This window comes from Peromyscus eremicus, chromosome 15 (genome assembly GCF_949786415.1).
Source record: "Peromyscus eremicus chromosome 15, PerEre_H2_v1, whole genome shotgun sequence".
In the NCBI taxonomy this organism is placed as follows: domain Eukaryota; kingdom Metazoa; phylum Chordata; class Mammalia; order Rodentia; family Cricetidae; genus Peromyscus; species Peromyscus eremicus.
In genome coordinates this window covers 3494906-3565318 of record NC_081431.1, presented here as the reverse complement: position 1 = coordinate 3565318, position 70413 = coordinate 3494906, and the positions used below count along the sequence as shown (strand labels likewise).

The 70413-nt window shown below is 50.6% G+C and overlaps 1 protein-coding gene and 1 long non-coding RNA gene across 3 annotated transcripts; both read left to right on the top strand.

Annotated features, from left to right (window-relative positions):
• Positions 1 to 22775: 22775 nt before the first annotated feature.
• Slc30a1 (solute carrier family 30 member 1) lies at positions 22776 to 26778 on the top strand. Its single transcript, XM_059280472.1, has 2 exons — positions 22776 to 23788; positions 25805 to 26778. Exons 1-2 carry the CDS (start codon positions 23188 to 23190, stop codon positions 26704 to 26706), a joined length of 1503 nt encoding a protein of 500 aa, XP_059136455.1. The 5' UTR covers positions 22776 to 23187; the 3' UTR covers positions 26707 to 26778.
• Positions 26779 to 42399: 15621 nt separating this feature from the next.
• LOC131925410 (uncharacterized) lies at positions 42400 to 63909 on the top strand. Of its 2 annotated transcripts, XR_009383243.1 has the most exons (6): positions 42400 to 42843; positions 49210 to 49295; positions 52127 to 52314; positions 52866 to 52921; positions 54155 to 54216; positions 63830 to 63909. It is a non-coding gene; the product is annotated as an uncharacterized LOC131925410 (long non-coding RNA). The 2 variants fall into 2 exon arrangements; XR_009383242.1 differs by lacking the exon at positions 63830 to 63909 and having other exon boundaries at positions 54155 to 54863.
• The last annotated feature ends 6504 nt before the right edge of the window (positions 63910 to 70413 follow it).

The window sequence follows — 70413 nt, the reverse complement described above, 5'->3', positions numbered from 1 at the left end:
TGGTATCAGATGAGGACAAAAGAGGAAGTCAGATCCTCAGGAACTGAAGTTACAAATGGTTGTTTGCACCATTTGGGTGCTGGGAATAGACATTCTTTCAGTTCTTGCTTCTATCTATCCTACTTACACACACACACACACACACACACACACACACACACACACACACACTATCCTGGCTAGTTTTTTTCTCAACTTGACACAAGCTGGAGTTATCTAAGAAAATGCCTCCATCACATTGCCAGTCTTTATAAAGCACTGATTAAGGATTGGTGGGTAGGCTCAGACCACTGTGGATGATGTCATCCCTGTAGGTAATCCTGGTTTCTAGAAGAAAGAAAGCTGAACAAACCTTGGGAACAAGCCAGTAAGCAGCACTCCTTCATGGTCTCTGCTTCAGTTCCTGCCTTGAGTTCCTGCTTGACTCCTCCTGATGACAGACTGTAAGCCAATTAAACCCTTTCCTCCCCAAGTTGTTTTTGGTTATGTTTTATTTGTTTGTTTGTTTGTGTTTTTTTTTCAAGACATGGTCTCTGTGTTGCCTTGGCTGTCCTGGATCTTGCTCTGTAGACCAGGCTGGCCTTGAACTCACAGAGATCCGCCTGCCTCTGCCTCTGGAGTGCTGGGATTAAAGGTGTGCGCCACCACCACCTAGTTGGTTGTGGTGTTTTATCACGGCAATAGGAAGCAAGCTAATATATATACCCCCTTAGGTGTTGATACTAAATACTCCCAACACCTACATGGGAATCTGTTTCAGAGTCTGTTTCTTTGGAACTCAACCTAAGATAATATCCTTCATAATACAAAGAACTTTTATAAACCAACAAGACAATGGACAAGTAGGCAAAAGACAGCCAATTTTGATATACACCTTTGTCAAGTGCATCTGTAGAACATCTCAGCAAGTGCATTCTAGGAATTTACCATGGAGAAATAACTTCACAGGCAAAAAAGTAAATATCCAACGGCTGAGTGAAGTAATTCCACCACCTGGGAGACAGCAGCAGGTGGATCTCTGTGATTTCAAGGCCAGCCTGGTCTATATGTTGAATTCCAGGCCAGTCAGGGCCACATAGTGAGAACCTGTACCAAATAAACAAACGAACAAATCAATGAATAAAATTCTAGATTTTCCTCTGGAGCTTTGCTTACAAGAGTGAAAAACTGGGGAAAAAATCTTAAAGTCCATTATAATACAATGGAGCAATTATATCATAATGTAGGTATCATAAATATGAGATGTTGAGCAACATTCAAATATAAAAACATACATAGTTATGTTTATGTGTGTGTGTACACTACACTACACATACACACACACACACACACACACACACACACACACACTTTTTTCCCTCGCCACTCAAACTGGCCTGGAGCTTTCCACCCTCTTGTCTTAGCTTCCGGAGAACCAGGACTCCAGACTTGCCTAATACACCTGGTTTCTTTAACATGTCAGGAGGTGGACTGTATACTAGGTAGCATTTGTATAACACAAGGAAAAAAAACCCTGGACGATTCTAAAACACACTTCCCGTAGTGGGTATTTTTTTGGGGGAGGGGGTTAGGTAGTCTTTACTGTGAGGTTCAGTTAGAGTCAGTAAACACCCCTCACATTAGCCTCCCAGGACTGCGTTCTCACGTCAATCTGCGCTGGACAACTGCTGCTTCTGCATCTGTTTCACATAAGCAATGTGCGGTTTCCTCCTTCAGGTAAGGGTCCCTCCCTCTTCAGAGACTGAGGATCTTGTCACCCCGACCCCACAGCCCTGCAGAGAGCCGTAATCTACCCACAGCAGGGCAAGAGCCAGAGAAGGTGCCAGAAGCCGGAGCTGTATCTGCAGCTGTGATGCTTTCCTTAACTGTGGCTGAGGAGGGATGCTGCCGAGGTTTCTGTCAGCGCAGAGCCAAGCAGGGCAGAGAGACGAGAGGGCTGCTCCTGGGGACAGTGGCAGTTAAAAACACTTGTAACCCAGTGCCAGGGGAGCTGATGTCCTCTGCTGGCCTCCATGGGCACCTACACACATGTACACATACACAGAGACAGGCACACACACACACACACACACACACACACACACACACACACACACAAATAAAAGGATGGCTGTCCCCAAAGCCAGGCTGACCCTGGACTTTTCAATTCTATGAAGCAGACTCATACCTGCATCCCCAGTATTCAGATATTCACGCAGGAGACATACTTAAGTGCAGGCCTAGTCTGGACTGCACACTGAATTCCAAGTTCACGTGGGCTACAGAGTAAGACCTCATCTCAAAAAACAACCAACCAAAGGACAGCCAAAGCCCAAAGCCAATGGCATGGAGCACAAAATAACTCTGCTTTTGCTGAAGCTTAGAGGACAGGGTAAGCCTGCATCTCAGAATGCGCTGTTGTACACATCCGACAGTGGCACAAGAGAATCTTATTCATTTGCAAACTAATTCACTCCCTTACTTCCAATGTGTCTAGTAGACATTCACCCTGGTCTACTTTATGCTGGCAACGATGCCTAATCTAAGAGTACCGGCAGAGACAGAGGGCATGTATGTTGACAAATGAGTGCTAGGAAATGGCTTGGGGTGCCAGAGCCTCCTCCGAGGGGTAGGCTGGGGCCTCTGGAGTCTCTCTCCTGCACAACAGTGTCTCTCCTTCTTACAGGTCTTTTTGGGCCCCTCCATGGTGTGCTAAGTCAAAGGCTGTGGCTTCCTCCACTTGGCAAGCTCAGAGCAGAATCTGCAATAGCTCTTCTCCTGGGGGGACATGAATGGCCTGCTGCCATGACTCCCGGTGTCTTGTGACACTTCCTTGTTGCCTAGCCTTTCTTCTCTACTGCTCAAAGTGAAGTCCTGGGGCTAGGGGTCGACAGAGAGGGATGGAAAGGAGGCTGCCTCACACCTCAGACGACCTGAGCTGGAGCAGCAGGGCTCCGCCGCACAGGTGGGACCCACGTGCTACCGTTGGTCTTGGAGCATGACTTCTCTTGGGCACTTCATGAAGAGAAGACACTGGCCCAAGCATGGTGGTTGGGCTTTCCTGGGCTCTCTGGCCAAACAGCGCCTAAATTTCACAAGTACTGGACACATGCAGATGTGCCTGAGGCCTTCTGGGAGAGACTGCACAGATGAGAAGCACTGTGGGTGTAACCCTGCTTCACGAGTCTAGCTCAGCCGGATGGCTCTCCGAAGTTTCTCATAGACAATTTTGAGCTGTAGATCATATCAGCAGAAAGGAAAAAGAAAAAGCTCCTTCAGCAGATCCCATCAGCACACAGGCAGCTCATGAGGTCATGTCTGGAGATCACAGAATCATCTTAATTATTTATTAATGTGTTCAAGGCTTGAGAAAACTGGCATCACCCCCCTACAGTATAAACTCCCCAAACCAAGTCCAAAAACTACTTGGCAAAACCACACAGATGAGCACCGAGCCTCAGACCACACTTTAAGAATTGGGGTAGGTGATACATTGTTAACTTTCCAAAGTTGCCTTCCAGACAATCCCACATAACTCTGTCCCCACTTCCTCCAGCTGGCGCTTCTCTCCATGTGATTGGCAGATCTCTTGGGGAGGTTTGGCTAGCCTCACTTGTCACATTCTCCCATCTGAAAGCTGATCTAGTCAGTCTCTCGGTTGGGCTCCAGCATCAGAGTAACTGTGCCTAAAGCTCATCCTGGGTACCAGGTGGAAACTAAGACCTAGAGGGAGGACACACCGTCCAAGATGGCAACGACCATTTACCGAAGACCCAGGTTTCCTGACTCGGACCCAGCATTCTTTGCACCACACAAGTAGAGGTACAAAGAAGCTGTTATCCTGACCCTCACCAGGGCATGATCCTCCATGGCTCAGATGGCCACCTTGCAGGATGGAGCATGGTGCAGGCTGGGCGTGGGAGCCGGTCTCAGAAATGGACTCCTGCCATGACCCAGCAGCTGCTGACATGCTTATATTCATTTTCAAGGACAGGCCATGTGTGTTGGCTATACTCCACTGGCAGAGAAGATATGGAAGTGGGAGACTGGGGAGATGGCTCAGCTGGTCAAGTACTTGCTGTACAAGCATGAGAACACGAGTTTCACAAAGTCAGCCACGGCAATGACCACCTCTAACTTCAGCACTGCGGAGACAGGTGTGTGGTGGTATTGTGTTCCCCAAAATATTGTGTACCTTAATAAACTTGTCTGGGGTCAGAGAACAGACAGCCACTAGATACAAAGGCTAGAAAATGGTGGCACTCACACCTTTAATCCTAGCATTCCAGAGACAGAAATCCTTCTGGATCTCTGTGAGTTCAAGGTCACATTGGAAAGGCCAGGCATGGTGACACACACCTTTAATCCCAGAAAGCAGCCTTTAATCCCAGGGAGTGGTGGTAGAAAGCAGAAAGGTTTATAAGGCGTGAGGACCAGAAACTAGAGGCATTTTGTTGGTTAAGCATTTGGCTGGTTAAGCATTCAGGCTTTTGAGCAGCAATTCAGCTGAGACCCATTCAGATATGAGGACACAGAGGCTTCCAATCTGAGGAAACAAGACCAGCTGAGAAGTTGGCCAGGTGAGGTTAGCTGTGGCTTGTTCTGTCTCTCTGACCTTCCAGTATTCACCCCAATAACTGGCCTCAGGTTTGATTTTATTAATAAGACTCGCTAAGAGTCCTGCTACACAGGTGGAACTCTGAAGTTCACTGGTCAACCTGCCTAGCTGAACCAATGAGATCCAAGTACAGTGAGAGACCCTGTCTCAAAACATAAAGTGAAGAGCAATTAAGGAAAACACCTGGCACTGATCTCTGGCCTCCACATGTATTCACACACACACTTACCTACACAGAGAAAGCTGTGTGTATATATCTCCCAGTTTCCTGTGAACATACTCTACACCCTGTGGCTTATGGCTGGAGCTGCCTGTTTACAGAACTTGACTCAAAGCCATGGTCAGCTGAAACTCCACTGAAAAAGAACATCTATGCTACTATGTCCCAAAGCCATCGAGTGTGACTCACTGAATGCAGGAGTCATGTCCTATAACATCATTCAAAAACTAAGTGATTGGGGAGAAACAGAATGTACCCAGACTTCTGGGTACCATGGTAGACTAGAGGCTGCCTTGGTGTGAGCTGGTGAAGGAAGGAGTCAAAATAAGAAATTCAGATTTTATCCCGGAGAGACATAGAAGAACAACTTCAAAGATCCATGGATGATGGGCATGGTGGTACATTCTTTTAATCTCAGCAGGTGTATCTCTGTGAGTTCAAGTCCAGCCTGTCTACATACTGAGTTCCAGGCCAGCCAGGGTTACACAGTGAGACCCTGATTTTTGTTTTGTTTTTAAGTGAATGGAACCAGAAAAGAAGAGGCATTATAAGTACCCATCTTGGTTTAACCTAGCTGTACTGAAAGCAGTGCAGGGAGTTGGTGGGTGGGACATAGAGGAACAACACAAAGAATATTGATACGTGTCACCCCGCGGACACCCTGGAAGACTTCCATACAACTTCTCTATGCCAGGCTTATCTTTACTAGCGAGGCCACATGGCATTATCTCCTATCTCCAAAGTGCCACTGTCTTTAGCAGAAGTTTGGCTACTGTGAGTCTTGTAGCTTCCTGGGCACTTGGAGTCAATCGCCCATCATGGCCACCTGTGTTCGGCAATTGAGGAAATTAGGAACTGGGCGACTAAAGCCTGGCCAGGATCGCTGGCATGGAGTTCAGAGTACAACAGAGCAAAGGGGAAGCTTGCCAGGCTTCTGGAATCAAAGGACACAACACTAAAAAGGACTGCAAGAGGCCACTGGGTCATTTGCTTCCCTGTAGATGGATAATAAAACTATCCAAAGCTAATCATTGTCTGGGAGCAAAGGCCTCTGAACACCTCCACCCTCCTCCCATGCTCCATACCCAACTCTCCAGGGCTGGTTACTCTGGCTACCCTCCCGGTCAGGGCTTAGCAGGGACAGGGTCTCTGGTGGGAGATCCTGTGTTTGTTCTATCTAACAGGCAGCTCCTGAGACGGCCAGAACTGCCAGTTTGGTTAGGCTCTGTGGTGCTGTGGCAAGCAGAGCAGACGCTTCTGTATGTGGACTCTTCTATGCTCAGCCTGAATGCCAGACAAGTGTGCTTCCTTGATCCTCCCTCTCTGAGGCCTATTTTCTCCAGTGATGAAAAGGCCGAGAGGCGAGTAAGACAGTGAGAAACAGCACTGGCAGCCACAGTGAGCTGCAGGGTTCGAGGCCCTAGGCTGCTGGGAGGGGGCTTTCAGATCCTGTGTTTATTAAGTAACTGGACTCTGATTCAGAGGTCTTGCTCTTGGAGCAGGTTCAAGGTGTTCTACAATGGGAGGAAGATGGGCAGACTTGCCTGAAAGTCCTCTGGCTTCACAGTGACTCTTCCCCTATCTTCAAAAGCACCAATTCAAAGCATTTCGAAAGAGCAGCATGTGTGGAAACTAACAAGCAAGCCACAGCCAAAGGAGACCCCCTTTGAATGCGGCTCTTGCACTGCACTGTACCAGCATAGACAAGCCTGAAATGTAAAGTTCTTCAGCCGCTGGGGCCAAATTTCGAACACTTACAGCCGCCAGTTTCTTCTTGATATTTTCCCACCCTCCCACCTTCTTCCTCTGAACCTGCTGGGGGAAGAGAGCTGGGTTCTGAGGTGATTCCCACACACAGGAGCTTGCTTTGTGGAGCCTCCTTTGGTGGTAAATGGTCCACGAGTGTGTGAATCAGTTGCTTTTGAACTGTTACCATGAAATGCTTTAACTGCAAAATAACTTCTCTGAAAGGTAAAATGCAGTATTGCAAACTCTATGCAGAAGAGCATTGGAGAAAAGCTGGACAGATCTACCACCTGCTCTTTACACCAGCACTCTTCAAGTATTTACTGAGCCCAGCTGTACTGCAGGCAGAGCAGTAACGCAAACACAAGGTTAAAGTTCTTCCTTGAAGGTATGGAGACATACAAAAACAAATGTTCAGGTTAGCCTATGGTGATGCATGCCTGTAACCCAGCTAACCCCACCTGAGGCAGGAAGGTTGGAAGTTCAAGACCAGCCTGGACAACTTAGCAAGGCTTGGTCTGAAAATAAAATTAAGATGTGCCAGAGATGTAGCTCAGCAGTAGAGTGCTTGCCTAGCACATATGAGGCCCTGTGTTTAGTTCCCAGCAGCAGTTTAAAAAACAAAACAAAAGACTAAATTATCAATGGAAAGAGAAGCAGCTAGACTAGCAGGGATTTAAGACAGCCATAGTCCGCAGCAGAGGCGAATGCAAGGAAACATTTAGTTCTGAATGGCAGAGAAGACCTTAACTGAGGGTGGTGGAAGAATCTGGGACAAGGAGACCAAAGATGGGGTGGGGATGGGCGTGGGAGGCAGATGGGGCACAGACTTTTGCAATTGGTGGCTTAATGCAGTAGCCAGGCAATTTTATAAGAAGGTACACAGCCTAAACCAGCTCCCAGAAAAGTCGGATTCTGGAGAGGTAGGGCAAAACCAACCAAACAGAAAGAAAGGAAATGAAAATTCTGAGACTACGGGCCCTCAACTAGCAAGCTAAGCATTATCATTTATCATCTGGATCCTAGAAAAGGCAAGGCTGAGACCCTTCTCAGCTTCACCCTTTATCAGCCTCTTACTAACCTGGTTTGATCCCCACAACCCTCATCCTCTTCCCCACCCCCTGGATAATTTTGAAATGAATTATCACATCACTCCATCTGTAAATATTTCAGTTGTTTTATTAGTATTTAGATGTGAGCGAGATCAAATCATACAGGTCAGAGCGTGTTTCAAAAGAAAAAAATCACGAAACTGGAGATCTTGGCACAATGAAAGCATCTCTAGGCCAAGACCCTGGCATGTTTATTGCCAGCTCTATTCTGTTCAACAGCATCCCAGTGGCTCAGAAGAATTCTCAGGAGCTTTGGAGGAGGTGAAATGAAATGGGGATGCCCAGAGCTCTAGGCTCTGCTGCAGTGCCTGGACCCTTGCAGAATGCCGGACGCACAAGGACAAACACTTGTCTCTGTACATCTTCGTGCTATTTTCAACACAGATCAGAGGAACATCTCAGCAACACATGCCCTGCCGTAAACCAGAGTCCTCCCAAAGCAGCCAGTGGACTCTGAGGATGGCAGGACAGGGTGGGGATGGGCGTGGGAGGCAGATGGGGCACAGAGGGTCTGGAGGCTCAGAAGAGGGATGTGAAACTGAGTGGGAGGCAGGGAATGAAAGTGGAGCATGTTATCCTGGAACGAGGATGAATCATGCAGAGAATGAGATGCTTTCCCACTGCAACTCTGAGTAACACCCTTCATGGGGGGGGGGGGTAGAAACCCTTCACAGGAACAAGAAACTGAAGAGCACATGCAGCCCTTGATGGTGATGGAGAGAGGACGCGGTGTACAAAGTGTGTTTCGAGAGACGGGCCACCCCTCCTGGGGGGCCTAGAGTGAGCCATTTGCCCTCTCAATCTCATATCCATGCTGTCCATGAAAAGAGCAGCCAGGCTCGTTATCTCTGGATTAACTGAGCTGTAGGAAAAGGGCAGACATGTGAGTTTGGAGTGACTTTTGGATAGTATCTGTGAGCAGCAGGAAGCAGCCACAACAGCAGAGAGGGCCTGGTCCATGCATGAACTGTAATACTAGGAACCGGAACAGTGCACAAGCTCACACCTGTGAGGTACTGATGTGTCAGTCACTCTCTGAAGCACACACATTATCACACTTAGTCGTGAAGGTAAACTCCATTATTGTGACTCTGTCACAGAGAAACTGCAACTTGCACAGTCTACCCAAGACCCATTGGTTACAGACAGGAAAGCCAGAATCGATGTCCATCTTTCTGAATCCCAGTGGCACTGTTGTTGCAGGTTCTCCAATTATGCTAGGGTGGACAGCATCACTACAGACACCTCCGATTTTACCATCAATCAAAATCCAGAAATTAAATGCTGACCTCCGAGTCAGCTCAGTGAGGTTCTCACAGACAAAAGCTGGGACAAAGAGCCCCCAAACAAGCCCAGAGATGAACTATAGGAACTCATGGACACTTACTGATAATCAGGAAATAAATGAGTGGAGGTGTGGTGCACACCTGCTTGCAGAATACTGACATGAAACAGGTGGAGCAAGAGAGTCAGGATGGATCGTCCCTGCCAGGGACGATCACTGACAATTACTGACACTTTATCTAAGGGGAAATGTTGATGGGTAAGATACTGGTGTGGTCTAAAAAGTATCTATCCAAAGACTGTTTCTCAGTTCAAAGGAAAAAAACTAATTACACAGTAGAGAAGCTGGGCAAACCTTGGATGGATGATAGATAAAAGGGTAAGTAGACATTGCTTATCCCCAGTGAGATACCCTAGAGAGACACCGTGTTGGTTCTGCCATATTCCAGCCGAGAGACAATGCATCGAACGAGGTTACTCTGCAGTGCTGGGGATTGACCTAAGGCCTGTGTGTGAGGGCCAAGTGCAACACTACTGAGCTAAGCTGCAGCTCTTGGCCTTTTGAGACAGACTCTTACTGCATAGCTGACCTGGAACGGGCTCTGTAGCCCACTGTAGCCTCAAGCTAACGATCTTACCAACTGCCTCCCAAGTCCCGAGTGCTGGGATTTCAGCCATGTGCCACTGACACATAGTTAAAAAAAAAAAAATAAATCAAACCCAAAAACATGAGAAGAACTATATTCTTAAGAAATGACAACATCGCTGGGCAGTGGTGGCCTCTAATTCCAGCAGTCAGGAAGCAGAGGCAGGCAGATCTCTGTAAGTTCAAGGCCATCCTGGTCTACAGAACTGGTTCTAGGACAGCTGAGGCTACCAAAGAAACCCTGTCTCAAAAATACCAAAAAAGAAAAAGAAATGCCAATATTATAAAGCACACACACAAAAAAGGGCTGTGGGAATGTTCTAGATGAAAGGAGGGGAGAGGGGATAGGCAGGTAACTGCCTTGGAAGGGGACAGTGCTGTGGGGATGTGACAGCAGCTGGCAGCATGGATTCCAGACAATGCCAACATACCTTATAAAGCTGGCAAGTGTGCTACAGAAGAGACCTATTTGTTTAAGTGCATACTAAGATGTTTAAATTTGGATTACATTTAGTGGTGTGTGTGTGTGTGTGTGTGTGTGTGTGTGTGTGTGTGTGTGTGTGTGTCTGTGTGTCTGTGTGTCTGTGTGTAGGTCAAAGGACAATTTTTGAGAGTTGGTTCTTGCTTCACATCCTTCAAAAGAGACAAAGACATAGTGAGCATGGTATCCATGTAATCCCAGCACTCAGGAGACAGAAGCAGGAGGATCGCAGCAAGTTCAAGGACAGCCAGGTCTCCTTAGCAAGTTCTAGGACAGCTGGGGTTACACAGCAAGACCCTATCTCAAATAAAAAATGAGTGAGAGAGTGAGCACACAAGCCAAAGCAAACAGAACAAACTCTAACCATAGGTAAACCTGGGTAAAAACCTTCTAACTGCAGGGTGCAGACACTCTCAGACTTACAGTGGGGCTATCAATAAACTCACTGTAAACTGGAAATATCACAAATAGAATCAAAACATCTGTGATGGCTAGTCTTGTCAACTTGACATTTCTAATCACCACGGAAACAAACTTCGAGGCATGTTTGTGAGAGCTTCTAGATGAGGCTGACAGGGTGGATGATCCGTCTCAGGGGTCCTGGACTGAATGAAAATGACCACAGCAGCTGAGCACTAGCAATGGTGTTCTTGGTTTACTGGCCCTGGTGCCTCCAGCTGCCATGCCTTCCCTGCTAGGGTGGGACACACCCTCTGGCTGTAGCCACAACAAATGCTTCCTGCCTTAAGTGGCTTTTGTCGGGGATTTTGCTGTGGCAAGAAGACAAGAGCACCTCATATGCACATGCTGGCTGCTCATCCTTTAGGAACATGGCTTAAGGGCCAGTTCAAAGTACGGTACTGCATATTTTGAGTGTGGGAAAAGTATCAGAAAATCAGAGTACAGTTTCTACTGAATGCCTGCAGAGTCAGGAGAAAATACCAAGTCACACCATCATGTCAGGGGCCGTCTATGTCCAGATAAGACATTTTATCTTTCAATCACTCTGACATCATCTTCCAGGGTGGTGGTCGGGCGCTGAGTTCTTGGATAGCGTCAGGGAGAATGCCTGGCATGGAGCCCTGAGAATAATCTCGGTCTCTAGGAGAAGCTCACGGTTGAGCTGCCTTCTGCTCGGCAGTTCAGCAGAGATCACCAACCTACCAGAGACCACTTGGGTTGCAAGATAAACCACTCAAAGCCACCAGGGAAACCAATGCCTTGAGTGTGCCAGGGAAATTTTTCCAGGTTGGGAAATCTTTTGTTTCTTTTTTGAGACAGGGTTTCTCTGTGTAGCCTTGGCTGTCCTTGAACTTGCTCTGTAGACCAGGCTGGCCTTGAACTCAGAGAACTGTCTGCCTCTGCCTCCTTAAAGGCCTGTGCCACCACCATCTGGCTCGGGTTGGGAAGTCTTATTTCACATACATCTACTCATCAGAAGGCTTGGCCTGTGCACCCACCTTTACAGCTTGTATTTGAAGTATACTGGGGACAGGCTGAGTGGCCGTAGAGGACAAGTGATCCAGAAGCAAGGACACACTCAGGCTGCGGCTGGGAGACATCAGTGAACAGCTTCCCTCGACAGGATGATGCCTGTCACTGTCAATTTGAATCACTACTGTGTGCTGCTAGGCCCCTCATCCCAGCACTTGGGAGGCAGAGGCTGGTGGATCTCTGTGAGTTGGAGCCAGCCTGGTCCACATAGGACCCTGGTCTAGGATAGCCAGGGCTACATAGTGAGACCCTGTCTGGAAAACAAAAACAAAAACAATAACAAAAAAACCCCTAAAACCTAACAGGCCCCAGAACAGTTTATAATGATTGCTATTAACTGCCACCAACTTGGTTTAGAAACCACAGAACTGTGATGTCTCACAGTTCTGAAGGCTAGAAGTCTAAAATCACAGCGTTGGCGGGGCCCTGCTCCTCCAGGGGCCCAAGGAGAAGCCTTTCTTGGTATGTTCTGACTTCCCATGGGGGCAGCCTTCCTTGCCTCCTGGCCGCACTGCTTCAGTCTCTGCCTCCGTCTTCACGTAATATCCCTCATGTGTGAGGACACCTGGGATTGAATTCAGGCCCCACCTAGTAATCCAGGATGTTCTCTTCATCTCCAGAAGCTTACATCTGCAAGGTTTTTCCTCGAACACTCTCCATGGCCAGGAATTAGGACATGTGCCTCTCTTTAGGAGTCACCATCCCACCCATTACAGGCCCTTTTCATTTACCAAATGTTGTACCAAGCGTGTTTAAAAACTGTTCTAGTCCACAAGAGCAACAAGCTACAGTATTACTTGGGGCCTGTTCAGTAATGTGGAATATCTCACAGTCATCACGTGACTGGAGTGGGGGTCTCAGAGTGAGGAGCTCCACAAGAAAGTTTGCGGAGACCACTTAGGACTGTTTTCAAAGTTGAAAGTGAAAGCTTGTACCCTAAGTCAGGTCCGACCACAGTTCTCCATGGGCCAATTAAAAGAGTCAAACTAAACAGGTGTGGTGGTGCATGCCTTTAATCTCAGGAGGCAGAGGCAGGAGGATCTCAGATCAGAGCTAGTTCCAGGACAGCCAGGGCTACACAGGGAAACTGTCTCAAAAACCAAAGCAAAAGAGCCAGACTAAAAGTGGAAAGCAGAAAGACTTATGGGATGCAGCCATATTGGGAAGAGGGACAGAAAGACGCAGTGACGCCTCCAAGTCAGTCTTCTGGGTCCAGAAATGAGATTAAAGTTTCAATAGAGCCAAGCATTGTAGCACAGGCCTTTAATTTCAGCACTGGGGAGCAGAGGCAGGCAGAACTTTGCGAGTTCGAGGACATCCTAGTCTACGTACCAAGCTCCAGGATAATATATCCAGAGACTGTCTCAAAAAAACGAACAAAAGTTTAAACAGGAGGCCAAGGATGTGCAGTCCCAGTCAAGCTGCGGCCCCGCCCACTCCTGCTCTAACACTGTGTCTTCCTGCCAGGAGGGGTGAAACGTTGTTACAACTGTGAGAAGTATCTTTCTAGGGGACTTACTCTTCTGACTGGTGCCTTTTCCTTCTCCCAGCATGAGATTCCTGGGGAAGTTCCCATTTCTTTGTGGTCCATTGTTTACAAGAGTATCTTTAGATTATCTTCACTTCTGCCAGACTGGATACAAAATGCTAAGGAGAGGCCCCCTATAAAAGAGACTGCAGGAGGGTGATGCTGCCTTCTAGGAAATGCTCACAAGATGGCTATGAATTCAGCCTCATCCTTCCTGTCATCCTGATGCGTGGAGCAGATGCTCCTCTATCAAGGGTACTTTCTACACGGCACATCAGGAGGCCAGTGAGAGTGACAGACAGCCTCCATTTCCTCCAGTGTGGCAGGCACCAGTGTTCTTAAGGAGTGCCTTAGGAAGACGTCTTTGTCTGGACGGTGGGCACATCCAAGGCAATGGTGCTTCCGGGACTGACCAGTGTGTCCCTGGAGGCTGAGAGATGGTCACCTCTGACCTCATTCATGATGGAGTAAACCTTGGAGTCAACATAGGGCATGGTAAAATCATTTCAAGGGCGCAGGGTATGGTCCTAGAATGAGCTGCAGAATTAGTCGACAGGCAGAGAGACTGTTGCTCTTCTCACCTCCCATCTGCCTTCTTGGAAAGAGGGCTACCAACGCCCTTGGCTCAAAAGGGAAAGTATTTGGGGGGGTGGGTGCATGCAACACTGTACGTGCGGAGGTCGGAGTAGAACTGCCGGCAGGAGTCACTTCTCAGGAAGTGAGCTCAGGTCAGTAGGCTCAGGCAGCAAGTGCAGCAAGTGCCTTTACCCCCTGAGCCATCGGACCAGCCCCTAATGTTATGTTTGCTTTGGTTTTTCGAGACAGGGTTTCTCTGTGTCATTTTGGTGCCTGTCTGGGATCTCGCTCTGTAGACCAGGCTGGCCTCGAACTCACAGAGATCCACGTGCCTCTGCCTTCTGAGTGCTGGGATTAAAGGTGTGCACCACCACTGCCTGGCCCTAAATGTTTTTAAAATCACTAATCACTAACTTTTCTCTGGCACAGTGTAAGCAACCTAGAATGTGACCAGTTTTAAGGAATGCCTTCTTACAAGGGTAAGATGTGGATTTGTTTAACATTTGAATACAAAAGCAATACCTGCCCATCTTAAAACATAGCTGATGAATATGAAATAAAGTACAAGCCGGGCGGTGGTGGCGCACACCTTTAATCCCAGCACTCAGGAGGCAGAGCCAGGCGGATCTCTGTGAGTTCGAGGCCAGCCTGGGCTACCAAGTGAGTCCCAGGAAAGGCGCAAAGCTACACAGAGAAACCCTGTCTCGAAAACCAAAAAGAAAAAAAAAAGAAAAAAAAAGAAATAAAGTACAAATAAGCAAAGTTTGAATGTGAGGGTACCCCCCCCCCAATAACTTAACACCATACAGTACCTTCCTTTTAGGGTTACAAGGAGTTTTATGTGCAGGGTACAGAAGCAGGAAGATGTAGTCCCAGTTACTCGGGAGGCTGAGGCAGAAGAATTACTTGAGGACTACAAGGCAGCCTGGGACCACAGTGCGATGCTGTGAGCTTATGCTGCCTAGGGACCCAAAAATACAACCTGCCATTTACAGACACCAAGAGGTGGAAATGCAGGCTGCCAGGCCCCACTGCAGACCAGGGTCTGAATCTGCAAAGTTCCCAGGTGACTGCGTGCAAGCTAAAGGCCGAGATGACAGCGTGTTCACCACGTCCTTTGCAAGACATCTAGGCTGTCAAAGAAACCACAATGGCGGTCCATTGACCAGGGCAGATCATCGCACTAATTCACCCTACAGAACTACATGCCAATTGAACCCAATTTTGGAACACATCACTAGAGAATCAGACCTCGGAGTGACCTGTTAAAGAGAGATGTCACTCACAAGTAGGCCACCTCCCCTTAGTGCTTATAGTAATTACAAATTAACAAAAGACTCACAGAGCCAGCAACGGAGAGCAACAGCTAACAGGGAGGACCAAGTGTGTGGGGCTTCCTGTGGGTCAAGCTTCAGACCAGCTTGCTGCCCCAGGGAAGGTGTGACGTTACAAACAAGCCATGTTTCAGGCCGACAGAGCCCCACATATTTTTGGGGGGGGTGCAGTGAACTTTATTGATGATGTTCAAGAGAGTAGGGCTCCCTAAGCCCCTCCTGTTGTTCTGGGGGTCTGGGATGGAAACTGTGAGGGAGATGCTCAGTATTGGGGGCTGAGATGGAACAGGAACTGCTCAGCAGCTGAGGATCTCTCTTGCTGTCCTTTCTGGGGTGGGTGGTCCAGGGCGGGCTTCTTACTCCTTGGAGGCCATGTAGGCCATGAGGCCCACCACCCTGTTGCTGTAGCCAAATTCATTGTCTTACCAGGAAATGAGCTCCACAAAGTGGTGCCGCCAAGACTGTGGGCAAGGTCATCCCAGAGCGGAACGGGAAGCTCATGGGCATGGCCTTCCGTGTTCCTACCCCCAATGTGTCTGTTGTGGATCTGACATGCCGCCTGCAGAAATCTGCCAATATGACAACATCAAGAAGGTGGTGAAGCAGGCGTCGGAGGACCCACTAAAGGGCATCCTGGGCTACACTGAGGACCAGGTTGTCTCCTGCGACTTTAACAGTGACCCCCACTCTTCCACCTTCGATGCTGGGGCTGGCATTGCTCTCAATGAGCCCCACATTCTTGAGCTGTGGGGCCATGAACCAATTTCTTGGCTGCATGTACTCTCCACCCACTGCCTATAGATTCTGCCTCACAAAGTCAGTGTCATCATGAATCTAAAAAAAAAAAATCTCCAGAGAAGCTGTGGGGACACACAGTGGAGCTGGAATGTAGCAGCAGAGCACTGACCTACCATGGCCCATCCTTGTTTGGGTGGTTGGATGGTTGGCTTAAGACAGGGTCTCATGTAGCCCAGGCTGGCCTTGAGTGTGGTGATATTGTGTTCCCCAAAATATTGTGCACCCTAATAAACTTATCTGGGGTCAGAGGACAGAACTGCCACTAGATATAGAGGCCAGAAAATGGTGTCAAATATGCCTTTAATTCTAGCATTCAGAAGGCAGAGATCCATCTGGATCTCTGTGAATTCAAAGCCACACTAGAAACAGCCAGGCACGGTGCCACACGTCTTTAATCCTAGGAAGTAATGGCAGAAAGCAGAGAGGTATATAAGGCATGAGGACCAGGAACTAGAGCCTGGTTAAGCTTTTAGGCTTTTAGCAGCAGTTCAGCTGAGATCCATTTGGATGAGGACACAGAGGCTTCCAGTCTGAGGAAACCAGATCAGCTGAGGAATTAGCAAGGTGAGGTTAGCTGTGGCTGGTTCTGTTTCTCTGGTCTTTCAGTGTTCACCTCACTACCCGGCTCTGGGTTGGGTTTGTTTTTATTAGTAAGACCTTTTGAGATTCGTGCTACATCTGAGGACTTTCAACTGCTCAACTTCTGGCCCTCCTGCTTCCATCTCAATAACGGGTGGCATTATCGACACCTTGCCTGGTCATGCCTGGTCATGCCATGCTGACGATTACGCATACACCATCAGGCTACACCCCCACACCAAGTCTTTGGTTTAATGTCAAACTGCATCTTTGTGAAGCACAGTTAAGAGAGCAGGACTCAAACGTTGCACTGCACTGAGGGCCTGATCAGAGGGTTGGGAGTGACCCTGGAGCTAAAAGCTGAGGATGAGTAAAAGTCATTCAGGGAGAGGGGTGGAAGAGCGTCCAAGAGAAGGAGCAGTATATGCGCAGGCTGGATTTCTAGCAGTGGGAAAGGCTGGACCCCAGGCTGGAGAGGACAGCACGGCCATCAGTCCTGGTACCTATCTGAGTGTCCTCGGCTGTGATGATGGGAGCGGAGGACGGTGCTTTCGGTGATCAGATCTGGGTTTTGTTTTGGTTTTTGTTTGAGACAATGTCTCTCTATGTAGCCTTGGCTGGCACAAAGATCTACCTGCCTTGATCTCCTGCGTGCTGGGTTTGAAGGTGTGTGCCACCATGCGCAGCCCCGGGTCTTGGTTTTGAAGGATCGTTGTTGCAGCTACAGTGTGTGAGCTGGAAGGCAGCATTGGTGTAGGCACTGCAGGGGATTTTCATGACCTAGAAGAGAGCCTGGGAAGGCTGCACGCCACAGAGGGCCCCCTCCCAGGACCAGTTCTGCCCTCCCAAGTAGCCTCCCACCAGAAGAGAAACAGGAGGCTGTCGTCCAGGAACCCACTGCAGCCAAGAGCGCTATCTGGGGAGCTGGCTGGCAAACTGTCCTTCTGAGTCCCCGAGAACAGTTTCCTGAAAGACGGGGGTGGGGGTAGGGGTGAGGTGGGGTGGGGTGTTTCTGTATTTACCAATTGAGAACTCAGTCCTGGGCTACCGGGGACCCCAAGGGCAAGTGGCCTAAAAGCATCAATCAGGCCACTTCGTTCCCTATTCCTCATCCCTTAACTCCAATAAAGGAGTTGGCACAGGAGTTTAGACCCAGTGGCACAGGTGCCACCTCCTCAGATGAGGTGAGGTGGAAGGTTCACAGGTTCAAGGCCTGCCTGGGCAATGTAATGAGAGTCTACCTCACTACACTGTAGCTCACTGGTGCAGCACTTCCCTAGTATACAGGAGTCCCAGGGGTCTATCCCCAGTACCCCAGTCCCAAAGACAAGCATCTCTTATAATCCCTCACCCAAGAGTCTTGGCAAGGAAGACTCAGAGATACTTAGTAACTTGTTCAAAGACACACAGGAGTCTCTCAGGACTAGTATCTTTCTCTAGCCAGAGTCATTTCCATAAAGGACATTCTTTCTGCCTTTCTTTTTTCGAGGCAGGATCTCACATAGCCCAGGCTGGCCTCAAACACAAGATGTAGCTAAGGATGACATTACTTCTGATCTTCCTGCCTCCCCGGCTTTCTAGCTCTGCGGTTATAGGCATGTACCACCAAGCTAATTTTATGCAGTGCTGTGGACTGGACCCATACGTTTTACATCCCTCCAAAGAGTTGCTTTATTCTGTTTCAATTTTTAAGGGACATACATCCAGGGCTGGCCTTGAACCACCATGCCTGACAATCTTTTTAAAAAACATCCTTTGTGCTTTGTGACCTTCCAACCTGGAGAGTAGAAAAGTCCACAGAAGACAACGCCAGATGTGGAGGCAGGAGGACCATAAATTCAAGGCTAGCCTGGGCTATATCTCAAGCATGTCTCAAAACAACAACAACAAAACCCATTATGATCAAAGAAGTATGAGCACTCCAAGTCTAAGCCTTCACCTGTTTCTGCTGTTAATACAGCTGGAAAACACAAGGGTGGGCACCCGGCTCGGCAGGGAACGATGTGTGCCACCAAGACTGACAGCCCAAGTTCAGTCCCTGGGGTCCCTATGGTAGAAGCTGAGAACCAACTACAAGCGTTGTCCTTGGACCTCGAGATTCTTGTGTGTACACACATACATACTGTAACAGAAATTCACAAATGCTAGTTTTCGTGTGCACGTCAAGCTACAACCCTACTTCTTTCCACCGCTGACAGGGTCTTGATAAGTTGCACAGGTTGGTCTCAAACTCACTCTGTAGTCCAGACAGGCTGACTCTCGAGCATCTTGCCTCAGCCTCCAGAGCAGCTAGGCTAACAGGCCTGAGCTCCCAAATGCTTCTAGCAAGCACTGTTAGGTGGGTGCTGGTGCCCTAACTTCCTGCCGTGCCTACAGAACATGGGCTCCATTCCAGTATCCCTGAAAAAAAGCATTTCTCTGATGCCAACCTCACCCGAGGTCCTTCAGTTCCACCAAGGAAGACAAAAGTGGACCCACCCACATGGCCGGGCAGGTCTCTCCTCCACACCGGTGGGCTTCCCCTCTGCTCCAGTCGGCTTCCTGTTCCAGGTGTCTTTATGTTTCCCTTGGACCACTGAGACCTTTTGTGCTGTTCCTGAGCTTGATTGCTGCATTGTGCCCAGTTTATTCTTTGTTCTATTGCTTACTCCTCTGGGGGCAGCTACACAAATATCAAACCCTGGCACTCCTGCTGTTGTTGGATATTTCAGCTCGTGTAGTAACAGCTCAAGTGCTTTCCAAAAGACACAAATAAACAATTTCCCTGAGTTTTCCTTTGAGATTGAACATTGGGTGTGGCTTAGTGTCAACTGAAGTCAAACGCAATCTGGTGTTCACATGGTTCTGTGGTGGGACTTTTTGCTTGTTTGTTTGGTTGATTTTATTGTTTTTTTGGAGGCGGGGATCTTTCCAGGAAAGGCCCAACTTTATACAATGACTTTTAAAACTTAAAAACAAAAACCCATTATGTGTGTGTGGGTCAGAGGACAACTTGAGTCTGTTCTCTCCCTCCACCATGTGGACCCCAGTTGAACCACCTTGTTGTCCTTACACTAGGTTTTTTGTTTTTTCAAGACAGGGTCTTACTATGAAGCCCTGACTTGCTTAGATCAATGTAGACCAGTCTGGCCTCTAACTCACAGAGATCTGCCTGCCTTTGGCTCCAAAGGGCAGGGATTAAAAAAAAGTACTACGAGCCTGGCGGTGGTGGCGCACGCCTTTAATCCCAGCACTCGGGAGGCAGAGCCAGGCAGATCTCTGTGAGTTCGAGGCCAGCCTGGGCTACCAAGTGAGTTCCAGGAAAAGGCGCAAAGCTACACAGAGAAACCCTGTCTTGAAAAACAAAAAACAAAAAACAACAACAAAAAAACAAAAACAAACAAACAAACAAACAAAAAAAGTACTACGACACCCAGCTACATCGATTTTTGATAATATCAATTCAGAGGTGTGTTTGTGTTTGGGGCTTTCACAATCCTGTATGATTCTTCCCAAATTTCACAAGGAGCAAGGGTAGGTTCCAAGGGCTGAATTACACTTGCCTTTAAGTCATGCTGGCAATTTCCAAAACTGCAAGTATTCTATCTCTAAAGTGTGCTAGATTTAGTCAGCTTAGATGTGAAGCAAAGTATCAGGCAAATTCTCCGAAAGGAGGAAGAAAAAGTTCTTTTACTCAACCCAGGCCACATTCTAAAGAGGTGCTGGTAAGTACTCACATGGCCCCTCCAGTTAAACCCACTCTGAGAGTGGTGTCGAGGATTGGTGAGTTCAAGGCCAACCTGGGCTACACAGTGAGACCCTGTCACAAATACAAAAACCAAGCAAGAAGAAACCTAAGTTTCTAGGGCAACTTGTGGAAAAACAAAACAAAACAAAACCTTGAGTCAAACTACCAAAGTATTTTGTCCACACAAAGGGAGGGGAGGACTGGTCATGGATGTGCACACCTTTTAATCCCAAACATTGGAGGCCCAGAAAGCAGGTCTCTGTGAGTTCCAGAGCAGCCAGGGTTATTATACAATAAGATCTTGTCACAAAAACACAAAGCTAAGGGAGAAGGTAGTTTGCCAGCAGTCCTGAGCTATGGTGCTCTCAGGGACCCAGGGCCTTTGCTCATGCTGGGCAATCACTGAGCCACTAAGCTGGTCCCCACCCTGTGCTACTCTGGAGCTGGCTAGTCATTGTGACTTCTCTACACCTTGGAACTGGACTGCCCCACCCCACCCCCCTACCAGGGAGATGAGGGAATAAAGCACACTGTCTGGCAAACAGTTTCAATGTGAATCAGAAAAGACCTCGGGTGGGGCTACAGTCTGAAAGATGACTTTCACATCTACACATCTTCCAGTCTGGTCTATTTAACCTGTAAGGGGGCAAGGACCTATTGGCAGGGCAAGCCTGCCTCACATTTTCCTATTATTTCTGCTTTGCATATCAATGCTTTTAATAGCAGCAGTTCTCAACCTGTGGGTCGAGACTCCCAGGTGTTAAATGACCCTTTCACAGGGGTCGTCTAAGACCTCAGAAAACACATATTACAATTCAAAACTGTAGCATAATTACAGTTACCAAGTAGCAACAAAAATCATTTTATGGTTGGGGGTGACACCACAACACGAGGAACTGTGTTAAACTGTATTAAAGGGTGGTAGTTTTAGGCAGGTTGAGAACCACTGCTTCAAAGGAATCTTTCAATAAAAGGCTACAGTAGGAAGCAAAATTGTCCCCAACTGACCAGTCACATACATAAGTATACCTTGACCATAAGTGGCTTCCAATTTTAAACCTATATAGGCAGGCTGGATGGGAGTTTGAAGCTGTGTTTCCCATTTGTGTGTGTGCATGGGGTGGGGGGAGTGATTACTGGAGTCCCAGACCCACCAATCCAAACACCACTATCGTAAAGGTATTACTTCAAGCTCAGCGTCTCACAGTGGAACTGTTTTCTCCTTGAAGACAGGTTCTGGTCCCACGCCTTATAAAATACCGTTGATGGCAGCATTTCCCTTACCAGTTTCAAAAGACAACTTCATTAATTCTCCCCTTTAGCTCTGCTTCCCAATATGCAGTCAATCACCAAGTTCTGCCACATCTTCCCTTACGATGTTGGAAATCTTTCTCCAAGCTTTCCTATTCAGCGAGACCAAGATGAGGATGCACCCAACTTTCCAGCCCGGGTGCAGGGATGAGAACATCATTTACAAATGAGAGGCAATCTTGGAATAAGAATTGTTGCTGGACAGAGGTTGCTCATACCTTTAATCCCAGCACTTGGGAGGCAGAGGCAGGCGGATCTCTTTTGAGTTCCAGGACAGCCTGGTCTACACAGTGAGTTCCAGGGCAGCCAGGGCTACACAGATTCCTCCCGAAAAGCCACAAAGTAAAATTTTTCATGCAAAAGAACACAGGCCATGCACATCTCAATGCAATGGCTAGCACCGAGGGAGTCCTTCCTCAGGTTTGGTGGCCCAGCTGAGGCCACTGATGATTCTAGCCATCACTCTGGGGGACCTTTAACCACTGAGATGTGCACACATCCACTGGTCTCACTTAGAGGGCCAACTCCAAAGAATCTTATCCCAACTCAGCAAGGGTGTTTGGTTCGTGGTCCCTCCCAGGCACCTTTCTTTTGTATTCTGGCCGCCCCTCCCCCTCTAAGCAGTCCACACAAGGGTTCGGAGGTTTGTAGCCTATAAATAGTGTGAAATCACAGAGCCTTGGAATTTTAGCTAGAAGGAAGCAGAAGAGTTCCACTTGCCCAACCCTTCCCTCTATTGATGAAGAAACAGGTGTAGCGAGATTAGGTGACCTGCCCAAGTCACGCAGCAGGCTCCTGCTCCAAGTCTGCACCCCACACCCTAGAGTCAGTGACAGGCAGGCCTGACTTCACACGGTTCCCTCGGGGAGGTGGCCCTGCGGGTGACCCGCTGGATGAAAACTGTTCCCGAGGCTGGGGTCGGGCCGGTAGCAAGCCAGTCTCCAGGTCAGCTCCTCGCTCGGCCGCGCCCCCGCCGGCCCGCACAGCCCGCACTCCCCGCCCCTCCCGGGCGCCGACCTGTCACCCAGCCGCCCCCACGTGCACCCGGATCGCAGGATCAAAGTCTAGGGCGGCGGGGCAGGCGCCGCAAAACCGCAGCCCAGGAACCGCAGCCCGGAATCCGCAGCGCGGGAAGCGGGAACCGCTCGCTGCGCCCCAGGGCTCGGCGCCACCGCCCTGCCGCCTGCCCTCCGCTGCACGCGGCCCGCGCCCACCCTCCCCCGCACCACCCGCCGCTGCACCCGGCCGCGGCCCCCGGCCCACGCCCGGCTCCCCAGAACACAGGCCCCGCCCGCAGCTCCCGCGGCCTCGCCCCGCCCCCTCCCGCCCCTCCGCCGCGCCAGCCAATAGAGGCTGCGGAGGGGCGGGACGCCACGGCTGTCGTGAGGCCCTCCTGGCCAATGAGGAAGCGAGCCGGGCCGGGGGGCGGGGCACCGGGGGCCTTGTCACGCTCGGGTCCGTGTGAAAACGGGGGTTCCGAGTGCAAAGCAAAGTTTTTTTGTAAACCGTCTGCAAAGGCGGGGAGGGGGGGTTAAGACGGCGGCCGCCGCCGGGCCGAGCGCAGTCGCCGCGGACGCCGTCTCCCGAGCGCCTCGGACCGATGCTCGGCGGCCCCTCGGCACGCAGTCGCCCTCCCGCGCCCGCGCCCTCCGCCTCGCCCGTCCAGCCGAGCGCCGGCGCTTGAGTCGCTGCGCGGCCGGCGGTTTCCCCCACAGCGCCGCTCCCGCTTCAGCGCCGCGCCTCAGGCCGCCGCCATGGGCTGCTGGGGCCGCAACCGCGGCCGGCTGCTGTGCATGCTGCTGCTGACCTTCATGTTCATGGTGCTGGAGGTGGTGGTGAGCCGGGTGACCGCGTCCCTCGCCATGCTGTCCGACTCCTTCCACATGCTGTCGGACGTGCTGGCGCTCGTGGTGGCGCTGGTGGCCGAGCGCTTCGCCCGGAGGACCCACGCCACGCAGAAGAACACGTTCGGCTGGATCCGCGCTGAGGTGATGGGCGCGCTGGTGAACGCCATCTTCCTGACGGGGCTGTGCTTCGCCATCCTGCTGGAGGCCGTCGAGCGCTTCATCGAGCCCCACGAGATGCAACAGCCACTCGTGGTGCTGGGCGTCGGCGTGGCGGGGCTGCTGGTCAACGTGCTGGGGCTCTGCCTGTTCCACCACCACAGCGGCGAGGGCCAGGGCGCGGGCCACGGCCACTCGCACGGCCACGGCCACCTCGCCAAGAGCGCGCGCAAGGCCGGCCGCGCAGGGGGCGAGGCGGGCGCGCCTCCGGGACGGGCGCCGGACCAGGAGGAGACCAACACGCTAGTGGCCAACACCAGCAATTCCAACGGGCTCAAGGCGGACCAGGCAGGTGAGCGCCGGAGAGGGGTCGGGACGGGCGCCCCCTGGCGACCGAGTTCGGTGCCACGCCCCGCGCGCGCGGGTGCGCGGTGGTTTCGTGCCCACTGAACAAGTTTGATAATGATGTGTTGAGGGTGTGTGGGCCCTGGTTACAGGCGGCCTTTGTGAACGGCAGCGTGTGTTTCCCTGAACTGACCACCTGATCCCGGAAAATCACAGGTTAGGGACCTGCCAGGGCACGTTGCACGTTTACCTCTCAGGTTTGGCAAACTGGTGCTGGACCTGATGGTGATGTATTTACCTCGTGGTTTTAAGGAACGTTTGTCATCTTGAGCACATGTGCTCTTGATGGAAATTTGGAGGGTACGAATGTTGAAAAGAAATGAGAAAGAATCAGCCAGCACCGCCCAAGCTCGATGTTAACATTTTGTGTTCCTTCCGGTTTTTTCTTGCCGCTTAAATCTGGCTAATTCACACTAAGAGGCAGTTTAGCTTCTCCAGTGCGTAGTAACATGTTCAGATGGTGCATGGGAAAGGTTTTCTCTCATTCCGAAGAAAATGAAACTACTCACGTGTGCCATCTGACTCAAACTTTGGTTTTGTTTTCCAAGACAGGGTTTCTCTGTGTGCGGTTCTGGCTGTCCTGGAACTCCCTTTGTAGACCAGGCTGGCCTCGAACTCACAGAGATCCTCCTGCCTCTGCCTTCCAAGTGATAGGATTAAAAAGATGTGAGCCGCCGGGCGGTGGTGGCGCACGCCTTTAATCCCAGCACTCGGGAGGCAGAGCCAGGCGGATCTCTGTGAGTTCGAGGCCAGCCTGGACTACCAAGTGAGTTCCAGGAAAGGCGCAAAGCTACATAGAGAAACCCTGTCTCGAAAAACAACAACAACAAAAAAGATGTGAGCCACCAGCACCCCACCCTGATTCAATCTTTGAGGTGTCTTAGTGATTGTTGAGTTCCAGCCTCATTGATAGCTACAGGTTGTGGTTTTTGGTTGGTTGGATTTGGTTTTTTCTTTTTTTTTTTTTTTTTTTTTTTTTTTTGGTTTTTCGAGACAAGGTTTCTCTGTGTAGCTTTGCGCCTTTCCTGGGACTCACTTGGTAGCCCAGGCTGGCCTCGAACTCACAGAGATCTGCCTGGCTCTGCCTCCCGAGTGCTGGGATTAAAGGCGTGCGCCACCACCGCCCGGCTTGGTTTTGGTTTTTTCAAGACAGGGTTTCTCTGTGTAACAGCCCTGGCTGCCCTGGAATCTGCTCTTGTAGACCAGGCTGGCATCGAACTCAGATGGGCCTGCATCTTCCTCCCAAGTTCTGTGATTAAAGATGTGTGCTACCACCACCTGGCAATAGCCCCAGGCTGTTGGTTTGTCAGTTTGTAAACCCCCTCTACCAAGACACTATATACAGTATTTTTACTATCTATAACATTTAAAGTTAAAGCCACTTTTCTCAAGCAGTCTGCTAGTGCCACTGACTACGGAGAGCTCCACATCAGATCAGCTGTGTTAGAGGACTTCTCCTCAGCTGCGCCTAACTGATAGCCTTAAATTTTGTTTCTCTCTTGTATGTGTCAGAAAAGTGAAAAGCCGGGTGTTGGTGGCACACGCCTTTAATCCCAGCACTCGGGAGGCAGAGCCAGGCGGATCTCTGTGAGTTCGAGGCCAGCCTGGGCTACCAAGTGAGTTCCAGGAAAAGGTGCAAAGCTACACAGAGAAACCCTGTCTCGAAAAACCAAAAAAAAAACCAAAACCAAAAACAGAAAAGTGAAGCAAAATGTTTACAGGACACCAGCCCAGTAGTGAGGGGCAGGGGCGAGAGGGTGGGAAGGAAATGAAGAAACAATAACCTAATGGCACAGTTTGGTCCTCCCTGTTGTGGCCGGGCAGTGCCCAGAACGTCAGTTCATCATGTATTGTTCTCAGCATACTTTTATTGTGCTTTATGAAACAAGCTTCAACTTCTTCACCACTAGACAAGACGTTCGTCTGAACACATTAAATGTATTGAATTAAAATTATTTTGTAGAGCCCGAGAAATCCAGAGGTGATGACCCTGTGGATGTACAAGTCAACGGGAACCTCATCCAGGAGTCGGACAACCTGGAGTCGGAAGACGACAAGGCGGCACAGCTGAACATGCGCGGAGTGTTTCTGCACGTCCTTGGAGATGCCTTGGGCTCCGTGATCGTGGTGGTGAACGCCTCACTGTTTTACTTTTTGTGGAAGGGTTGTTCTGAAGACAGCTTCTGTATAAACCCCTGTTTCCGGGATCCCTGCAAAACGTCTATAGAGTTAATCAACAACACCCAGGCCCTGGTTCGAGAGGCCGGTCCGTGCTGGGTGCTCTACCTAGATCCAACTCTTTGTGTTATAATGGTTTGTATACTTCTCTACACAACTTACCCATTGCTTAAGGAATCTGCTCTCATCCTTCTACAAACTGTTCCTAAGCAAATTGACATCAGACATTTGGTAAAAGAACTACGAGATGTTGAAGGTGTTGAGGAAGTTCATGAGTTACATGTCTGGCAGCTCGCTGGAAGCAGAATCATCGCCACTGCTCACATAAAATGTGAAGACCCAACTTCATACATGCAGGTGGCCAAAACCATCAAAGATGTTTTTCACAATCACGGAATTCACGCTACTACCATCCAGCCAGAGTTTGCTAGCGTCGGCTCTAAATCAAGTGTAGTCCCGTGTGAACTTGCCTGCAGAACTCAGTGTGCTCTGAAGCAGTGCTGTGGGACACGGCCACAGATCCCTTCTGTAAAGGATGCAGAAAAGGCCCCAACCGTTAGCATTTCTTGTCTAGAACTCAGTGAAAACCTAGAGAAGAAGCCCAGGAGGACTAAAGCTGAAGGCAGCCTCCCTGCTGTGGTGATAGAGATTAAAAACGTGCCAAAAAAACCCGAATCATCTTTGTGAGTCTTGAAAAAGATGTGATGTTTGACTTTGCTTTTAAACTGCAAGAGAAAATAGACTCCATTGAAATACTAAGTTTGCCAAGTAGTGTAATTGAAGTCCTTGTCTGGTCGCACAGTTTAATTCTATTTTTGTAAGAACATAATGGAACTGCATAATAGAATGTTCTACATTACAGCCTTGTGATTATTAGTGCATAGTGCAGCTATGCTGTAACACGTTTTGAAAGCCAGTTTTAACACTATGTTACATTTTTGTTTAAGTATAAACCTTATATGACATAATGACATTTGATTCCTGGTTTTCCCATGATAAAAATTAGGGGGATAAATAAAATTGTTACTGGAATTTCTCTGCTTTCCCCCCCCCCATTGTTATACATTATTTGTTAGAATTGTAGTTGCTAGACTGACTTTAAAATCATCAAATTTGTTTCCTTTGCTGTTTAGGGAATAGCTCCTTGCCCTTTGAGATCATAAACTTAACATGATGGCCGCGTGTTTTCAGGATGACTCATGACTGTTAGCAGGAAATATGAGTGGTTACTATTCTGTATTCTCTACTGCTAGTCATCTAGTAAACTGAGCTAGTTCACAAAAGGAGTTAGAGTTTACATACAGTGGAGGGGTAGGGGGTAAGAGCGGGGAAGAACGCAAACTAGTAGGTTATTCTGTGTTAATATTGAGATTACATGTCTAAGTTATCTTGAAAATCTCGAGTGGTTTTAGTCGACCGAAGCCGCTCTAAACACGTTTGCCAGCATGTCTGCTTTCTCTCGGAGACTGGTTGGTATTAGCGATGCTGAGCTAAAAGTTTCAAGATGCATGAATACTTTTGAGAATGAAGACTTAGTCTTTGTTAACTACAGCTAGTGATCTTCAGTTGTGTCTTAAAAACTTTTCTGTGCACAGCAGGGAGCACAGCCTGTGCTTTTTGCTAAGAGCCAGTGAAAGAAAGAAATTGGATGGTTCATGCAGTTTGAATATTTTAGAAAGCAAAGCTAATAAGAACGTCTTTAGGTCTTCAAACCATCCTGTCTGGACGCGCTCAGCTCTCCGCTGTGCTTCCTTTGTACCCAGGAAGTCGTTCACAGCCGTTTCAAACCCAGTGCAAACATTGGAAGATGCTTAAGTTACATTTCCCTTGATAGAGAAAGGTTAATGCTTTGTGAAGAGAATGTAAGAGTTTTGTCTTCAAAAGAGTAACTATTAATATCAGTTGTGTATAGCTCTATTTTTCTAGGAACAGAGTACCCTGACTACTTCAATAACTTTTATAGCTGACTACTTTTGGGATTTGAAATAATTCATTGCTTAATAATCTGAAAATGGAAGTGTTAGCATATGACAGTTACTTTGAGGGGATGGTCTTTCCCTATGTAAAAAGCCTGTTGCTGGCAATGGGCCTACTTAAGAACAGCTGGATTTTCTGATGAGAAATTTAATTTTAGGAACATAGTTTGTAAGTTCCCATTTACTGCACTGGGCCGACCATCAGCCTGCATAATGCTTCACTGATGTGCGATCCAACCCCTTAGCAGATGGTTACTTTGAATTCTGCAAAAATTTGTTTGTTTGTTTGGTTTTTTTTTTTTTTAACATGAAATTGAGAGATCTATGGGTGAGTACAAGAGAGAACTCCAGTTGTCACAGCAAGATGGCTGGTGAAAGTGTGCCCTTCAGAAACACTCTGGGTGGGTTCATGACGAAGGTGCCCCAGGAATTGGGACAAGGGCTATGTCAACCTATTTTTCAGAAGTGCTTTAGGGAAGCGGCTTCTATGTAGAAAGTGGTACCATGGGCTTTTTTTTTTTTTTTCCAAAGGTGTTTGTCATAGCAAAATCCATGGCACCGGCTCACCTTGGAGTTTTAGAGAATTATTTATTTCCTTACAATGCACTTTCTAACCCATTTTTAGCTATATTAGCATTATCTTTAAGAAAAAAAGATATGTTTTTGTATTTAAGTGTTGTGGGACTTGAGTGTCTTTTCCAAAATAGCTTATTTCTTCTTGAAACGGGGAGCTACCTTGGCCTCTTCTGGACTAGCCCATTGTTTAATGTGTGTCAGTTCTAGGGGGTGAGCAAGGCCAGTGTGGACCTGTCTGTCATCTGGAGCTGAGTGAGAAGGTGCTGCATGCTCCCAGATTGCACTCAACCAGGACTCCTCAAGCCATGTGCAGCCTTGGAAGAACGGATTTCATTTTCCATGGTCAGCTTGTAGGAGTAATTCTTTTCTGGAGGGTATCTACATTGTAGAAGTACAGGCTAGAACATGAAAAACAATCCTCAAACATTTTACTGTATTTTCACATTAAAAACAAAAATACTGAATGACTTTAGCCTAAGATGTGTAATTTGAACAGGAAGGGTTTGGAAAGTTGCGGGAAGCTGTTTACGTGTGTATGTCTTGTCAGCATTCTGTTATTTTGAGAGTCTGAAAGTTTTGAGGGAAAAGACAAAACCTAATGTGAAGTATTCAGTATGTAAACTGGTTTTGAATGTTTTTACTGTTTTACAAGCAGATACCATTTAACAGTAAATGTCATCAGCCTGCTGTCTTAAGGTAGTCATGCACAAATATGGAGTGTGATTCTACAATAGAAAATATTTTAATACTACGTTTCAGTTTAGTGATAAAACAGTGTTAAGGGGTCTTGGAAAGGTGGGAGGCTTTTGTTGTCTTTTTGTAATTGAAACTGTCCTAGTGCTCACGGTCTGGGAAATGGGACTGTAATCACACTGTTTTGATACAGCGCTGCATATATACATACGTATGTGTATATGATGATGCTATTTTGTTTTACTAACAAGCTCTGCAATATTTAGCAGTCATTTTCACTGGCACAAGAGCCTTTTGTATATTAATCAGTTTAAACTTTTAAACCAAAAATATTAAGGTTCAGTGTCTGGTAAAAGATGCTGAGGAGAATGTAACATAGAATTAATATGTGGTTATATAAAAAGACACAAATCGCCATGATAGGGTCTGCCTTGAAACAGCACAACGGAGTGTCAGTGTGTCTGTGATTCTTTGAGACTTTTCTCATGTTGGTTTTGTCTGCTGCCACCTGTCCTCTGGGCCAACAGTGCAGCCGATGTGGCTCTCACTTTGTTGAGTACCGGTGCAGACAGAACTTAAGTGCAGCAATGTTTTCCCTAATTTCTGTGTGTTTTATGACTGTGTGTTATTTCCAAAGCTGTTCCTACCTCACCATGAGGCTTTATGGATTGTTATGTATTATAAATGTTCTATATGAGACAAGACTACTGTGTTTCTTCTCATTTATTAAAAATTAAGTAGAAAAATAAACTAATTTTAATATCTACTTTGTTTTGTGCACGTTGCGCTCACCTCATATGCTGTGGCGGGTCAAGGAGAAATGGACTATAGCACAGGTTTTGCTAGCACACGCTAGGACAGTAGTGTGGAAGAAAGTAAGTGACCAAAGCCTGTCATAGGAACAGAAAGGGTTCACTCACTCACTACTGGGCCAGGAAGCTGTGACAATGTTTGCTCATAAGCATAAGCTTGCAGGATATCTCTTAATTTATATGTTTTAAGCAAAGTTACAAATGAGGATTACTTTATATAACATCTAAAACTAATGCATAAAGTGGCACCTCAGGGAGTTCTCTTCAGGGCAGCACAGATAATTGGATGAAAAGCTTCAAGAACTTGTGTTTCTGTCTGGGAGACAACAGTTTGAAAATCAATTATCAATAAGTGGAAGTAGGTGAATGCGCAAGGGAACAGACAAGTACAGTAGTGTTCCAAGAGAGGGTAGATATGATTAGAAAAGATGGTTTGAGGTGGAGTAGGATTGAAGGCAAAAGATCACGTTAGGATAAAGAGCTGGAGTTGAGGGATGGAGATGGTGGCAGAGGTGATGTCATACCAGCAAGTTTGTATTGGGCCTTATGGGGAAAAGAAACTCAAATTGTTCTTTTTTTTTTTTTTAGGTTTTTTTGAGACAGGGTTTCTCTGTGTAGCATTGTGCCTTTCCTGGATCTTGCTCTGTAGACCAGGCTGGCCTCGAACTCAGATCCGCCTGGCTCTGCCTCCCGAGTGCTAGGATTAAAGGCGTGCGCCACCACCGCCCGTCTCAAATTGTTCTTAAGATTAGAGTGGCGTGGTGGATTAGGGTGGTGGTGGCGCACACCTTTAATCCCAAGCACTCGGGAGGCAGAGGCAGGCGGATCTCTGAGTTTGAGGCCAGCCTGGTCTACAGAGTGAGATCCAGGAAAGGTGCCAAAGCTATACAGAGAAACCCTGTCTTGAAAAAAAAAATTAAGAGTTTTATGTGTGTATTTTTGCATTTTTGTTTGTGTGCCTTGTGCCCTCAGAGGTCAAAAGGTCATTGAATCCTCTGGAACTGGGATTATAGGTGGTTGTTATCTGTTATAGAGGACCTAGGATTCAAACCTGGGTCCTCTGGAAGAGCAACAAGTGCTTAACTGCTCAGCCAGCTCTTAAGCCCTTCTTTTTTATTTTAAAATCTGTGTGTGTGTGTGTGTGTGTGTGTGTGTGTGTGTGTGTGTGTGTGAGTGCCTGTGGAGGCCAGAAGAGAGGGTCAAATGCCCATAGAGCTGGAGTTCCAGGGGATTGTGTACTGCCTGAGGTGGGGACTAGGAACCAAGCTCTGGTCCTCCAGAAGAATGGGAAATGCTTTTAGCCATTGAGGCGTCTCTCCAGACCCCCAAACTTAATTTTTGGGTGGATAAAGTAAAAAAAAGGACTGCGCCTGATAAATAAAAAGCTGGTTTCACCAGTGTCTGCCCACACTGCTTCCTAACATGTCCACGCCCACCCATGCCTCAGGTTGCTTGACTCTGCGCACACGCTCACACCTTAGTGCCCAGCTGACCTCAGAATGCATAGCTGCAGTCAATGCTGTCTTAGAATTACTGCTGGCCACCTTTCATCGAGTCCTGTGGGGAAGAAATTGTCTTCTGAGGCAATAGGGGTTTTCCGAAAGTGCTCCATCTTCCCCCAGACAACCCTATGTACCATGTGCTGCACAGCTGAACAAGGGTGGTTATTTTAGACATAGATGAGCGTGGGGAAGAAAGTCAGCAATTTTAACAGTTGAGGTGTTTCTTTACCTTGAGGGTTGGTCCTCATTTCTGCTTCTGCTGTAGCTCTTCTCAGTCTAGCCAGTTATGACACCTGCATTTGCTTAAGAACCTGTTTTTTGACTGTAAACTGAGGCCAGGGCTGTTTTCCCTATCTTTATTTCCTTAAGATATTTACAAGGACTAGTAACGCTGTAGGTATTTACAGGTGTTCGAATGCCTATTTCGGAATGGCAGGCAGGCTGGGGAAGTCACTTTAGTAGTAACAGTCGATTCACCGAACGCTTGGGACTCATCAAGTATATTCCAATCCTTGCAGAGCAGGCATATTCCGATACTCATGCTTCTCTGAAAACTGTTAAAAAAAAAACCAAAAAACAAAAAAAAAGTCACCCAGTGATGGAGGCAGACCCACCCAGAGGCTGGACAGGAAGCAGCTTGCTTCCCATCCCCTGCCTAAAAGTTCAAAATGGAGAGTTCTTTGTGGTTCAGTCCAACGAGCTTGACAGCAAAGTCAAATGAATCAAACCAGGAAAGCGTGGCCACCCAAAGAAACAGGGAAAGCATTTTAAAATCACTTGATATTTACTCTAAAAGTCAAAGTAATCGCTGGATTTAAAGCAGCACTTTCTGTTTTGAATTAAGTTGTAGCTTAGTGTCAGTTTCTTATTTTGAATTATGTGGGAGAGGAATAGCATGTTTTGTTTGTTGGTTTGTTTTGGATTAAGAATTTTGGTTTTAATGCAGCCTCATGGATTGAGACTGTCAGTGTTTTCACTTAAAGCCTGGTCTAGTATTGATCCAAATGGTGCTTCTGCCAGAGCAAGGGACACTGTGGCTTATGTAGCCTGGGGGGTGATGTTGAACCCAGGGTACATGAGTGACAAGCAGAGGTAACAGGTGCCTTCGGGCAAGGAGACACAGGACACTGACTGCCTTTTGACAATCAAGTAAGCAGGCAGACCATCCGTGCGCCCATGATCTACCTGGGTGTTGAGTCCGCAGGTTGAAACCTCCTGTGGTTTCCTCCCTCCCTCTGCCCACTGACAGGACGCCTCCCCTGCTGTGAACATCCCTAGGGAGGTGGCATTGCACTTGGGAAACCATGGAAGGCCTGGCCAGTGGAATCGCTTCTGATCCCTCCTTGCACAAGCTTCAATTTCACCAAGAAACTGTGCTCGCATGTCTGGAGAGTCAAACTGGAAGGTCTCGGTTGGATTTCTGGGTTTATAATCCTGATAAAGGATTGCCACAGGTTCAGGTAGCCAAAAGCTCCTCTGAGATGTTCAAAAAAATGCATCTGCCCGAGAAGCAGGTGTGGCCATCTGTGTTGCGGAGACCCTGCCTTTCTCCTTTGAAGTATGGAGTAAAAGTGGGGTCCTGGCAATATAAAAGGAGTTCAAAATTCAACATACAAAATTAAGATACAAAATTGAATATTCCCCTTAAAACATACGACTGACCATACTTTCTCTTTCTAATGGCAAAAATGCCAAGGACAGCATTAGGCTAAATTTACTAGACCTTTTCATAGCATGGAACAAGGGTGACTGGGAGACACCTGTTCTGGGCTCTTGTATTGGGCTTAAGTTTCTCTGGGGGTGATGTTGATGAGACAATACTTGTTAATCCATCGGATCTTGCACTTATACCCTGTCAGCAGTCAATGAGCTAGAAAAATGAAGCACACCATGGTAGACAGAATATGGCTCCCTAAAGGTGCGTATGTCCGAATCCCTAGACCCTGTGGGTTCTGTGCCTGTCTAGATGTTCTACAGCTGTCACTATGGGGTCAATGGGGAGAGCAAAGATCAGGGTAGAGCTGATATGGACCCAACATCATCATAAGGCTCCTGATCAGAAGAGGCAGAGGGCCAGTCACAGCATGTGATAGCTGAGAGGCCGTGACAGGTGCTTAAATGAGAAGGTGTCTGTGGCCACCCTGAAGATGGAGGAAGGGCCATGAGTCAAAGGGACACAAAAGCATAAAAGGCTTCAGCAGGTGGAGAAGGTAAAGGACAGAGCCCCTGTGCAGGCCTGGTCACTGTGGCAGCCTCGCTGTCCTTCCATTTCCGCGTTTTGTCCAGGATGGGGCTGCAGAAGGGATGCGGTTCAGCTTGCACCTTCAAGATCAGACCTTCGAACTTGTGGCTCCAGAGTGGGAAGACAGTTAAATCTGTCATTCTCCCCCCCTTTCTTTTTTTAAAGGCCAAGCTGGTGTTGAGCAAGTTCTAGCTGAAGACGACCTTGAGCTTTGGATTCTCCTGCCTCCATCTCTGGTGCTGGGATTTTGAGCATGAACCACCAGCTTGGTGTGTGCAGTGCTGGGGATTGAGTTCTGGACTCATGTGCGTTCGGCAAGTGCTCTCCCAACAAAGCTACATTTCCAGCCCTAAGCCTTTCCTCTTTAAAGTTATGGCAGCCATAAGAAAAACAGAATAGATAAGCACATAAACACTACAATGTGTATACTCACATTTATACTTACAAAGACTCCGCTCACTGGAGTTAAATTACGGGCTGACTTGTAAATAAGATTTTATCAGAAAAGAGCAGGACGCATTGAGTGGTGACAGGGCTTGTGCAACAGTTTATATTCAATCTGGACCCTCAGGAAGGCGAGGCTGGGGTGGTGTCTAATATGAAGAGATGACTTTCTCTATGTGTGTCTCAAGTCATTGAGCTTAAGGGGTAGATAAGAGGCCAGGTGAACGTCAGACTAACTCCTGTCACAAGAGGAGCCTACTTGAAGTCATCATGTGCACCTCCCATAGCCTCCTGGTCACCTACCCTAAGTGACCTCTCTTCTGCTTCTCCCTGTTGTATTCCCACTTCCCTGTCCCCTTGTTGTGGAATATCAGTTGAAGATGTGTTGCATTCGTTCACGCTGTGGGACATTTGTTTAATGATGCAAAGATGTGTGGCATTCTTTCATGTTGCATTTGTTTAACTCTGTGAAGCTGTGTTACTTTGCCTGCCTAAAAGACCTGATTGGTCTAATAAAGAGCTGAACAGCCAATAGCAAGGCAGGAGAGGGATAGGTATGAGTGCCAGGCAGAGAGAATAGAGAAAGAGAGAAGAGCGAGAAAAGGAGGAGAGAGGACACCTAGGGGCCAGTCACCCAGCCACACAACCAGCCATGGAGTAAGAAGGAAAGAAAGGTATAGAGAGGGGAAAAAAAAAAGCGCAGAGGCAAAAAGTAGACAGGATTGTTTAAGTTAGAAAAGCTGGCTAAAAACAAGCCAAACTAAGGCCAGACATTCATAAGTAAGAATAAGTCTTTGTGTCTTTATTTTGGAGCTGGGTGGCAGGCCCCCAAAGAGTGGAAAAACCAACACTCCCTCTCTCCTCTCCCCCTGTTCATCCAGCTGCACCCTTATAACGATATTAGCTCCAGTTTAGGAACTGGGGCTGAGAGAATGAGGACCCTTCAAACCCCCAGCAGGCGGAGAGAGAGAGAGACAAATGTCTTCATCTGAGCAGGTCTATGTCCCAAGCTGGTCAGCGCCCAGTGTGAGCCACGGACCCTCCCCACGTTCCACAGCACAGCAGGGTCTTTTGCCTGGGAGCCCTGTGGCCTGGGTCTGAGTCCCAGCTTGACTGTCTCAGTTTCCTCATCTGAAAAATCAGTGCAATATTAACACTTCTCTCAGAGTTGACCTGAAGGTGATGAGAAGGTGTTTTGGACAGTACCCAGTCCTTAAGTGTTAACTGGTAGCTGCGCTTATTCTGGTCCCACTTCAGGCTTTCTCCTTTCCTTCTTCCTTTTCTTTCCCTTTTCTCCTGTCCTAAGACCAATTACAGATTCTCGGTGGACACCTTCTGTGACCCGCGGTCTTAATGGTAACACTCTTACTTTTTCAAACCATGAGTGTGTGTGTGTGTGTGTGTGTGTGTGTGTGTGTGTGTGTGTGTGTGTGTGTTTTCCCCCATAGTGACTGGGTAACCTTAGCGAGAGAGGCATACCTTCAGGAATAGCAGGTATTTATCTAGTAATCTGAGAGCCGGTCTAGGGGTAAGGAGCTGTGGGGAGGAGCCTGCTGCCTCTGGAGCAATCATCCTGAGACTCAGTGCAAGAAAGACAATTGCAGCAATCTTGTAGGCCAGTGAAGGAGTGGGTGGTGAGGTGAAGTAATGGCATGTGAACGCATGCTGCCCACAGGCCTGTGGCTGGAAGCCCTGGTGTGACCTCTGTGAAGGACCAACCTGGGCGTGCTGACAGCCTGACAGGCCTTTCTAGATGAGCCGCAGGATTCAGTGGTGACTTCCTAAGGCAGTGGCCTGGGACAGGGCAGGGTACTGGGCTGGATGCCCAGAGGATTTGGTCCTGGACCTTGTTTCTTCCTGTAATAACCACACCGTGGACGTTCGGCTTTCCTCTGGGCCGGCTCCCCGACTGTAAAGTAAGAGGGTGGATGGTCTCACCTTGAGGGCATGGTGACGGGGAGGACACTGAGATGGCTTGGTCACCTGCATTATAAGGTGTCTCTACTGCAGGGCTCTGAGTAGACGAGGCTTTGGAGTGAGCACTTTCTGGGTGTGAGGGAGGAAGCAGATGGTTGGTTGGACTAATTCTGACAACGTGAACAGGACTGGACAGCTCAGTCCTCCACTGTGAGATATCCATAAATAGTCTAATTCCGTTCATTTGGGAAGTTAAACATTTGGTTGATAAGCACAGTTCAGGGGTGAGGTAGCTCCTGGGACCCTTGCTCGGGTGTCAGTTAATTTTATTCAGAAGTTTAGGCATGGGCCGCCATTCATGCCTCATTCTGCTAGAAATGTGTCCAGATTTGCTTTTAAGATGTTTCTTACTGCTCACCCCCTGCCCCCCATCCAGGAATCTCTCACAGTCTTACGATCAGTGAGGTGTCGAACAAATGAGTGAGCCTGGGAACCCAGATGGTGGCTCCAGGAAATGCAGACACTCTGGTGAGGGACACTGTACATGTATGTATGAAAGGTGTTGACAGCGCAAACCAGGGCCGGAACATGAGGGATGAGGCCGTCCTCTGCTCAGAGTGTATGGGTTCCCCTGGCTGGCCTTTTCCTGTAATAGACCCTGAGGTGATGAATAAAACTGTCTGTCAACTCTCACTGAAATGTCACAAATATTTCCTCATTTCCTTCCCTTTGAGCAGTGACTGGAGTCTGTTCTATTAGGGCCATTCTAGCCCAACGCCACTGTGTCTGCGTCCTCTACGGTTCTCTCCTTTCTTCTGGGCCACTTTCTCCATCTTCCCCTCCCTTCTCCTCCCTTCCCCTCCCATCCCCTCCCCTGCCCTCTCCTGCCCTCCCCTCTCCTGCCCTCTCCTGCCCTCTCCTGCCCTCCCCTGCCCTGTCCTCACCTGCCCTCCCCTGCCCTCCCCTGCCCTCTCCTGACCTCCCCTCCCCTCTCCTGCCCTCCCCTGCCCTCTCCTGACCTCCCCTCCCCTCTCCTGCCCTCCCCTCTCCTGCCCTCCCCTGCCCTCCCCTGCCCTCTCCTGCCCTCTCCTGCCCTCCCCTGCCCTCCCCTCCCCTGCCCTCTCCTGCCCTCCCTTCTCCTGCCCTCTCCAGCCCTCCCCTGCCCTCTCCTGCCCTCTCCTGCCCTCCCCTGCCCTCCCCTGCCCTCCCCTGCCCTCTCCTGCCCTCTCCTGCCCTCCCCTGCCCTCCCCTCTCCTGCCCTCCCCTGCCCTCCCCTGCCCTCCCCTGCCCTCTCCTGCCCTCCCCTGCCCTCCCCTGCCCTCCCCTGCCCTCTCCTGCCCTCTCCTGCCCTCCCCTGCCCTCCCCTCTCCTGCCCTCCCCTGCCCTCCCCTGCCCTCCCCTGCCCTCTCCTGCCCTCTCCAGCCCTCCCCTGCCCTCTCCTGCCCTCTCCTGCCCTCCCCTGCCCTGTCCTCACCTGCCCTCCCCTGCCCTCCCCTGACCTCCCCTGCCCTCTCCTGACCTCCCCTCCCCTCTCCTGCCCTCCCCTCTCCTGCCCTCCCCTGCCCTCCCCTGCCCTCTCCTGCCCTCTCCTGCCCTCCCCTGCCCTCCCCTCTCCTGCCCTCCCCTGCCCTCCCCTCTCCTGCCCTCCCCTGCCCTCCCCTGCCCTCCCCTGCCCTCTCCTGCCCTCCCCTGCCCTCCCCTGCCCTCCCCTGCCCTCTCCTGCCCTCTCCTGCCCTCCCCTGCCCTCCCCTCTCCTGCCCTCCCCTGCCCTCCCCTGCCCTCTCCTGCCCTCTCCAGCCCTCCCCTGCCCTCTCCTGCCCTCTCCTGCCCTCCCCTGCCCTGTCCTCACCTGCCCTCCCCTGCCCTCCCCTGACCTCCCCTGCCCTCTCCTGACCTCCCCTCCCCTCTCCTGCCCTCCCCTCTCCTGCCCTCCCCTGCCCTCCCCTGCCCTCCCCTCCCCTGCCCTCTCCTGCCCTCTCCTGCCCTCCCCTGCCCTCCCCTCCCCTGCCCTCTCCTGCCCTCCCTTCTCCTGCCCTCTCCAGCCCTCCCCTGCCCTCTCCTGCCCTCCCCTCTCCTGCCCTCTCCTGCCCTCCCCTGCCCTCCCCTGCCCTCCCCTGCCCTCTCCTGCCCTCTCCTGCCCTCCCCTGCCCTCCCCTCTCCTGCCCTCCCCTGCCCTCCCCTGCCCTCCCCTGCCCTCTCCTGCCCTCTCCAGCCCTCCCCTGCCCTCTCCTGCCCTCTCCTGCCCTCCCCTGCCCTGTCCTCACCTGCCCTCCCCTGCCCTCCCCTGACCTCCCCTGCCCTCTCCTGACCTCCCCTCCCCTCTCCTGCCCTCCCCTCTCCTGCCCTCCCCTGCCCTCCCCTGCCCTCTCCTGCCCTCTCCTGCCCTCCCCTCCCCTCTCCTGCCCTCCCCTCCCCTCTCCTGCCCTCCCCTGCCCTCCCCTGCCCTCCCCTGCCCTCTCCTGCCCTCTCCTGCCCTCCCCTGCCCTCCCCTCCCCTGCCCTCTCCTGCCCTCCCTTCTCCTGCCCTCTCCAGCCCTCTCCTGCCCTCTCCTGCCCTCCCCTGCCCTCCCCTGCCCTCCCCTGCCCTCCCCTGCCCTCTCCTGCCCTCCCCTGCCCTCCCCTGCCCTCCCCTGCCCTCTCCTGCCCTCTCCTGCCCTCCCCTGCCCTCCCCTCTCCTGCCCTCCCCTGCCCTCCCCTGCCCTCCCCTGCCCTCTCCTGCCCTCTCCAGCCCTCCCCTGCCCTCTCCTGCCCTCTCCTGCCCTCCCCTCTCCTGCCCTCTCCTGCCCTCCCCTGCCCTCTCCTGCCCTCTCCTGCCCTCCCCTCTCCTGCCCTCTCCAGCCCTCCCCTGCCCTCCCCTCCCCTCTCCTGCCCTCCCCTCTCCTGCCCTCTCCTGCCCTCTCCTGCCCTCCCCTGCCCTGCCCTCCCCTGCCCTCCCCTGCCCTCCCCTGCCCTCCCCTGCCCTCCCCTGCCCTGCCCTCCCCTCTCCTGCCCTCCCCTGCCCTCCCCTCCCCTGCCCTCTCCTGCTCTCCCTTCTCCTGCCCTCTCCAGCCCTCCCCTGCCCTCCCCTGCCCTCCCCTGCCCTCTCCTGCCCTCTCCTGCCCTCCCCTCCCCTGCCCTCTCCTGCCCTCTCCTGCCCTCCCCTGCCCTGCCCTCCCCTGCCCTCCCCTGCCCTCCCCTGCCCTCCCCTCCCCTCTCCTGCCCTCCCCTGCCCTCCCCTCCCCTGCCCTCTCCTGCTCTCCCTTCTCCTGCCCTCTCCAGCCCTCCCCTGCCCTCCCCTGCCCTCCCCTGCCCTCTCCTGCCCTCTCCTGCCCTCCCCTGCCCTGCCCTCTCCTGCCCTCCCCTCCCCTGCCCTCTCCTGCCCTCCCCTCTCCTGCCCTCCCCTCTCCTGCCCTCCCCTCCCCTCCCCTCCCCTGCCCTCTCCTGCTCTCCCCTGCCCTGCCCTCCCCTCTCCTGCCCTCCCCTGCCCTCCCCTCCCCTGCCCTCTCCTGCTCTCCCTTCTCCTGCCCTCTCCAGCCCTCCCCTGCCCTCCCCTGCCCTCCCCTGCCCTCTCCTGCCCTCCCCTGCCCTCCCCTCCCCTGCCCTCTCCTGCCCTCCCCTCTCCTGCCCTCCCCTCTCCTGCCCTCCCCTCTCCTGCCCTCCCCTCCCCTCCCCTCCCCTCCCCTGCCCTCTCCTGCCCTCCCCTCCCCTGCCCTCTCCTGCCCTCCCTTCTCCTGCCCTCCCCTGCCCTCTCCTGCCCTCCCCTCTCCTGCCCTCCCCTCTCCTGCCCTCTCCTGCCCTCCCTTCCCCTGCCCTGCCTTCCCCTGCCCTCCCCTCCCTTCTTCCATCCCTCTCTTTCTCATCCCCACTTCCCTCTCTCTCCATTCTCTTCCCTTCTCCCCCCTTGTCCTTCCTTTCCCCTCCTCTGCCTTCTCTCTCCCCTCCTGGGCACACACCTATGCTGGGCACTGGTGTGTCACTGCTGTGGAACTCTGTTCTCCTAGCCTGACGCTGTGTTTCAGCGTTGAAATCAGTTACTGTGACATTCTTACGGGCCTTCACAGGATCAGGTACACTAACTTTCTTTGTGAGCAGGAAGGGAGCCTGAGGCAGCATAGAAGGCAGTGTGTGGGGTGTATGATGCCCCCATGGGGTGTATTTTTATTTGTTTGGCCTTTTGGATATGGTCTGACTGTGTTGCTCAGTCTGGCCTCCAGCTTGGATGCTCCTGCCTCAGCCTCCCCACCGCTAGGATTACAGTGTGCCTGCCCTGCCAGGTGGCGGTGCCTCAGAGTTTGACATGGTGCCTGACCCCTCCGTGATATTCCAGAGAAGCCTCACAAGGAACGCCTGCTTGGAGTTAAAGTAAATGAGCAACAAGGAGATACCGATTCTGCACATCTGCCCCTGGTTGGTGTCAAGACCGCTGGCTGCTTTGTTCAGTTCACAGACAGAAACATCCGTATTCATCCAAAATTCCACATGCAAAAGGGCAAATGTGGGCGCTGGCTCCGTCCAACATGGACTTCTGGGTTGGGCAGGAAGAACGGCACACCTTGTATAGGGTTTGCAGAGAAGAGTGTACGTGGAGCAACCTGGAACCTTCTCTTACCTCATCTTTTAAAGCAAAACCCCAGCTCCTGCCACACACACCATGTGTGTAGGATTTGTCAACTGTATAAGTAGGTCTTTCATTTTGTAATTGTATTTACTTTGTGCACACGCACACATGCACACGCATGTACATGTGCACACACACACACACACACACACACACACACACACACGTCATGGTGCAGGAGAGTCAGTTATCCCTTCCATGTGGGACACAGGGATTAAATTTGGGTCTTCAGGCTTGGTGACCTGCACCTTTACCCACTGAGCCGTCTCTGCAGTAAGTCAGTTCTCAGAGCACTTTATTTATTGTTTGACAATGACACATGGGGTCACCCTTCATTTAGCAACTATATAAACGTGTATTCATCCGTGAATGGGCCTACAAATATTTTTTTCTTGTTCTGTCGAGCAACTTAATCCACTTGATAACATCAAAAAGTTTAGAGCGGTTTTAATAAGATAAGCATCTAACGTAAAGATACCATCTCTCTATAAACCACTCTGCAAAAGCAGCATGGCAACAGGCCCTTGCTAAGACCCTAGGCAAGTGGCGGCTCCAGGCTGGGAGGGGCAGAGGAGGTGGCCCATGTGTTAGAGCATGACTGTCAGCTCTTTTCAGAGGCAGAAGCAGCATTTCTGAAATAAATAAGGGTCCACAGCGTTTCCGTGGAAAGCTCAGAAGGGATGAAATAAAAGAACATTCTTGGTACTATTTTTCCACTGGGCCCAGTATTTTTGTACCCAGCATTTCTATATATGTGCAAGCTAACTGCATCGTGTAATAATGAGAACACAAAGTGAGGAGACACAGATGACGACTGCAGTCCTGTCCTGTCTGTTCCTGTCCTCATCGTTCGAGGCAGGCCATGTTGCCTGCTTAGGGACACCAGACTGTCGTGAGGGACGGCCCTTGCTGTGGCTCTTGTCCTGGCCCAGTCACTACAATCCCCGGAGGCTCAGATGACCCTTCTTTGGCCACAGATGAACATGGTGAGACCTAAGCATGGTTTGCCTGGCCAGGTGCATTCAACCCCAGGCCTCTGGGGTCCTGCTGTCACCCTTTGCTAATGCCACATTTAACCCTTACGGCTGTTGCCCAGGCTGCCCTCTGGCACAGAGATCAGCTGGTCTCTCTATAGCTGTTTATTGAGCACTGGGTTGGGCAGCAGGCACTGATCAAGAGGAGGGAATCTGGCAGTGGATGCAGATGTGAGTTCCTGCTCTGTCTGATCCAGTGATGTAGATGAGGAAAAGACATGGGCCAAAGCAACACAAAGGGCAGAGGGCTGTTGTTAGACGGAATCTCCAGGAGAGCCTCTATGAAAGAGAAAGGGGTATTTGCAAGCTGAAGCAGTCAGGGAAGAGCCCAGGGGATAAGGAGGCCAAAGATGGCTGTAGGGTGGAGGTGGCTCTCTGGGAAGAACCACACTGTGAAGCAGGCATTCCACCCTACCCCACCCCCTACCCCCCCCCCCTCCCTGAGGTAAGCAGCCGCCATTCCTTTGTTGGGTTGCCAGTGTAGGCCAAAGCCACCCTGAGGAGCTGGGCTGGCTCTGAAGCATTCTCACTTGTTATGTAATAATGGAGACAATGATAACTCAGCGCTGCTCTGAGGTTGAGAGTCAAGCCAGTGGTGGCCAGCTCCAGCCCCAGGTCTTCCAGGGTCCCTCAGAAGCCATTTCCCAAAGCTGTCGGCATCTCCATGTCTGCACTCTTGGAGCTGCATGCAAACATTGGTTCCCTCGGACCTCCCTGGAAAAAGGAGAGGCTAATGAACACAGAGAAACAGAGCCTTTGAAACTAGAGACTCACTCTGGAGTCTGAGTTGTGTAACCCTGAGCAAGACATTGACATGAGGAACTAAAACGTGTTTATGTCATTAGAGACCGAGTTCCAGCCAGGTGATGGAGGTGTGTGCCTCGCTGCACCATACTGGCACGTGGAAGAAGTTCAGTGAGCTAGCACTGGGGTAGTTTTTGCCCTCTTGAGCCCTCTCATGGCAGTGGACTGGCCATCATCAGCTGTTGGTAAAACGGTGGCCCCTGAGCATCCAGGATCACAACACCGGCTGTAAGTGCTCCTTGCATATCAGAGGAACCAGGAGGAGGAGAGGTGGGGCCATATCAGATAAGCTAATTACATTTGATCTGCCTCTGATTCCTGTCCCCTAACAGAAGGGCCTGGTGTCATTCCCATGTAACTTTAGGATATCATAGTCTCTTTGTGTCATTCTTCAGGCATATCATTTGCAGATGGATTTGGATGAATAAGATATTTATTTTAAATGTGGCAAGAGAGCCATGGAGATGGTTCAGGAGGTAAAGGTGCTTGCTGCTAAGCCTGATGGCCTGAGTCCAATGTCCTGCGCCCGCAGGGAGAAGTGACTCCTCCAAGTTTCTCCTCACCTCCACATGATCCTTGACGTGTATAGAAATATAAAAAAATAATGCTTTTTAAAAGCATACAGGTTCACAGTCTCCTAAAACACCTGCTTACTAAAATCAGCCCTTCAGAGGTGGTTTGTGGAGTCATTTGTTCAGGCAGAGGGGCCCTGTGTGGCTATCCAGGAAGAGACAGGATTTCAGCTGCCTTCCCTTCCCCAGCTAACAAGCTTGCAGAAGCTGGAGAGCAAGCCACCTGCCGGGATGGACCTTCAAGGGAGGTCACCAAGCCCGCTCTGGTCACAGCCCAGAGGCCCAGAGGCACTAAAACTTGGTCTCCAACTTCCTGCCCTTGCCCAGCTAAACCTCAGGTCAGAGTAACCATGGTGGTCTCCACTCTGGGATTGGAAGGTGTAAATTAAGTTTCAATCACATATTTTGACGTGAGAAAGTGTAGCCTGTTTGGGTTTTTGTGTTTCTCCCTGTTGGTGTGATTACTGACTGTTGTCTCTCAGAGGGTCAGGAGCTGAGTGTGTGAGAGTGTTTCCAGACTCAGGCTTTGTCACACGCAGAATGCTGTCCAGGGCCTCTGGCTCCACCTGCAGCCTGCTGCACGGTGCCCTCTGTGGGGAATTTACTTGGTTAGGGTCCTATTGAGGGCTTCTTAGGGGGGCCCAGCTCTTCACTCCTAAATGCCCCCAGTAAATATCACCACAGCACCTGCCAAATTGCCCTACAAAGTGCCAACTAAACCCCCACATCAATGCATGAGAACACTCAAAAACTCCATACTGGAAAATGTAAAGACTTCTGCCCAAAAATGTGTATGGTATTGCAGTTTTGTTTTAATTTGCACATAAATGCATACCAGTCCAGAGAAGTATGTTTATTGAGCACCAAGGGCTCCTCTTCAATGATTATTCTCTTCCTCTCCAGTGATTTTCTTCAAACTCTTTCAATAGTTTTGTCATGTTAAAATTTTTTTCTCTTTTCTTTTTTTTTTAAAGATTCCTTTTAATATGTGAGTGTGTGTGTATGTGTGTGTGTGTGTATGTGTGTGTGTATGTGTGTGTATGTGTGTGTGTATGTGTGTATGTATGTGTGTATGTGTGTGTATGTGTGTGTATGTGTGTATGTGTGTGTGTATGTGTGTGTGTACGTGTGTGTATGTGTGTGTGTATATGTGTGTGTGTATGTGTGTGTGTATGTGTGTGTGTATGTGTGTGTGTATGTGTGTGTATGTGTGTGTGTATGTGTGTGTGTGTATGTGTGTGTGTGTGTGTGTGTGTGTGTGTGTGTGCAGGCTCATGCTCATTCATACATATACAGATACCCTGGGAAGTCAGAAGAGGGTGTTGGGTCCCCTGAAACAGGAGTTAGAAGTAGCTGTGAGCTGCCTGATGTGGGTGCTGGGAAGCAGTCAGTGTTCTCAACCACTGAGACACCTTTCTGGCCCTTTAGGCACAGGGTTTTTGTTTTTTATGATTGTTTTTGACCCATTGTTGTTTGAATCCACACATGCACAGGACTATTTGCAAAACATGCTCAGTACAGGGAAAGTTGGGGTTCAAGCCCATATCCTTCTTAGTCCATGCTCAAGTGCTGGGGTGCTTCCCCAAATACCAGGCCAACTAATACTGGACAGTGAGTGAGCAGAAGGAGCTCAGCTGGTACCTTCCTGCTCCATTCTCTTCTTCTTCCTCCCCCAGGACAGACATTTTTCTCCTCATGTAAGTGAACCCACTGGCCAATGAATCAAGTTCACTGTCTTTAGTCTCACACAAGTGGGGACTCAGTAAATAGAAACATGGTCAAGAGTGGAGCCAGAACATGGCTGAGCTAGTGGACTGCAGATATATATATATATATATATATATATATATATATATACCTCAGGAACAGAGTCTGCACTGCAGATTCTCTAGTGTGGCCCGTGTTCTGTCTGGGAGCTGCCTCCTGGTGTGAGTCTCCTCTGTTCACGATACCTCCACACCTACTGCATGCCTGAGCTGGGATTGTCCTGTACTCTACAGCTGCTGACATTGCACTGCCAGCTGCCTTTGGTCCAGGCAGGTTTTGTGAGGTGGTACATGCATAGCAAGGGTACCAGGCACATCCTGGATGGGCATCACTTTCAGGAACATTGCATTATAGTCTGTAAGAAAGGGGAAAGAATTCTAACCCCGAGTGCCCGGGCATGGAACACTCTTTCTTGATAGCCATGATTCCCTTGTCTCATACTTAGCTGAGTTAATAGATGAATGTTGGCTGAAGTGGAAATTAATTGTATTACTTCAGCAAAGAAAGTCCATCTGTGCCAAATGGAGGGGCCCCTGAAAGGCATTTCTACCCTGGCTTGACTTGTGACTTTAGTTGAAATGGTCCTGCTGTTCCTACCAGCAGTTATTAGAACCCTCAAGGAATGTTCGGAAGGCAAAGGCAATGTGAGGGACCCAGCAGGGCAAGGAGATGCTGAGCAATTATTCTGGCCGTTTGGATAGCTGAGTGGGAGTAAGAGGCAGCTTAGGACCATAAACAACCAGGGTTGATGCTGGTGGCCCCGGGTGGTTCCATTCCAAGAGCACCCGTGGGTAGCCTCTGTCCCCACTTGGCACTCTCCTCCCCAGGCCTGGGTGGCTCTTCTCCTGCCATCTGGGGGATGGAGAAGGCCCTTGCCCTTGGCCATGATTGCTACTGAAATCAGTCCAGGTTAAAGAGGAGGAGGAGGGGTGATGGGAGGGACTATTGTGTTCAGAAGCTCTCAGGGCTGGTGGGGCAGGCCTCTGCATGGTGGGACCAGTTCTTGCAGGAGATGCTTGGAGAGAAGCAACACCCTGCAACCTGTGTAGGCTTTGGTGCAGCAGCTGACTCAGAGCACGGGGCTGATTATGCATAATTACAGGCCCATGGGGAACTGAGTCTTGCACAAATATAGGGACCTTCTTGGTCCAGCAGCCCCTCCCAATCCTCCTTCTAAGAAGGAAAGAACTTCCCAGAAAACAAATCTTTAGAATTCTCCAACACCAGTCCATTAAGTCCAGAGTAACCATGGTAGTAGAATGTCCTGTCCTCACCTCCCCACACCGGCCCAGCCAGGTGAGCTTTTCCAAACACAACCATGGAGATGTCAGCCCTCCTCCAGATCTGGAGCAAGACCCACAGGGCCTGCTGACCTGGCTCCTGCCCACACCTCTGTCTCACTTCACCCCTGTTACCTCCACCCCATCACTGAATGAATGCAGCAGATAATACTCACACTTCCCTGAACTGGGCGTCACTCACTGAGGATTTTCCAGGTGAAGCCCTTGCCTTCATGTATTGCATTCTAGGAGGGAGGGATGGGCACAGTGTACATGGTAAGATGGCCTGAAGTGTTCAGGAGGGAAGTTAAATGGAAGGGCTGAGCAAAGGAACCTCACTAGTAATGATTCCCTGGAGCAAAGACCTGTCAGAATCTGAGGAGAGCCTCACCAGAGGGAGAGGCTGGGAATGACATGGAGGCCACGGCGGCCAACCGGCCAACCGGGGAGGAGAGCAGAAAGATGGGACTGGATCAAAGAAGTTTCAGGTGCTCACAGGCCGGCTCTCCCTCTGTGGACTGGAGTTCTGAATCCGGTGAAGACATGCCCCTCACACACTTATTTAAAATTTAAACATACCCCTCCACTGCTTTGGGGAGAGCAGGACACAGGTGAGCATCCAAGCTGGTAAGCAGCAGGAGGGTATAATGGAGGCTCAGGCCAGTCTTGGTGGCAAAGCTAGAGAGAACAGGCCAACTCCAGACTTACTCCGTAGGTAGAGATCTGTTGCCTAATGACCCGCTGTGGCTGTGAGAAAAGTGGAGGACTTAGATGTGGTGCTGAACTTTTGTCCCCAGTTACTGGGGGTTGGAGGTGGGGTTCCTTGGTCCTTGCAGAAATAGGAAGACTTCAGAAGTGTGGTTCAGGGAAAAATGTAGCACCTGACAGTGTACAAATTCCATATGGCCATTGGACATTGGGGGGGGGGGCGGGGGCGGCTCACCAGACCCTTGGGTGCTGGAGTCTCGAGTCCAGGGGCTGCTCTGGCTGGAAGCAGCTATCTACCAGCCGGCTGAGGCATCCTCAGCCCTGGATCTGGCTGCAACTGTCATTTGAAATCGATGGCTGCCAACTTCGGTGTGCCCTTGGAAAGATGGACATGAGTTGAGGAACTGAGCTCTGGGACTCTTCAGCGTGTTTAGGGGTCAGGAAGACAGATGAGGATCAACATAAGACACCAAGAACCAGCAGCCACAGAGGTAGTAGAAGGTGAGTCAGAGAATGTGGGAGCTGGGAGAAGAAGGTGTCTCTAGGGACAAGGACCAAGTGAGGGCGGAGTGGGGACTTGGTCATTTGGCAAGTGACTAGTAACCTTGAGATGGCCTGTTTTGTGGAGACCTGAGGGAAAGGGCTGGTGGAATGAGGCCAAGGCAGAAAGGGAAGCCAAGAATGGAAAGCCATGAGCCAAAGAGCCCTTTTTAAAAGTGAGTTTTGCTCCAGAGTGCAGTAGGGGAATGGGGCTGCAGCTGGGGAGAGAATTGCTTCTCACATGTATGCATGTGCCGTGACCTCCACACTACGTCACGGCACATGCATACACACAACAACAACAACAATAATAATAATAATAATAATAGCATGGAATTAGGAGAAGGTGATTTTCCAGGGAGAAATAACAAGATGCTTGTAGGCCTTGGAGACTGATATGACAGAGAGATGAGAACATCAAGTACTGTCCTCAGGAGGTTCCAAGACAAGAGGCAGATTCTAATGACAGGCAGAGAGTGAGGGGCAGTCTCAGCTTAGAATGGTGCCACACCATTGTCAAAATGCTAACACGTGGACCAACTTCACCGCTCTGCCTGCTTGCTTACCCAGAACTTTCTATGCCGTTCAGAGTAGCTATTGCGGACCCTGGGTTCTAAATGGCCTACTGAGACAATGGAGACTCCATTATGCTATGCATGGTCTCCAAGTTTTTACCTCATTAATGCTTATGATCCAGCCCTGTTCTATATCCCATGACATATAACCCCTAAAACTCGACTCCAAGGCTGGCAACCCATTTGGGGACCCTCTCTCGACCAGTGAACTTCCTTTTACTTGATGAAGTCCTCCCTCCTCTTGACCCTCCCCATTGCAGAGGCCAAGCTCTGGTTTCTAAGCAGAGGGTTGACTGTAAGCTTAGAATGAGGGTGGTTAGCCACGTAGGTGCTATGTGGGGGCAGGTGTGAAATAAATAACTAGATTTAACCAAAGTTGGCCTTTTTTTTTTTTTTTCTGGAAGAATGAAACAAGAAAGGACAGCAGAATTAGAGCTATGCAGGAGGGTTATCAGATTAATGAGGTGACATCTGCCCTGGGTGGGAAGGGATGGAGGGAGGGGAGAGAAGGGAAAGGATTTTTGGAGCTAAGGAGCCAGAGTGAGTGATCTGGGAAGGCAGGCATGCTGGCCAGAGTGGGAGGTGTGATGATGGCATTCTGGGAGTGCGATGGTTAGTGTTGATTGTCAATTTGACAAAGTCTAGAATCTCTTGGGAGCTAGGGCCTCTGGGCCTGCCCAGGGCGGAGGTGGCGGTAGTGGTATGATTGTGCTTGCATAACTGAGATAGGAAGGTGCACCCCAGTGTGGGAGGTGACATTCCTTGACTGGGACCCAGGACTGTGTAAAGGTGGAGAAAAGGATCTGAGCATATGCATGTAAATCTTTGTTCTCTGTTCCTGACTGCTGGGGCTTCTCCATGAAGAGGGACTGTTCCTGGAGTCATGAGCTGGAAGTTTCTTTGGTCTGCGTGTCTTATCACAGCAGCAGGAAACAAAAACAAGGCAGGAAGTGACGTATCTAATAACTGGGGACTGAGTGGCAGGGCATGTGAGGGACAAGCCCACTGATGTGGGGAGTGGCCTAGGAAGGGAAGGCCAGGATGCTGAGCCTCTGGATGGCCAGCTGATGACATCGTCGTTCCTTGTCTGATCTTCACCATCAACAGCCCGGGGACTGTATTTCCTAAAACTGTTTTCTGGTAAAATTCTAGGCAAGTTTCCACAATTGACCAACACATCTCAGAGGGCTGGAAGTAGAAGAGAAACAGAAATGATGTGGTTTCTCTGCCTAGACAAGGTAGGCATAAGCCTCAGCTCCAGAGGGCCACAAAGCAGCAGATCTAAGTTGAGGATTCTCCTGCGCTCTGGCTACTTCTCGACTCCCTGAAAGCGGGCGACAGAGTTAAAACGGAGAGGTGGCCCGGCTGGCTTTTGTTAGCTAGCCCTTCCAGTGGTTTGTTTCAGAATTGAGTCTCTGTTGAATACCTCTGTACTTGAGAAATCTTCGGGGTGGGGGTGGGGGCTTCTTTCTCTGTTGAGTGGTTTTGGGGGTATCAAATTCCTCCCACCAGAGGCCTTTGTATCTGCTGTTCCTCTATGAGATGCTCTTCTCCGGTGCCCTCCTTTTTAATCCTTCCACTCTGAGCTCAGTTGTCCCTTCCTCAGGGATGCTCTGATCTGATGCCCTTCTGCTATGGTTGGCAGCTTGGAGCCACCACAGTCAGGATGCTTGTCTGTGGTCCGTCCGCAGTGTCTCTGGCCTCAGCCCAGAAGACTCAGACAGCTTGAATGACCGGGGTGACTCTGGGATGAAATCCTCTGGAGACATCTTAACTTGTATGCTTGGTGCCTGGACCGGAGTTGTTCAAATTCAGACCTGTTGCTGTTCGCTGTCCAACACACACAGCCTCCTCGTGGACTGGGGCTTCCTTTTTTTTTTTTTTTTATTTTTAAATTTATTTATTTATTATGTATACAGTGTTCTGTCTGCACATATCCCTGCAGGCCAGAAGAGGGCACCAGATCTCATTACAGATGGTTGTGAGCCACCATGTGGTTGCTGGGAATTGAACTCAGGACCTTTGGAAGAACAAGCAGTGCTCTTAACCTCTGAGCCATCTCTCCAGCCCCGGGCTTCCTTTTAACATGGCAGCCTAAAGGCAGGTTGATTTTCCCTCCAAAGTGGGGGTAACCCAGTTTTCTATGCCAGGCACCATTGTTACAGACGTTCACTGCTTTCTACATTCTTGTCTGTGTAGGCACTCATTGTGAGGGCAATCTGAGTCAGGATCTGCAAGCCCCACCCCCAAACCAAGCAAGGGACAGAACTAGGCAGGAAGTGAGCCAGAGACTTCACCTTCTCTGAAGCACTAGCTACATTGTCCCCTTGGGAAGCGCCCAGTGTCACCAGAGCTTGCATTTTATGAGGGAGTCCTGAACTCATGCACAGCTTTCCAACTGCATCTCCAGGGCTTGGCTATATAGTTGGCGGGAGGGGGGGGGGAGTAAGAACCATCCCCACCCCCATTGCTCTCTACCATGTCTGTCCTGGGTGTTCTCTGACAGAGAAAAAGGCAGAGCCTATGGTAATGTATGCATGTGGGTGGGTAGAGTAGCCATCCCACCTCCTGGCTAGGCTTCAGTGGAAGATGATGGGTAAGCCAACAGAGTAAATTCCACATAGAGTTTACATGGTTGGTCTCTGTCCTTACCCTGCCCCATTTATCTTATAAATGGCTCAAATGAGCTGAATTAGATCGTTTACCTTCTGGCCTTCCCACACACCAAGGTTAACTCTTGATCATTTTGCTTTCTGTGGTCCAGGGAAGTGCCTGGCATAGAAAATGTCCAGTGGGAGCCGGGCGGTGGTGGCGCACGCCTTTAATCCCAGCACTTGGGAGGCAGAGCCAGGCGGATCTCTGTGAGTTCGAGGCCAGCCTGGGCTACCAAGTGAGTTCCAGGAAAGGCGCAAAGCTACACAGAGAAACCCTGTCTCGAAAAACCAAAAAAAAAAAAAAAAAAAAAAAAGAAAATGTCCAGTGGGTTCCTGGAACTGAAGGAGCATGGAAGGTGCAAGGAGTTGAGTACACTGGGTTGGTCACAGGTGAGCTAGGAAGCTAGCAACTCAATACGATTCAGTGCAAAAGTAAGACCCATGGCTGCCATGTTGATGCAGAAGCCATCCCTTGACACACGCCCGGGCTATGTTTTTAAGAGCACGTCTGTAATTTAAAAAGGCATTTGTTGCCGGGCAGTGGTGGCACATGCCTTTAATCCCAGCACTTGGGAGGCAGAGGCAGGCGGATCTCTGCGAGTTCGAGGCCAGCCTGGTCTACAAAGCGAGATCCAGGAAAGGCACAAAGCTACACAGAGAAACCCTGTCTCGGGGGAAAAAAAAAAAAAAAAAAAAAAAAAAAAAAAGGCAGTTGTTAAAATCAGCCTCCTAGGAAGTAGAGGAAAGAAAGGGATTCAGGTACCTGAGTAATCCTTGGGAGATGTCAGAAGCTGCAGGATTCTAATCTATGCCATGGAAACTGTAAGTACAAAGGTGTGTGACTCAGCATGGAACTGCACCCTGGGGACAGTATGGAGCAGAATTGTGGGAGCCAGGCTGTGCAGAGGGAGAGTGCCTTAGCCCTGGCACACAGCAGCAAACTCAATTGGGAGTGTTGACTGTTGACACGTGGATGTGTCAATACAGACAGCAGCAGCAAGTCACGAGTTCCACGGCTTCTTGGGTTAACAAGATTACAGTGCTGTGCCAAGCAGCAGAGAGGAAGACGTCCGTCCATGTGCAGCATGCCACCCTCTCTTATTGCTCACTGGCACTAGTGCCTGGTGCTGGGGACCCGGAGGTGGCAACATACTGTGATGTTCCTAGCCACCGGTATATGATGAAAGGGAGGGACAAATCCTGGACAGAAAAGTGTGTGTACTTCCAGAGTTTTCTGTTGAGTCTAGGGTTGGGCCCAGAGTTGCTTGACTTCACCTCAACACACACACACACACACACACACACACACACACACACACACACACACATGCACAAACATACTCTCCAGGGATTTTGCAGATGAGCCTCACAGATTTCTAGAATCAAACTAATGAATGTCATTAATTTCTCTGTAGGAACTTGGGATAGCTTCTGGGGTCCTTCCTAGTCATGTGCCATCCTCTCTGACACTTGGAGGCAGGAATCTGCAGCAGTTCTAGAAGCCCACCCTCACCCCAACAAGGTGGCCCAGGATGGATGGATCCCTTGTGAGGATTCCTTCACTGAGCAGCCTGGGGATGAGGCACAGTTTCTCCCCCTATAGGTGAGAAGTGGGGGTCCTGGGAGCAGGGAGACTTCTCACTTGCAGAGCTTCCTATGAGAGGAGCCAGGATTAGCAGGGAGCCCAGAGCCTCCAGAGCAGTTCCCAGTTCCTTTCTGTCTGTCTGTCTCTCTCTGTCTCTGTCTCTGTCTCTGTCTCTCTGTATCTCTCTCTCTCTGTCTCTGTCTCTGCTCTCTGGGGGCTATTCCAGTTGCCCATACTGGCTCAGATCAAAGCAGACATTCTTTGATGTGTGTGAATGGAGGCTCCTGCAGGAGATGTTTGGAGAAACAGCGGGGGAGTGAATGGGAGGAAACTGTTTGGGGCAGTAGGTGGAGCACACTGCAGGCTGGGGGTGTGGGTGGGATGGGTATGGTTGGATAAGCGACAGAAGAGCAGTGAGTAAGGGAGGGGTCCCCTCCATGCCAAAGTCACAGCTATGTCCACACAGAGCCCAGCCCAACCTGGGCAGCTTTTATTTTTGTTAGTGGGGTGAGTCAAACTTCCTCAAGCAGCTTCCTGGCTTTTTAAGGTCTTCCTTTCCTTCTCCCCAGGTCACTGGGCTAAGAAAACACAGCACGTCCACCTGGCCAGTCTCCTAGACCCAGAGGTGAGAGGAGAAAGGAAAAGCCTGGTCCTTCATTCAGTGTTGATGGAGGACTTTCTATGTGCTAGGTGCTTGGGATGAAGAGCCCTGACCTGGGTTACTTCAGTGGAGGTGGGAGGCAGTAAATAATGGCCACAAGAAGTAAGTGAACTGGATCCTGAAGGCAAGCCAGAGCAGCAAGCTGGAGCCGCGCAAGTGGGATGTGGCTGAGGGCTAGTGACAGCTGCAATCTCGACAGGGCATTCGGGGCAGACTTGTCCTTGTGGGTTCCCAGGACACCTGTCCAGGCAGAGGTGAAGGGGAGAGGAGAAGCCTGTGTGTCTGAGGAACAGAAGAGCAGGAAGCTAAACTGGGATGCGCAATGAAAGAGCAGCTGAGAGTCCCAGGGATGCTGGGTAAGGGGGCAGCAGCTAGGGTCAGGGAGGACTTCGGATACAGCTGAGGGAGCAGGCACAGTCTCTCTGGATGGATTCGATTTAGAATATTCCCTTGGAATGAGGAGTCTAAGAAGACCTTGGGATGGATTCTTGGCTGTGACCACTGAGAGGAGGGAGCACCCCTCAGTGGGGATAGGGATGAGGGGGAGCAGGATTGGAAGGAAGGAGTACCTTTCAGTGGGGATGGAGAAGAGGGGGAGCAGGATTGGGAAGAGGGAGCACCCTTCAGTGGGGATGGGGAGAAGAAGCGTAGGCTTTGGGTGCTGGGGAGATCCAGCCATGTGAGACATCGGGCTCTGCTGGCAGGATCAAGCAGGAACAGGGTGTACAAGTCAAAAGTCTGGGCTAGGATGTGAGCAGTGGGGGTTTGTCCTGAAAAAAGACATCCCAGCAGTACAAACTGTAGACAGAACCAAGGTCAAGGCTGAGCCCTGAGCTCCATCCCATCAGGAAGTCAAGAGAAGGAGCCCCCTACACCCACCGCAGGCAAGAGGGGAGCCCAGGAAGCCGATGTTCTGGAAGCTGAGTGAGAGACTGCTCGATGAGGGAGGAGCTGACACGGGACGGGGCAGAAGCCCACTGCCTTGGCTGTGCCAGCCAGCGGCCCTCCCCTTTGAAATGGAAGGTCGTTTTGGTATTTAAAGACTCCAAGCCCACCCATCACAGAGACAGGGGCACACCAGGGTTTGCTGAGGGCTATTCACTACAGCTGTGTTATGGAACCCACCTGGGTGTCCAGCAACAGAGGGTGCAGAACAGAAATGTGGTACATACACAAACAACCTTTTTTTCCCCCTAGCCCTAAAGAAGAATGAAGTCACGTCCTTTGCAGGAAAATGGATGCAACTGGAGAGAATCACAGTATGTAAAGGAATCAAGTCAGTTTCAGAGAGACAAGTGTGCATGCTTCCTCTCAGGTGTGGCCTTGCACATAAGCTCACAGGTGTGCTCATGCCATGACGGCAGGAGTGAGGCTGGGAGCGAAGGGGAAGGTAGAGAGTCCTTTGGTACATTACATGCTTGCAGGAAATGGCTTATGCAATCCTGTATGATAGAATTGGGGGGAAAATGATACTGCATCCAAACTAAGGAAGAAGCATTAAAAGACACAGTGGCCATCCCCAACAGGCGTGTCCCGTAAATCTGTGTGCAGGAAGTGTGTGGCGTGCCAACGGCTCTCACCCAGCATGGCTCTCCGTGGGAGAATTTACCCAACAGTAATGCTGATTAAAAAATAAGATGGTGGTAGAAGCCAGGGCAATGAGGCTTGTTTATGCCCCAGAAAAAAAGTACACAGGAGCCATGCCCTTGTCCTTGCACAGTCCAGCTGCGGGTGGGCACTGCCCAACACTACAGGCACAGGCTGAGGCCAGGACCCGAAGGGCTTTGCAGGAGGTAATCACCTGGCCTGAGCTGGAAGAGTGAGTGGGGATGAAGGACAGAGAGGTAAAGCCAGGCCTCCTGGGGCTAAAGAGGAGCCCCAGGAGGAGTGAAGACAGCAGCACACAGCACACTGGGGGGTGGGGGGGCGGGAAAGGAAAGGAGGTGGGTCCATTACACAGTGACCAATTTCCTAAACTAACAGTGAGGACACGGTGGGGTGGATGAACCTGGGCCCTTCCCGCCTGACTTCCAAGCCTGCTGAACCCCTGTCTCACAGAGTGAGGCTGGTTAAGGCAGGTTCACCCTGCTTTGGTGTTTTGTTGAAGAGGCACATGCCTGCCTGTACATTGGGGGTGGGGTGCGCCCCCTGAGCCATGGGCCTTCCCATGAAGGACCAGGTGGGAATTTTTCCCATTGCTGTAAAGATACTCATCCCTAAGCAGGCAATGGTGGCACACCCCTTTAATCCCAGCACTTGAGGGGCAGAGGCAGGTGGATCTCTGTGAGTTCGAGGTTAGCCTGGTCTACAGAGCTGCAGGACAGCCAGGGCTATGTGGTGTCTCAAAACAAAACAAAATAAAGAAACAAAAAGGCACTCATTTGAGGACCATCCTGCGGAGACCAGAGGACATTCTCTGCCCTTGAGGTCCCCTTCTGGCACAGACAATGCCACGGTGTCGTGAGTTTCTTCCGTCACTTCTTCCCTGTCCTTGCCACCCAGGCTTTTCCTCCCTGCTCTGCACTACACACACACACACACACACACACACACACACACACACACACACACACACTCAACCTGCCCATCTGTCCTCGGAGCACAGATCCTTCTCAGAAGGGATTTCTGAAAGACCCTGCCACCAGCTGCCAGGCACGACAAGGACTACAGGGAAGCCACTTAGGGAGCTGGCAAGATTAAGAGGGAGAACCAGGAAGAGTAACAAAGACCTGCAGATTCAGAGGGGGTCCAGGGCAGAGGCAGGGGAACGGATGAGAGCTGAGTCCGGCACAAAAAACTGAGTCCACTGGGCAGGCAGGGCACATTGCTGAACGGGGGCTGAGACGTTCAGGCAGGTCAGATGTGTGCAGCTCAGGCCTGGGCCCCACAGATGTGTCCAGATGCCCAGAGTAAAAGGATATTCTCACCCCTGAGCACAAGGTCCCTTGATGCTCCCTTCAGGGTCCCCAAGCTCACAGACCCAGCAAAGAAGCATCCGGAGAAGACAGGGGCGTGAGGAAGCTTGTGTTCTGTCCAGCCTATGTGGTAGGCCTTCCTTAACTCTAGGTCTTTGGGGGGATTGATGAGGTGTGGGGCTCTGTTTGCAATAAGATTATTAGGAAATAAAAAGGATATAGGAGGTGAGGACAGTACTGACTGTTTGCTTGCTTGTTTGTTTGTTTTTTGGTGTTTTTGGTGTTGTTTTTGTTTGGTTTTGGATTTTGGTTTTTGATTTTTGGAGACAGGGTTTCTCTGCATAACAGCCCTGGCTGTCCTGGAATTCACTTTGTAGTGAATCTGGCATCTAACAGATCTCACAGAGATCGGCCTGCCTCTGTCCCCCATGTTCTGGGATTAAAGGCATGTACCACCACACCTGGCTTAGTACTGACTTTTTTAAAAGGTGAGGAGAGAGAGTTTTTATCGTTACTTCTTTGGACAGTGTCTCCCTCGGTGGCCCACACTGTCCTAGTGGTCACAGCCCTCCTGCCCTGCTAGTCATGCTCCCCAACACCAAGCTGGAAGAGAGCACTCAATGCACAGGTCCCCTGTGGCTGGGAGGTTCCTGATCAGGCATGGTGGTTGACTCCACAAGTCCATGAGTTAGCTGCTTTGCTCCATCTGCAGAGTTGGTGTGTGTCAGGTAGAGTGTATGGGTGTAAAGGGTGTAAGCATGTATGAGTTGAAGGCGAGGTGTGAGTGCATGAGACGGCATGTGTGAGTGGGGTGTAAGTGTGAGTGGGTGTGATCCTTCATGTGGAGGCGTGTGCCTCAGGCAGGGTTATGTGTGTCTAGCTGGAGGGATCAACCTGAAGTCTTTCTCCTATTTCTGTGGTCATCAATGAGAGGACCTACCCTAGGAAGGAAGTAGGTAGCCAGATCTAATGACAGTGGGGCCCAGAAACCTTCAGTTCCCTCCTGAACTCCCAGCAGTCCTTGCCCTACCCCTTTCTGGGTCACTGTTCACCCCTTGGTCAGTCTCCCACATTCCCACCTGGAAGCAGTCTGAACCAAACTTGTCTAGGCCAGAGCAGCCATCATGAATCTCTGTGGCCATCTGTGGGTTTTGTGGGGAGAGCTAACATTGGGAGAAGATGGGTGTGTGTGTCACAATTTAGAATGCTGGAGGTAGTGTGGGAGAGTGATGTCTGCTGCTCCCATGATGCTCCAGTCCCTCTGGGGGCTTGCAGGTGGCTGGGGCAGACTGAGAAGTGGGTGACCTGCTGGCCTTGCTCTTGTGAGCTGGACACAAGAGAACAAGTGCTATTCCCTGACCACAGCCCGCTCTCCTTCTACCACCCTGTGCCCCAGAGGCCAGCAGTGTCTGTGAGGATGTGACAGTCCACACTCTCACATATCACTCAGCAGCAGCTGGGGTCACTCCTTGGGCCCAAGAAAGGTGGTGGTATTTGGGATATACTAAAAAACACCCTGTGTGTCTGAGACCAGGAACTCTGGGCTCTGCCTGGTGGCCCTAGCCAGGTTATCCAGAGACATGGCAGTGCTCTGTATTCATTGGAACCCCTGCAAGAAGGTCCAGGGCGCCCTGGGGAGAAGCTTCAGGGGTCCCTGTACTAGAGTGTGTAGAGGAAGCAGACATTGGGTGGGTATGTCACGGCCTTAGGGTTGCCCCTCCCATGAGGATGGGGATTGAGATCTGGGTCTCTGTGAAGTCAGGCCCCTGGGTAGGGTCTGTTTGCCTCCTTCATGGAGAAGGAAAAGCACAGCTTACCTTCCATCAAGGCTCTGCTCGAGACAGGAGCACTGTGGGGACATTCACAGCTCTCTTTGGCCTTAGCTTCTGGTTCCCCAATCGCCCATGAGGTCTCAGGTCCTGGGAGACAGTGAGACACAGAGCAGCTGAGAGCCAGGGCTGCCCGGAAAGACCCGGACACCAGATAGACTTCAATTTCAGATAAGCTCTGAGTGGTTTCTATCATCAACCTCCTGTGCAATATTTTGGGGCCATAAATTCTTTAAAAGTATTCCTTGTTTATATGTCTTTAAAAGTATTCCTGTTTATCTAAAATTCAATTCAAGCTGGTGCCAGGATTTAGTTGCTATTTGTTTCTGATAAGTAAGGTCCACTACTCGGGGCAGGGACTTTGGACTCCAGACCCTGGGCTCCACCTAGACTTCCCTCCTTCTGGCTGTGTGACACGACCCCCAGGCTTATGCCCCTTATCTACCTCCCAGGGTGAAGCACTAAGTGGTATACATACAACTGTTGTTCTTGTCTCCAGTCAACCAGGGTTCCACAGCTGAAAGATTGGGGAGTGTCACCCTCCAGGTACCCTTTCTTGCTTATCCAAAGGTCACCACTGCCCCCAGATCCTACACCCCTCTCAAGGGACCCAGCAGAGATGAGGGTGAAGTCCTGTGACCAGAAAGGCAGGCTCTGGGCCAGAGAAGGAAGTTGAGCTCAGGTCTGGAGACCCTGTCCCGACTTCTCTTTGAGCCAATGGGATAAAGCATCAGGGACGGGCGCTGATGTGTTTTGTGCCCAGTCCCTGCTGGACATTTGCATGGCGTTGCATACTCCAGGACCTTCCCATCCCCACATGGCAGCTAAAGATGAAGTCACAGTCACCAGTCTCTGCTGTCCCTGTAGTGAGGACTTCAGGCTCTCCTGCAGTCCTCCTCTCCTCCATCCTGCTCTCCTGCAGTCCTCCTCTCCTTCATCCTGCTCTCCTGCAGTCCTCCTCTCCTCCATCCTGCTCTCCTGCAGTCCTCCTCTCCTCCATCCTGCTCTCCTGCAGTCCTCCTCTCCTCCATCCTGATCTCCTGCAGTCCTCCTCTCCTCCATCCTGATCTCCTGCAGTCCTCCTCTCCTCCATCCTGATCTCCTGCAGTCCTCCCTCCTCCCCTTCATCCTGCTCTCCTGTAGTCCTCCTCTCCTTCATCCTGCTCTCCTGTAGTCCTCCTCTCCTTCATCCTGCTCTCCTGTAGTCCTCCTCTCCTCCATCCTGCTCTCCTCCAGTCCTCCTCTCCTTCATCCTGCTCTCCTGCAGTCCTCCTCTCCTCCATCCTGATCTCCTGCAGTCCTCCCTCCTCCCCTTCATCCAGCTCTCCTGCAGTCCTCCCTCCTCTCCTCCATCCTGCTCTCCTGCAGTCCTCCTCTCCTTCATCCTGCTCTCCTCCAGTCCTCCTCTCCTCCATCCTGCTCTCCTGCAGTCCTCCTCTCCTCCATCCTGCTCTCCTCCATCCTGCTCTCCTGCAGTCCTCCCTCCTCCCCTTCATCCTGCTCTCCTGCAGTCCTCCCTCCTCTCCTCCATCCTGCTCTCCTGCAGTCCTCCTCTCCTTCATCCTGCTCTCCTGTAGTCCTCCTCTCCTCCATCCTGCTCTCCTGCAGTCCTCCTCTCCTCCATCCTGATCTCCTGCAGTCCTCCTCCCCTTCATCCTGCTCTCCTGCAGTCCTCCTCTCCTTCATCCTGCTCTCCTGCAGTCCTCCTCTCCTTCATCCTGCTCTCCTGCAGTCCTCCTCTCCTTCATCCTGCTCTCCTGCAGTCCTCCTCTCCTCCATCCTGATCTCCTGCAGTCCTCCCTCCTCCCCTTCATCCTGCTCTCCTGCAGTCCTCCCTCCTCTCCTCCATCCTGCTCTCCTGTAGTCCTCCTCTCCTTCATCCTGCTCTCCTGTAGTCCTCCTCTCCTCCATCCTGCTCTCCTCCAGTCCTCCTCTCCTCCATCCTGATCTCCTGCAGTCCTCCTCCTCTTCATCCTGCTCTCCTGCAGTCCTCCTCTCCTTCATCCTGCTCTCCTGCAGTCCTCCTCTCCTTCATCCTGCTCTCCTGCAGTCCTCCTCTCCTCCATCCTGATCTCCTGCAGTCCTCCCTCCTCCCCTTCATCCTGCTCTCCTGCAGTCCTCCTCTCCTCCATCACTGCTCTCCTCTTCCTGCCTGGCTTCTTGCCATGAAACCCACGTCCTACAACTTACCCTTGCTTAGGCTCCTTTTGTTTAACACCTCCTAAAGATTTTAACCATGCTTGGTTTGTACACACACACACACACACACACACACACACACACACACACACACACTATTCTGATCATTTCCAATCAGAAACACAAGAGTCTTTCTGTAGCTGGAGAATTTCTCTCCAGCTCCCGCCACCAAGTCCCGCCAGTCCCAGAGCCCACTTATAAAATAAACACACAAACTCTTACATTATTTAAACTGCTTGGCCATTAGCGTAGGCCTGTCATTGTCTAGCTCTTACTCTTATATTTAGCCCATTTCTATTAATCTTTACTTTGCCACATGGCTCATGGCTTACTGGTACCTTACATCTTCCTTCTCCTGGCGGCGGCTCCAGGCAGTCTCTCTCTTCCCTTCCTGTTCCCACAATTCTCTTCTCTGTTAGTCCCGCCTATACTTCCTGTCTGGCTATTGGCCAATCAGAGTTTATTTACATATAGCGATATCCACAGCACTTCCCCTTTTCTTTTTTTTAAAAAGGAAGGTTTTAACTTTAACATAGTAAAATTACATATAACAAAACAATTATCAAGCAAGAATTACAGATACAATATTAAAGAAGAGATCCTATCTATCTTATATTTGTGAGTTTAAGGTTTTATATCTAACTTATCTTTTATTATAACTAAGGAAAATTGTAAGTATCTAGTCTTTAACCACATCAAAGACCTCAGAAGGATATAACACTGCCTGAGAAATGGGAGAAGGATGCAAGCAACTTTTGGGAGTCTTGCAGGGTAGACAGAGACAGCTGAGCCTGGACAGTCATGCAAAGTTTTCTTGTAAAGTTGGGGCATCTGTCTTCAGCCCACAGGCCTAGAGTCTCTTATTCACTTTTTTCTGTGTCTTGTAGAATGTCTGGCAGTTTTCTCTGCAAAGCAGGAACCTGAAGGAGAAGAATTCTGGGAAGTGGAAAGCTGGGAGGAGGAGACACTGCCAGCCGCCATCAGGACAAGGAAGATGTAAAGTACCGGTAAGCCACAAGCCACGTGGCAAGGTATAGATGAATAGAAATGGATTAATTTAAGCTGTAAGAACAGTTAGCAAGAAGCCTGCCACGGCCATACAGTTTGTAAGCAATATAAGTTTCTGTGTTTACTTGGTCGGGTCTGAGTGGCTGTGGGACTGGCGGGTGAGAGAGATTTGCCCTGACCGTGGGCCAGGCAGGAAAACTCTAGCTACATCTTTCAGTCCATGTTGCTTACCGGTGCACACCCGTGTGCCCTCAGAGCATGTGTACATGTGATGGGTGAGGTAAAGGGGAAAAAGCAGTAACAATGACTGAGGCCCTCTTAGCACTTCACACATGCTCATTCACGACTACCTCACACCTCCTCTAGGCGATGGAGCCTGTACCAAAGGTCAATGCATGAACAGAAGGTCCAGTCTGCTGGGCCTGAGTTCCCAGCTGTCAATCTTTACACCTCCCTGGTGCTCCTGCCTCTGGCCCTGGCTTCTTTCCTCTCAGGGGTATGCTCTCGCAATCCTTCAGGTTGACTGACGGCCTGCTGAGGCAGGAGGCTCAGACATGATGCCTCTGTTGTTTCCATTTGACCAGTGAATACCCAAGCCCAGAGAAAAGAGGCAATGTGTCCAATCACCTGAGGAGGAGAGGGTCATACTTCTGGTTTAGTTGTCGGGGGTGAGGGAAGGCCTCAAAGGATGGGAGTGGGCCCCAGAACTGGAGCTCATCTGTGAGGACTCCTCCCATTCCCAGCCAGGTGGACTTCAAATGATGCAAAGCAGGGTGTATTTAGATGGTGGTGGGTGCTGAGGGCCAGGCCCGCAAGCTGTCTTTCCCAGTGGCGGGAACCCTTGGCCACTTCCCTCTTTAGAGGAATGTGTTCCTTGAGCAGGAGGAGGTGGAACTTTGTAGTCTATGAGACTGTGGCTTTACTGTATACAGAACAAACATCAGAAAAATAAATTAAATATGAGTGGGGGAAATTGCTCAGGCAGTAGGCTGCTTGCTATGCATGTGTGAAGACTGAATCGGGATTCCCAGAACTCACAGAGAAACCCAAGTGTGGTGGCCTGCACTGAGAGCGGGAGCTCTGGAGAGTCCTGGCCAGCCAGCCTAAGCCGACTTCATGAACTCAAACTCAGTGAGAGAACCTGTCGACATCTGGTTCTCCTCATGCATGTGCACACACACGTGCATGCGCAGACACACACACACACTCACTCACTCACTATAAGAATAAATACATTACAGTTGGAGCCAGATGGCCCTTAAGTCTGTCCTCCTTGGCCCTGAGAGTGTTCTGTGGGCACAGATTTCTGCTGAGAGCTGGGTATGGTGGGTAGAGGTTGCATTCATTCTTTCTTCCATTCAACCAAAACAAAAACATCAACAAATACACCCATTTATCAAGTATTGACTGATTTCTGCTACGTACCCTACATTGAGCTGAGTGTTGAGAATATTACAGGGAAATAGTGTGTCTGCCGTTCTGGCTGAACCTGCATCTTACTGGCAACCAGTGTTAGAGGTCTTGTCCCTTCACCACTGTAAGCCCATGGTGTTTGGAGGAAATCACTGGATTGCAAGAGGTCAGATAATAGCTGTTTCAGTCTGGGGGTCGAGAAAGGTTTCATGGAGGAAGCGGCATTGAAGCTGACATCTGGGTGTCGAAGAGTTGATTTGATTGATGTTGGAGTTGAGGCCAAACCACAAGCATTAAGGCACATATTGTCATTGGTGAAGCAAGGTTACATATGAAGGGATCTGGAGTGGCTGGTGCCTGGATCGTAAGCTGGGAGACAGCTCCTGTTCATGTCTGAGGCACAAGATTGTGGGGTTGGACCCGGGGAGCAGCAGGGAATAGAGGTCTGAAGCAAGGCTTGCCAGCAGCCCATGGAAACTCCTGGAGAGCTTGTGGAAGGAGGTGAGCTGGGTTTTGATGGTAGGGTGTAGGAGTCTGAAGAGCTGCCTGTGAGCTAAGGAAGTGGGCGAGCATACCTGAGACAGGAGTGGGAAGTGGGCGAATGCCTCCTTTTGAATGTGTACACTCTATTTAATCCTAATAGCTACTATTTATTCCACAGCCACTGGGGTCTACCAAACACTGGTCCACTTCATTCAGTTCATTCCCTGGCTGTCTGAGGTGTGTGTGACCATCTCATCTTGTGAGTGGGAATAAAGGAGGCTCGAGAGGCAAGGAGGACAGACAACTTTCTGCCACCAACTGTACTTCTTATTCTTTGCTCTGTGTGTGTGCGTGTGCGTGTGCATGTGTGCGTGTGCATGTGTGTGTGTGTATGTGTGTGTATGTGAAAATTCATATGTATTTATGACCCGCCTTGCCATGGCACAACCAGGTGATGTCATTTGCTTTTCTGTTGTTGTGGTAAAACACTGGAAAAAACCAAATTGGGGGAGGAAAGGGTTTATTTGGCCTACAAATTACACAGTATACCATCAAGGAAAGCCAAGGCAGGAACCTGGAGGCAGGAACTGAAGCAGAGACCATGGAGGAGTGCTACTTACGGGTTGCCTCCTCGGGCCTGCTCAGCTATCTTTCTTATACAGCCCAGGCCCACCTGCTTAGGGATGGCACCACCCACAGTGGGCAGAACCCCCCTATATCAAATGACAATCGAGAAGGCGCCCCACAGATGTGCCCACAGGCCAACCGTATTGATGCAGTTCTTCAATCAAGGATCTCTCCAGGTGTGTCAAGTTGACAACCAAGATTAGCCGTTACACCAGAGTCAACATTGGTCCATTTTGTAGTCCATCAACCTTTTCTCACACTGGCCCTCTGAGTGGCCTGCTGTCTCAAGGGTTTTCTCTGCTTGCTCTGGGGACACATGATTGAGCAGCGAGTAGTTTGCAAGTGTGGACTGTAACGCCATTATGGTAAAAGAGTTGTGTGTCTGCCTTCCTCCCCAGCCCCTGGAAAGCTGAATCTAGGAGCATGCTCGCAACAGAGCAGTGCAAGTCAGAAAGAAACTGTCTTTTCCATCACCGCTACCTGCTGTGGGATGTATGGCAAATGTGTTGCTAATTAATCAATAAAACACTGATTGGCCGTTGGCTAGGCAGGAAGTATAGGCGGGGCAAGGAGGAGAATAAAGCTGGGAAGTGGAAGGCTGAGTCAGAGAGACACTGCCAGCCACCACGATGACAAGCAGCATGTGAAGATCCTGGTAAGCCACGAGCCATGTGGCAAGGGATAGATTTATGGAAATGAATTAATTTAAGCTATAAGAACAGTTAGCAAGAAGCCTGCCACGGCCATACAGTTTGAAAGCAATATAAGTCTCTGTGTTTACTTGGTCGGGTCTGAGTGGCTGTGGGACTGGCAGGTGAGAGAGATTTGCCCTGACTGTGGGCCAGGCAGGAAAACTTAAGCTACAGCTATCCACTGTCCTGAGCCTTGGCCGACATCCCTGACTATCATGGGGATTTCATTGCTATATCCCCAGTCCCAAGAATGATGCCTATTGTGTAAGTAAACTTCTCCACACACGGTGCAGTGTTAAGTGAAATGGACTTTTGTTGTTATTTTTGAGACAGGGTCTCTCTGGGTAACAACTCTCTGTAGACTAGGCTGGACTCGAACACCCAGGAATCCGCCTGCCTCTGCCTCCCGAGTGCTGGGATTGAAGGTGTGCCCTGCCACACGGGGCTAGCGGGAATTTCAGGACACAACGCTGTCCCCTGGTAGTTTGTCAACTATTAGAATGTGTACACTATGGGAGTGCTGCACGCCCACCCACTGCGATGTGTGCGTGCCTGCAGGAAGTGAGCCGGGACATTGGGGAGGACGTCCCTGTTCTTGCTGTACCTCCTCAAGTGAGGCAGACTTGGGCTAGACTGGAGCAAGCCAGCGTTTTCCCCAGCAGTAAATCAGAAACAAAACCCAAACTACATAAAATGACCTCATGTTTTTGCCTGCTTTTTTCTTTTTTTGTGGGTGGGCAGAGCTAACACATAATGAAGTTTGCAAATCTCAGCGTGGAGCCAGATGGAGTGTCCCATATGTCAGTACACCACGCCACACACACAAACATGTGACTCACTTCCAGCGTCCCACAGACTTCTGTGTGCTCCCAGAAAACATGCCTCCTCCACAGGGCAAGGGGCAGCTGCTGCAGGGCAGACTGCCTGCTCTCGGCCTCCAGAGAAGTGGGACCCGGTCCTACCTGGTTCTGCCCGTTGGTGCCTGGTCTCTTACTCAGCAGTCTGTCCGGGAGGCCTGTGTTTGTTGCTGTGGATTGTAGATCATTCTTTCTCATGTCTTCATAAAACACACAGCATCAGCTCACAGGTTCCTTCTCTTGATAGGCATTTGGGCTCTGTTATGAGGGAATCTTCTAGAAGTGTGCCTGTGAAGGGGCCTTGCTGGGGAGACTTGCCAAAAAGCCAGTTCCCACTTGTTCTACTGGTGGTGCATGTGGGCCTCTGGGAGCTTTTGAAGAACAGGAATCGATACCTTATTTTTTTTTTTTTTCTGATTGTCCTGGCTGTTCCCCACCAGACTGAACATACTGGGCCGGGGAAAGGCTGAGATGGGCTCCCCAGGCCCGTGCGGCTCTCCCTGCCCTCAGGTGTCAGATTCATGGTCTGGGTGAAAGAGCAGGTGGCCAGCATGCTGGGCAGGGCCCCTTCAAGAATGCTCACAAGCAGCCCAGAAGCTGATGAAGCCCTGTGGCCTGCTCTCATGTCAGGAGACATCTCCAGTCTGCCCACCGATAGAAGGCAAGTGGTGTTCTTTATTCTGGGATGAATGGCAGACTGGAAGTGCACCTCCCCTTAGAGTCTGGTTTTGTTCCTTCCCTGGTTTTCCCTTCAGCTCCCTTCTTCCTCCCAGCTGTGAGAACTCAGAGCTAGCTTGAGATGGTCAACGAGGCTCTCAGGAGAGGAGGTGGTAGCAGCAAGTTCACCAGGTCTCCTAGAGGACCTCAAAGTCTTCAAAGATCTCTGGGAGAGAGAAGTGAGGTCATGAGGAAGCGGGGAGGCCTTGCTCCCAGTTTCAGGAGGCCCTGCCGTGGGTACCCCTGCCGACACCGCTGGTGGATCCCCTACAGGGCGTGGGATCCACAGAAAACAACCAGTGCAGTTGTGACATTGTGGGCTCACCTCTGCCCCCATGGCTGAGGGGACATTTTCAGAGGACAAAGAAATGAACAGAGTGGTTTCCCGGGGTGCTGGCTTTGGGGTGATCAACCCTGGATTCCATCCTGACTCTGTCTCTTCCTATTACGAGCCTTGAGCTTTCTGAACAGGCATTTTCTTGTCTGTTAAATGATGACAGTGAGTAGACACGAGTCCTCGCAGTGGTGCCCTAGATCTAACAGCTAGCCTTAGATGATGTTAACAAAATGCGGAGGGTGAGCACAGGGGTCACTGCCTGGGACTGAGGCAAAAGGCAAAGGTGAGTCCCTGGGATTCCCTGTTTGGTTGATATGGGGAGTGACTATGGGCCTGACTTTATCCTAGTCACCAGCAGACAGGAAATGTCAACAGACAGCAGCTCCGAGGACTGCAGGTACACTCAGGTGGGGACCTCCTTGCTGATCATTAGAGTATGGAAGGAGGAGAGAGTTTCCTGGTGGAGCTGGGGCCGGAGAAGTGCCTGGTGTCAGAGATGACATGCCCTCCCCGGAGGCTGGACTGTGAACAACACAGCGGAACTAGTGTGGGCGAGGTCACTGGTTCAGTTGTCCTGGTCCCAGGCAGTGAGTGGCCCTCTCCCTGTCCAGGCCTGTACTTACTTCTTCCATCTTCTGGAAGCCCTTGGCCTACCTTGGGCCTCACCCTATGAGACTTCCTTCCCCTGGTGACTGTGCCTTTGAAAGTGGCTGAAGAATTTCCTGTTTCAGGCAGAGTCAGGCTGGAGGATTGCTGGGCTTCCTCTCTACCCTAGGAGCTGTGGCCAGGTTGTTTGAGTCTGGGCCAAGCTTGGGGAAGCCCTGATTGGGGCCAGAAGAAAAGACCAGCAAGAACTGGGGGGGGGGGGGGGGCAGGGCTAGTTAGGGTGAGCTGCTGCTGCTGAGGCCAGTCCCCAGACCACTGCGGCACATGTGGTACCCTGGTCCTGTTGGGACAGGAGCCAGAGTTTACTTCTGAGCCTCTAGCCAGACAGCCCAGCAGGACTCAGGGACAGAGGCCAGAGGCAATCTCTGGGAAAGAGCCTGTGTTTCTGAACCCGGGCAGTGTAGCTTCCAATACTTGTTGATTGGCATTTGGCTCCCCCAGTGCTGAGTTCAAAACCAGCTGTTTATTTCTGTCCAGGGCTTATACGCCCTCCTATGTTTCTCTTGAATCTCACCCTGCCAGGTTCCAGGCTCTCTCTCGAGGCAAAAAAATAACATGATATGATCTTGCTGGGTTCAGTGAGGTGACCCACCGGAGATGGGCGGACCCTTCTGCTCAGCCTGGAGCATCTGCAGACCTTCTGCCGAGGTGTCCAGGGTTTCTTTGTCCACCTCCTCATTCTTGTGAGGCTGGAGGAATGGGGCAAGAGGTTCTGTTGGGAATGCAGCGGCTAAGGCTACATCCTCAGCCTGAACCGCTGAGGAACCTGCACACCGGGAAGATGATGAGGGAGGCCAGAGGGGCAGGGCGAGGAATGAGGAGCCCTGGCACAGCTGTCAGAGGACCTCCTGTCTTCTCATGTGGGGTTTAGGGCTAGGAGAACTCCAGAGTCCTGGAGTGGAGGCCTGCAGAGGGTACAGGGCAGAGGAAGTGTTTATCTGCAGGTTGTTTGACCTGGAGTGTGCGAGCTTTTCATGTGCTCCAGAACACAGCTCATTTTCTCCCATTACCTCCCTGTGAAGAACCCCAGGTTGGGGACCAGTGACCTGGGTTTCCTCCCCAGCTCTCCTTGGGAGGGGGTGGCTGGCCTGGCTGATGGCCCTGGTACCCCTGGGGTGGGGAAGGCTGGGGAGGATAGGGGTGGAGGCTGTGCTGTTCTGGGGAGAGAGGCTCTCCTCCAAGGCAGGGTCAGGAAGGAAGGAAACCAGTGAGAGGCCTCCTGAGTCCCCTTGAAGCTCTGCTTCCTGTGGGGTGGCAGGAGCTGACTTCAGGGCCTTTCTGTTCTAGGCACCCTGCCCTCCTCTGCCGCCTCCCACCCCACACTTTCCTCAACTCCAGCCCTAGCCCACCTCTGTATCCACCCTGGGGTTTCCAGGGCTCTGTGTCTCCCACTCTTGCATTCACAGCGGCTCTCGGGGCTTATGGCCAAGGAAAACTAGGGGACCGGGAACCCCCTGGCTTCAAGGATCTTGGACAGTCCTGATCTGAGGTACCTGAACACAGGTTGGCGTCAGATTGGTCAAGTGGTTATTGCCAGGGTGGTGAGGTGGGTGTGGGTGGGTGGGAGGGTCAAAGCTCACTCGCACCCACATCTGTGGAGGTCCTTCTCATGCTCAAGTCTCTGTGTTTGCTCTCTTGCCTCTCTGTCCCTCTTTCTATGCAGCTGTGGTCTGTGAGGCAGCCTCACAGCCCTGCTAGGTGCAGAACAGGACCTTCCTCTTCTTCCTAGAGAGGCAGCTCTCCACTAAGGAGCAGCAGCAGGGGTGAGCAGCAGAGGATGCTGTGAGCTGGGATTCAGGCCTCAGGAGGAAGCAGGAGACACATCCTAGCAAGGCCCGGGTATGCCCCAGAAGGCAGGGATGGCCAGCAGGACCCAGGAAAGCACTCTGCCACTGGCACTCAGGTAGAGTAGCCTGATAACAGCTCTCTGGGGAACAGTACAGCCCATTTCTAGAGTCAGTTAATGAACACCCAGTGGCCAAGAATATCTAGAGGCCTGGCAGGCTCAGTAGCTTTTTGCATACAATCAGAACATTTACACACTGGCTTGTAGCTGCTGGATCTGTGCACACTTGTCCAGGCTGAGGCCACACCAACTCCATGATTTCCAAGGTTTAGAGGAAACCAGCCAAACGCACGATGTTTCCTGGCTTACGGTGAAGGTACAGCCACGGGAACAAGCTGAAAATATCCTAAGTCCAAACCTATTTAAGAGCTAGGCCTGGTGGTGGTGCCAGCCTGTAAGCCCACTGAGGAAGCTGAGGCAGGAGGATCAGCAAGTTCAAGGCCTGCCTAGGCTATAGAGTGAGTTCGAGGATAGTCTGTGCAACACAGTGAGACCCTGTCTCAGAATAAAAGATTAGAAAACAAAAGCAAAAACAAACAAACAAGAAAGGCTGGGATGCAGTTTGGTGTCAGAGAGTTTGTCTAGCGTGTTGGTGGTGGGACCAGCATCAGAGGGCCCAACCCGCCCCACTCACTGTCTGTGGGTCTACCTAGGACCCTGGGCTAAGGCTTCCACTCGACTTCCCTGGACAGGACCACAAGGCAAGCTGTAGCTCCAGAGAGCAGCAACAGTCAGCTGTCCAAGTACCATTGCTGCTGCTGACATATTCCTTTTGGGCCACGGTAGGAAGTTCAAGGCTCACGGAGGTCAGTGGTATTCCAGCGTTGACTTCCTCCAGGGAAGCTGCTCCATCTTGTCCTAATCTGAGCCCATCACTTTGGCGTTCATACAGTACATCTCTCCTCCCCTGTTCTACCTGTCACAAAACCGAGACCAAGTAGGGCAGGTGACTTAACTCAGGTCAGATAAACACATTTTGTCTTGAGTCACAGAGTTTAAAATTTGGAGATGACACAGATTTGTGTGAGTTAAAGGCAGAGTTGGGAAGAAAGAGGACAGTTTGCCATCTCTGAGTCCTGGGTCTTCCTAAATGTGTATCCTTTGACAAGTTAGGAAAGCTGAGCACCAGTACGCTTCTCTTTAAAGTGGGAGTGACCAGATCTACAAGGCTGTATGACTTCGGGGCATTTAGCAGATATTCAACAAATGCTCTACAACTATTTAACAAGTCAGGGAAGCAGTCAGGGGCTTTTTTTTTTTTTTTACATTTATCTGTTTAACTGTGTATATGTGTGTGTGTGTGTGTATGTGTGTGTGTGTGTGTGTGTGTGTGTGTGTGTGTGTGTGTGTATCAGATGCAACAGAGCACAACTTGCATGAGTCCATTCTCGCCTTCTAACACGTGGGTTCTAGGGATCGAACTCAGGCTTGCTGGCAAGCACCCTTACCAGGTGAGCCATCTTGCCGACCCCATGACACTGTTTAGTGATAGGCATTGTGGCCCGGGCTCATGCTTGGGTCCCGGGAGACCCTGACGATTGGAGTGCTTGTGTGGGTAGACCGTGATGAAGACGGAGGAAACACAGCCCGGGCCAAGGGAAATGAGTTGAATGTGGATGGGTGTCGGGGACTCTGTGGGAGAAGTGGGGACATGTGGACAAGTCCTAAGACTTGAAAATGAATAAAAATGAGAAGGGACAAATGGGTCAAGCTGAGACTTGAGAGGATAAGAATGCAAGGTTGGAGAAAGTCTGTGATGGCAGGGGGCTGAGGGGACCGTGAGGGAGGCTGGGGTGAGAACTGTGCAGTGACCCTTGAATAGAGCTGTGCGGACACCTACGTTCTCAACAGAAGCGTGTTCAGAGAA

Bases quoted from the DNA above. Each gene is read 5' to 3' on its own strand.
- Slc30a1 (XM_059280472.1), top strand. From the start codon at position 23,188: ATGGGCTGCTGGGGCCGCAACCGCGGCCGGCTGCTGTGCATGCTGCTG. The intron at 23,789-25,804 runs GTGAGCGCCGGA...ATTATTTTGTAG, and splicing joins GCTCAAGGCGGACCAGGCAG to AGCCCGAGAAATCCAGAGGT.